The sequence below is a fragment of the Eulemur rufifrons genome, chromosome 7 (genome assembly GCF_041146395.1).
Source record: "Eulemur rufifrons isolate Redbay chromosome 7, OSU_ERuf_1, whole genome shotgun sequence".
Taxonomy (NCBI): domain Eukaryota; kingdom Metazoa; phylum Chordata; class Mammalia; order Primates; family Lemuridae; genus Eulemur; species Eulemur rufifrons.
In genome coordinates, this window is record NC_090989.1 from 220,749,673 (window position 1) to 220,814,301 (window position 64,629).

General features: G+C 38.8%; 1 protein-coding gene across 2 annotated transcripts; it reads left to right on the plus strand.

Annotated features, from left to right (window-relative positions):
- The first annotated feature begins 35,167 nt into the window (after positions 1 to 35,167).
- ZFAND5 (zinc finger AN1-type containing 5) lies at positions 35,168 to 46,067 on the plus strand. Of its 2 annotated transcripts, none has more exons than XM_069476401.1 (6): positions 35,168 to 35,722; positions 39,760 to 39,916; positions 40,307 to 40,418; positions 41,045 to 41,148; positions 43,532 to 43,657; positions 44,420 to 46,067. In XM_069476401.1, the coding sequence occupies exons 2-6, from the start codon at positions 39,766 to 39,768 to the stop codon at positions 44,566 to 44,568; spliced, it is 642 nt and encodes a 213-aa protein (XP_069332502.1). In that variant the 5' UTR covers positions 35,168 to 35,722; positions 39,760 to 39,765; the 3' UTR covers positions 44,569 to 46,067. The 2 variants fall into 2 exon arrangements, with proteins under 2 accessions (XP_069332502.1, XP_069332501.1); XM_069476400.1 differs by having other exon boundaries at positions 35,169 to 35,722; positions 39,757 to 39,916.
- Positions 46,068 to 64,629: the final 18,562 nt, after the last annotated feature.

A 64,629-nucleotide genomic window follows, 5' to 3' on the forward strand; every position in this document is an offset into this window, starting at 1 on the left:
AACCTGGAGGGAAACCAGGGAGACCAGAGGGGTCACAGGTGAACTGCTGAGACCACTGTCAGAGGTTCTAAGCAATCTTGGCATTAGAGATTCTGTTGTATGGATGTGTTTTCAAATAACATCTTTGCATTGCATAAGATTGGTCTTCTCATTAGAGATGATAAAAGACAAAAAGATATATACTACCACTTTTTTGTTTTCAAGTTGTTAACAAAATAGACATAACTGTTTTAACTTGCCTTTGCTAACATTGCCTGTCACTCTAGCATTCAGTAAGGCTGATAACCTGAAATGCATTCTTGCTACTCGGAGTACAATATGCATCCCTGCCCCCAAGATATAGTTTTGGGTCTACACTAGGAGTTGGAAAACGTTGTAAAAGTCCAGATAGTAAATATTTTAGCTTTTGTGGACTACTGCTCAACTCCACCACTAGAGTACAAAAGCACCCATAAGTAATACATGAAAGAATGAGCATGACAATGTTCCAGTGAAATTTTCTTTACAGACAGTAAGTTTAAATTTGTTGTAATTCTTACCTGTCATGTGGCTGGGTATGGTGGCTCATGCCTATAATCCTAGCACTTGGGGAGGCCGAGGTGAGAGAATAGCTTCAGGCCAGGAGCTTGAGACCAGCCTGGGCAACATGGCAAGATCCCATCTCTACAAAAAAATAGAAAAAATTAACTGAGCCTGGTGGTATATGCCTGTAGTCTCAACTACTCCAGAGGCTGAATCAAGAGGATCACTTGAGGCCAGGGGTTTGTGGTTGCAGTGAGCTATAATGATGCTACTTCACTCAAGCCAATGTAACAGAGCAAGACCCTGTTTAAAAAAAAAAAATTTTCTCACCTATCATGAAAGATGATTCTTCTTTTGATTGTTTTCAATGATTTAAAAATGTTTTAAAAATAATTATTAGCACACAGGCTGTACTAAACAGGCAGCAGGCTAGACTTGGCCCTCAGGAGTCAGTCCTTTTCATAAACAACAGTTATTGAGAATAAGACTGTTGAGTTATGTTTAGTGGAAAATACTCATCTTATTCCTAAGTATAGAAAAATCAATTCTATGGTAACCCAGATAGATTATTTTAATTGTAGAAATAATTGGCTCCACTGGTTCAGATATTTACCAATATTTAAGTCACAAATTGAAAGTAGCTTCATTCATTCATTCATTTCTTTAATAAATATTTATTGAGTACCCACTATGTCTCAGGCACTGTATAAGGTACTAGGATAAAAGAACAATGACAAATTCATTCCCAGAACAATCTTTTGAAAATTACTCCATTATGTTCCCTTAATGTACTTGGGATTTTGAATTTTTTTAAGTTACAATTTTTTAATTCACAGAAATGTTTGACTTTTGTTGTTATTCATTCTAGCCAAACCCTGCAAAACCACAGTCAAGGATGACATGGTGTTAGCCCAAGTCTGAGGTATTATTAACTTAGGTAAAAACAAAGAAGAGCATTTAATATGAATGACAATAAACCTTCATATTCAAATGAAATAAGAAGCCAATACATGTTTTATTATGTGCATCTGTGATGGTTTAATTAGAAATAACTATAATAGTTTCAGCAAAATATATTACCTTCCCATCTCTAATAGCATGAAATTAATTTTTAGCTGCAGTGATTAAGTATAAGTTCCCACCCTCCAGGAAAATAATGGTCACAATGCACTAATCTATTGCAAATCAGGAATTGGGGCATCGCAGAGACAATCTGATTATCCAAGTATATTTACTGAATACCTCTTAATTACCTAACTCAGAAAATAAGTCTCTTTCAATCTGAATGTATTTAAATATATTTGTAAGCTTTGGTTTGGCTTGACGTTCATCATGGTTCTGTCTGTGATAGTGGAAATTAGAAATAGTTTAAATGTCCATTTTGAAAAGAATAAATAAATATATAATGATAATATATTATAGAAACACCAGGCAATGGAATATAACCATTACAAAAGATTATTCTAAATCAACAGGCACTACTAAAGAAAGATATCTATGATATACTAAAGAATTTTTCAAAAAACAGGTTACAAGATAGCATTTATAGTTTTATCTAATGTATGTAAGATCACATACCTTAGGATACTAACTAAAATTTTAAAAATGATTGCTTCTGGGTGGCCGGATTTGGGGTGATTTTTACTACCTTCTAATTTTTTCTATTGTTTGAATCTTTCACAATGAGCATGTATTGGACATTTACTTAATATAAAACAAATAAAGCTTTTTATTTTATAATCTACAAAATTAAAAATCAGCAAGATTTTTATGATTAAAATGATCAATAAATAATCATTTCAATAACAAAAGTAGTCACAAGTACACGAGGTTGTCAGGATGACAAGCTCTTACACAGCGTAGATTTATTATCACTATTGAAATTTACCCTTAATCTGACATTTTTTGAGAACGCCAATCCATTCCCACTACCCTGCCTTCAACAGCCTTTCTTCATTTGAAAACTTAAAGAATATTGTGAGTCTTGCCATCCTCTACATGCCTATTCCTTTCAAGAAGCTCAGCATCCTAGCACTGAGAACTAACTTTCAAGATCAAGTCCAAATCACTCATCCTACACATGAAGGGACTGAGACAGGCAGGTGACGTGACCTGCCCAAAGACCCACAGCTAAAGCTTGTCAACACAATCTCTCTCACTTTTGTGCTAACCACAGAAAGTTATCTCGACCTCATCGTGGCACTTCCATGGTCTCCTGGGACTCCCACATGAACAGAAGCTAAGCTCCTGCTGAAATGTACTGGCATCCCAGCCTGTATTCACAGAGCTCCGGGGGTGTGCAAGGCTGAAAGGACAGGCAGAAGACCCAGGCGCGTGGCTGTGATGCTACACCTGGCAAAAATGGAGAGGTGCGTTGACATCGGGGCTCTTAGAGGCAGACAGATTTGGGGGAAAGAGCCCTTTGTGTGTATACAGCTGCCCAGGCCTAGAAAACATTAAAAATGCTTATTCTGTGCATTCACAGAGAGTTTCAGATGTGGCATTTTGCAGCCATTTGTCAATAAAGAGCTAATGTTCGAAACCAAAGGAATAAATGCAATTCCTTAATATATGGAGAGCAAAGAACTTAAATTTAAGGCTGGGGTGAAGGAAAATATTCAGTCAAAGGTAATAAAAAATACTAATAGCTGTAATGTATCGAGAACCTACTATGCACTTATACATAAACTATTACCCCAAACTTTCACTACAACCCACAAGCCTTTGTTCTTCAATCAATACTGCTTCCCTGTCAGGACAGGTCAGACATCACATCACCAGAAGGCGATGGAGAAGAAAATGTGAAAGGGAAGGTTATTACTGCCAAGTGGTGCTCTGAAGCTTAGAAGGATGAAGACTGTGAAAATCCATTGGATATGGGGTTTAGGACATTTTCAGCGTCCTTTTAGAGTTTTATTCTCCCTCCTGTCATGTTACCATGAAATCTGACCCTACTCGACTAACCGAATTTAATTACCTGGATTGAACTGAGCCTACAGTAAGTGTAATATTTTCTGGAAGTCAATGTGATTCATCTTTCCTTATGAGGTAAAGGAAATTTTGCCAGGAAGAAGAGTTGCTATTTAGCAAACGCCATTAAGCTTATCAGAACACAGCTGTTGCAATCATTTATTGACATGTATTAACTCCTTCCTTTGGGGAGGCCAAGCTACCAAATCTATAAACATGCTTTGTAAATCATTCCCCGTTTCTTCCCCCTCTTCTATCCCTACGTTTTTGCCTAAAGCAAGTGCAAGCAGTCTGCAGAAAGGCTCAGTTCAAAGAATCAATCATCACAAACAGGACATGACTCTCTGGCATGTTTCTCTGCAGTCAGATGAGCTTTGAACGACTTTTTGCCATGAGGAAGTTCATGTTCATATGTAGTTTGCAAACCTGTTATCATTATTTCCCTTCAAGTATTTTGTTCATTCCTATTTTCCTGCTCTTGTCTTATCTACTTAATATCTGGATTTCTGTGACACTCATTGACCATTCTTAGAATTTTAACATCTTGGCCAGATGCAGTGGCTCACACCTGTAATCCTAGCACTCTGGGAGGCCAAGGTTTGGGGGAATCACTTGAGGTCAGGAGTTCAAGACCAGCCCGAGCAAGAATGAGACCCCTGTTCTACTAAAAATAGAAAAAATTAGCCAGGTGTGGTGGTGTGCACCTATAGTCCCAGCTACCCAGGAGGCAAAGGCAGGAAGATCACTTGAGCTCAGGAGTTTGAGGTTGCTGTGAGCTAGGCTGATGCCATAGCACTCTAGCCGGGGCAACAGAGTGAGACTCTGTCTCAAAATAAATAAATAAATAAATAAAATAAAATAATTTTAACATCTTCCACATCCACGTAGAGATTAGTGATTGCACATTTTCCCGAAACGTACTCCACTGACGTCATACCCTAGATCAGTGCCATCCAGTAGAAATAGCATGTGAGCCATATGTGTAATCTAAAATGTTCTAGTTGCCACGTTAAAAATTCTTAAAAGAAACAGGTAAAATAAATTTTAATAATTTATTTTACTTAGCCCAATATAGTCAAAGAACTTTTGTTTTAACATTTAATCAATATCTTAAAATTATTAAGGGGATAGTTTATATTTTTTATACTAAGTTGTGGGGAAACTGCGGCCTTCTGATTTCAAGATTGTTCTTTTTTAAGCATCAAAGGAGGCAAGAAATGCTTCATCTTTCTCTGCTGCACCCCTTTTAATAATTTGTTCTGGAAAATTTGGATTTAGTCATAAGGCCGCACTTAAGGAACCAGAAGGCCCCCTGTGGCTTTAAGGCTGCAGGTTCCCCACCCCTGCCTCCAATACAGACATACAGTTCTTTCTCAGGCCAATTTTTCCAACTAAATTAGAAGAAGCCATGTCTTAGACATTTCTGTGATCTCTTTCCTCCCTTACACTCTTCTTTATCTCGACTCTTGCATTTCAATAATGGGAAGGAAAACTGGTGCCCAGAGAGGTTGATAATTTGCCCAAGGCCACACAGTAGTTAGGAGCAATGATCTAAATTCAGTCTTACCAATGACCAGATCAGAGCTCTTCTGACTGCTTTAAGAACCTAAACCTCTTCCTTTACCCCTATTTTTCCCTCAGGGTTCAGTCATTCTTCCTTTAAGGCTCTGAAACAAGAAAGAGTTGATCTTATTCTCATTCATTAAATTTAGTGGCCGGAACTAACTGATCTTTCAAGCACAACAGGAGGATTTAGGAATTGCTCACTGGTATCTCAGACCTGGCAACTTTTCTTTTCATTTCCTTAAACGTAAGACTAATAAACCCTTCACTTAAGAAGAGAGGAAAGGTTATTCACTAGCTAACTTTCTGACTAAGCATTGTGCTACATACATTCATATATTGTGGTAATCTCTCTAGGTGACACTAGTAATGTGTTAGTGGTGTTTATTTGTGGTTTTTCATTTTTCTACAATGAATACATGTAATTTTTATATAAACAAATAATACATGTTAATAATAAATGAATATGGCTAGTACATTTGATAAAGAGACAGTCTGATCTTTCAATCTGGTTTAATTTTCCCAGATCTATTACTAGAAGTCTTTTTTTTTTTTTTTTAACCATTTCAGGTAATCTTCAAAATACTTTCCAAAGGTAGAAATGGAGAGACAATGCAGTTTTGCACACTGAGCCCTTACTATATAAAAATCACTCATCACTATAAAATGGCTTAACCGTGATTCAGGTTGAGCACCAAGAATATTCCACTTAAATTTCTATCAGTTCAGACCATGACAACACTTGATCACTTTAGCAGTGCTACCATTTGTTGACCTCTCCTCCTCTCAACTGCAAAAAAAAGGGGAAGTAAACAAGATAGCCTACAGTCAGATCCTAATATATGAAAAAGAAATTACAAAAATTAGTTTTAGGCATTTTAAAATATATATGTGTATTCTTTGTCTTGTGTAGTTTTAAAGCATTTTATCGGTCATTTTCAACAGATAATAAGATTCCCACATATCTCTCCAATCTGTTTCAAATGATTCATATTTTAGATTTCAATATATAATGGGCAATATATTTATGTGGAGGTGGGAAAATGAGAAAACCTCGTATTTTCCCAAGACATTCATGTTCACCTTCCGTGCCACAGAAAATGAAGCCTAAATTTCCATAAGCTGATCCTATTTATACTTTGTAATTTTTAGGTACAAATGCACAGAGCTTTAAAATAGTTATCTTGATGTTTCAGGTAAATCAAATTTCATAACATTTAGGTTCACTAATAGAGCTTATGATATGAAGGAATAAAGGAGTGAATACATTTATAATTCAAGTTGAAAAAGACCAGGTTATACATTTTTGTATGTTCATATGCACGTTATTAATATTTTTCTTTCAGTAGGGCTATACCAAAGTTTGGAAGATACAAAAAAGATACCAAAAAACATCCTTACTAGCAATGGGATCAATACTTGAATTGCTCAATAAACTGGTATTTATAGATTTAGATTTTGCTTTTTCTGTATTTGGAGGAAGGAAATATAAACAGTTTGCAATAAACTTAAGAACCAAGTGTTCTTGAGAAGAGACTTTGGGGATGACCCAGTCCAACTTCCTTCTTCACTTTAGAGGCAACAATAAGCATTTTGATTTCAGTGCAGAATTTTTGCCAAATGACAGTGTTCTCAAGTTTGTTAGGTGGTGGAAGCCCTAAAAGTCAATGTGTTTTGTGGAAACCTATAAAATGCTGATATATTTATGACTGCCCTGGAAACCAGAACTTTTACTAGCAGAAAATAAGATTCTATTGCATATACGTTATATGCAACCTCAACTAAAAGATTGTTAAACTAAACAAAATTAGTTATTTCAGAGATTTTCTCTTAATAGTTGTATGCTACCTATTCATTCTGTCTCCCATGCTCATCAGCAAATAAGCAGTAAAAGATGACAAAGGTTTAAGAAAAATTTAAGGGGAGGATGAATTTATTTGTAGAAATTCTAACTTTATTATATTTTTTTTCTAAGATTAAGATGGGACCAACATTATTTCTTATCAGCAGTAGCACATCTGTGCTCCCTGGGAGCAGGGCTCCTTTTCTTTCTTTCTTCTTTTTTTTTTTTTTTTTATTGAGGATGCTAAGTCGGTTCTTATTTGGTACAGCCTAGCTAAAACCTTTGAGTAACTATTTTTGTTTTGTTTTCATCCCACTGTGCTAAAATCATGTGGTTACTGCATGTACCTTATGTTCTTTATAAGATGGTTTTAAATGAAAGCGTTTTGAGAATATAAGCCTTCTTTTCATGTTTTTGGGCAATTACCACAATCAAAAGTAATTTTGAAAAAGTACTCGATTAAAAAGCAATTGAATGTGGGAAGTGACTTTTAAAAAGACTACTGTTTAAGAGTGGACATGTTGACTCTTCTTGATTTCAAAAGTGAAGTATTCTGTACATAAAAGTATTGTTCATGTTATAATTCTGAGTGAAAAAAAAACCTGGGCTTGACTAGCTTTAAAAACAAAAAACTTGCAAATTTCATTTCACATGCAAAATAAAGAGAAAAGAGAGAGGTCTGGAATAAAATAAAAGTTGTTAACGCAGTTTACTCCATGTGGCAAGGAAAGAACTTTCAGTTTTTATTGTGTAGATTTCCCTATCGTTTAACTATTTTTCAATAAATGTGCACAACTTTTTTACTTTTTAAACCAACAAGTCATAAGAAAATTGTTTATTGAATTCTTTTGTTTTCTTTTTTCTTTTTTCCTTCCTCAAGGATACTTCCAGTGGTTGAATTCTTTGGGGCAGTTGAATTAATCATTTACAAACAAGCAATTTTATAAAATTAGGTACCATATAAAACATTGCTTACAGGCTGGTAGCAGTGGCTCACGCCTGTAATCTTAGCACTCTGGAAGGCCAAGGAGGGAGGATCTCTTTTTTTTTTTTTTTTTTTGTTGAGACAGAGTCTCACTTTGTTGCCCAGGCTAGAGTGAGTGCCGTGGCGTCAGCTTAGCTCACAGCAACCTCAAACTCCTGGGCTTAAGCGATCCTACTGCCTCAGCCTCCCGAGTAGCTGGGACTACAGGCATGCGCCACTATGCCCGGCTAATTTTTTCTATATAGATTTTTAGGTGTCCATATAATGACTTTCTATTTTTAGTAGAGACGGGGTCTCGCTCAGGCTGGTCTCGAACTCCTGACCTTGAGCAATCCACCCGCCTCGGCCTCCCAGAGTGCTAGGATTACAGGCGTGAGCCACCGCGCCCGGCCAAGGAGGGAGGATCTCTTGAGGTCAGAAGTTCGAGACCAGCCTCAGCAAGAGTGAGACCCCCCCCTTCCCGCGGCCCCCCCTCCCCGTCTCTACTAAAAATAGAAAGAAATTAGCCAGGCAACTAAAAGTAGAAAAAAATAGCCTGTCGTGGTGGCGCACTCCTGTAGACCAGCCTGAGCAAGAACAAGACTCCAACTCTACTAAAAATAGAAAAATTTAGCCGGGAGTGGTGGCGAGCACCTGTAGTCCCAGCTACTCAGGAGGCTGAGGCAGGAGGATCACTTGAGCCCAGGAGTTTGAGGTTGCTGGGAGCTAGGCTGACACCAGGGCACTCTAGCCTGGGCTCTGTCTCAAAAAAAAAAAAAAAAAAAAAAGCATTGCTTACAAATAGAAAATTATACCTAATCAGTACAGAGTGAATCTTTGAAATGCTATTGTTGGATATGCTAACCTTAGATTTTTTTCCACACTTAATTGAACCTTTGCTTTGTACATGGTAGGTGCTCGATACATACTTATGAGACTGATCATTAGGTCATCTTCCTTTCTTTTTCTTTTTGCTTACAAAAATAGCAATTTTAGATGTTCAACCTAACAGTAGCTACTCAGTGAATAAATGACAATGATTAAAAAAGAACAACTGAACATGAAGGACTGGGGTAGTAACAGCTATGAATCTTAAAGGCAGCACCCAAAATATCAAATGTCATAACTAAAAGTGGGTACAAGTTTGGGAACAAGCCAGGGAGCCTCTTAAAACTATAGAGTATAAATTCCTAACTAAACTCCCTAGTTTTCAAGTCTACAAAAAAATGGATTTTCCAACTTTCTACCAGCTGAAGGAATCTAAATTTAGGCTAAATAACCGATTATAACAAAAAAAGTGTTGGCTATATATATATATTTTTTCTTTCCTTCTCCACTAAGAAAAAAACAAGAGGACCTAGGCTAAATTGTAATATTACAAAATTTTTATTTAGAATGTCAACCAAATAAATTCTTGAAGAACAAATAGATTTTCAAGGACAGCTGTGAATCCCCTTTTCTACAGGGGATTAAGATGGAAATGCTTTTGTGTGGCACAACTTAGGTATAGTTCTGCTTAGGAGCCAGCAGAAGAGATAATTGGTACTTTGAGGTTGTAGCTGCATTATGTGACAAGGAAGTTCAAGAGCATCCATGCTGATTTTTCCTTCCGCAATTCAGCATTTTAAGTCAGAAAGTAAGTGTCATTTTCACAAGCTTGAGCCAACCTACATGCAACTATCTCCATTATTATCCATGCTTCTAATTAAAACTGGAAAGAACAGTGGGGACATGACCTCTCAGAAGCGTACAGAATTGGACAGAGGATAAAGGTAAGAAGGGCTCCTTAGGAAACCAAAAAAGTGCTGGATTTTTTTTACAATTTCTGGCATCTAAGTAAAGTTCTAAGAAGAAAAAGTATGAGGTTAACTCATAAGATATTCCAGTTCTGGTTTATTGATATAATATTAGATTGACTTCCACAATGATAGTTACTAGAAGTGTCATAATAATGACCACAAATATAATAACTGTTTATGATTATAATTACAGGTTGGACCAATGCATCTTCCAGTCACAGATTTTGGAGCAGCATAATCCTCTCCACAAGCTGATGCCACACGAATGTATACATAATCAATTTTTCACATAGTTTGGGAACTTGGTTTTCAAAAGGCAATTGCAGGATCTAAAATTGTTTTCCTTTATTTAAAAAAAAAAATGTTTTTGAGAAAACCAATTAGAGAGCTACCCACTATCTCACGTAGCATTTATTTCTGCAAACATCTTCTGGGTACCTGGTACGGTGCCCAGTGCAGGGACACAAAAATGAAAAAGACAAACATGGTGGAATGACACTTATCCCGGCTCACACATAAAACATATTTATTAATATGCCACATTACTTTTGAGGGGAAATATCATGCTTTCAAAAGTGATTTTCTGCCTTTGGCCTAGCAGAAAGTGCACTTCTGTACACATACAAAAATTCACAATTTCTTCAATATGAGTATAAGGAAAATATGCATATATTTTGGTCTTTGAGAGATGAGTGTTGTTATAACAGTGACCATTTAATGAACATCTACTATGTCCTTGCACTCTTCCAGACTTTTTACATTTATTGTTTCATTTAATTCTCACAACTTTCCAAGAGAGATAATAATGTCCCCATATTACAGATGCATAAAGTGAGGTTCAGAGAGCCTAGTAATGTATCCCAAATCATACAGCCAGAATGGCTGCCTCACAGGGTTACCTTGGTCTGCTTGATCCTCAAACACTTACTCTTTCCTCTCCTCTAAGACATTCCCCATAAACCACTGACATTCATCTCTCCATGCCTTTGTTCAAGCTGCACCCTCTTCCTAGAATGATCTCCCCTGCCTAACCTCCATTCAGTCTTCAAGGCCAAGTGCAGATAATTAATTCTTTAGTCCCAACCATCCCAGGCAAAATTTGTAATCACAGCACATGCTTTCGCTACTAGTCTAGCACTTATCACATAGTATTGTAATTATGTGTATGTATTTCTCTCCCGTGGGAGGTTAAGAAGACCTTGAGAGGAAAAATTGTTTCTCATTCACTTTTGAGTTCCCAACACATAGTTCACAGATTGGCATTTAGGTCCGCGCTTCCTATGTTAATTGGTGGCAAACCTAATAACACGCACCAGCATGCTATAAACTAAAAGGACCTCTTCATAAAAAAGCGACAAAACCAATCCTCGCCTCAGTTTGGCAAATACACTTATTTTCTTTGTTTTTATTTGTCTGTTTTAAAGACATTCAGAAGAGTGAATGCTACAACTTCTCTACCTTCTCTATTTGTGATTCTTCTAGCAGGTCATTCTAGCCCCATTCATGCATGTTTTCTCTCTCTGAGAAAATGCTGCCTTCTCATATTTTCAAAAACACAAAATGTAATGTTCACAAAGTCTGTCTTTATTTTGTCTATTTCCTGGTTAACTGAGCTGTACACGGCACAGAAATTTATGTCAGGATTATTACCACCGATATAGACCTTTTCTCTGCCATGAAAAATGTGGTGGCCACAAAAGTGTATACTGGTCTTGTAAGGAAGGAACAGACTAAAAGATGGTGCTTGGCTTAGCCTTTCAGACAGAACAAATGCATTTGCACTGATTTGTATCTTCAAATCGATCACCAATACTTTATTTTCCTGGAAGGAGAAAAGTACATAAATGCTTTGATTCTCACTGAACAGATTGGAAAACTAACATACAGAAATCATAAATGATCTATCCTAAACCTTACTGTCCTAGAGTTGGGAATTTAATCCAAAAGTTTTCACCTTCCAATTTGCACTCAAATCCAAGGCCAAATTTTCAGAAAATGGGTTGCAGCTATATTATTTTCTTTATCAAGATAATCAGGTCATCCCTTTAAATAACTCCTTTCTGCTTTAGAAGTGACATTAATATACAATTATCCTGAAAGCTTATATGCAAAACAGGCTAATAAAAAAGATCTGGCTTTTTGTTATTTTTTTGGAGTCTTTTCCGAATAGGGATATTTACAGATAATTGGCATTACTGTCTGAACAAAGAGTCACAGCTTCATGGTCTAAAAACATAGTCTGCTTGTACAAATTAGCTCAAGAAATTTCCCATTTCTGAGAGGATGGGCCAGCTGCCAGCTCTTCAAGAGAGAAAAACACACCCCCTTAGAGCATGAATCATTAAATATTACATAAAGCATGCAAGCACACATACACATACACACAGAGGCATTTTAAATAATTGCTCAAGACTTTCCAAAATATCCCTCCACCACACATAAGGTGCACATTTTGTCAACCAAGATCAGGTGGTTGTTTTTTTTCTTACCCATACTGTTTACCAATAGCATTGCGACATGAGAAGGCTCAAGATGTACCATAAACAGCGATGCCAAACACACATAGCAGATGACTCAGAACTGATTTTAACGTAGAGTATACACTTGTAGGTTGAACTTAGGCCTGCAGCTGGTTGTCAGCCCTGTTTTAAAAACAGATTGGTTGACTTTTATGCCCATAAATAGTTATTTTCTAAGTCCCATACTTAAAATGCAATCTTCTTCGAGAAAGAAGACCTAATCAATTCTTTTAGTAAAGGTGGACTAAAAAGACTTTTCTTTGGAAACGTGGATTGAAAGTGTTAACAAGGACAGAGGTGAGCCCACCAAACCAAAACAGGACACAAGACCAGAGGCTCTCAGTGACTGGCAGAACTGAAAGCAGACATTTGGGGGGCTCCTGTACATGTTGTAAATCAGTGTCTCCATTCTTTTTATTGTGAATACTCAAAAGTATTGAGACATTATAAGCAGATGGATAGTTAACAATTGAAATAAGACTAAAATAGTTCCAAGTTAATGTAACGATGTGGAACTTCAATTTTTGAATTCCTTTTCTTTTAATTGTAAGAATATTTGCCTGTTTCATACTACTTTTTTTAAGAGTTTTTTTTTTTTTTAATAAAGCCCTTTTGGAAAGAAAATTTGCATACCTTTTTCAGGCTAAATCTGCTTCTGCTTTTTAAAGAAAACTAATCTAAAAAAAGTAAATGCAGACAAGCAATTAAAAAATAGATACCTTCCCTATTTGAAAAGCAACTTTTATTTTGTGTGATTTATCAGTGAATTCAAATGCACTTAAATTGATCATTAAAATGACTTGTAGGTATCTTAACCTCACTGTTAAAAAACCATGGGATAAAATGTGAGTGTCTGATATTGTTACTAAAAGTTATACTTCCACCTAAATACAGTGCAGCGGCCCTGAAATGGTGAGTGATGAGGACATTGTTTCCTTAGATTAGTTCTTATGAGAGACCTTAACACTGAGTTTTCATACCAGTTTAGAGATTTCAGTTTGTTTGGCTTTCTGGGGGTGTTGGTGGGGGTGGTTTATGAAAGCTGTTCAACATTATGTTATTTATTAATACAAATGGCTTTAAAATGCTATGAAGTCAGGAAAGATAAAAGGTCAATTTCCAACAATAAACAACTCTTCTCACTATCACAGTTATAAATAATGGTACGAATGAGATTTTGCTACTAAAATAAAAAGTCATTGAATCTCTTTATTTGTATCCTCAAAGTTCTCACAAGTGATATGAAAAGTTAAACAGAGAAAATAGAAGATCTGACATTTTATTGAAATATAAAATAGTTCTAATAAATATTTAGAGCAGTACAAAATAATTCACTAAAAAATTAAAATTTCTCAAACTAAGTTAACTTATTCCAACAAACTTGTTTATAATTTACATCCAGTCATACATATTTTTTAAAATTTAAAAATGTAAATATAAGATGATAGATTTTCTTGACTATAAAATTAATAAGTACACATTATTTCAAGAAGGAAATCACAGAACAAAGAACAACACTTTTATAGTTTGTTTGGTTCTTATTTCTGCTTAATATGTGCATCAATTTGGAGATTTTCTTACTAACTTTCTGTGACTACAGAAGAGAATTCAGCTCATAATGATAAAGAAAACCCCCATCTATTATGTAGCACAGAGCCACCTAAGACCCCCACCCCTCACGGAAGACTCCCATCAGCATAATACTAACCTAACACCTGGCCCATCAACTAATCTATTACCTGGCACATCAGCATAACACTAAACCTATTACCTGGTGCATCAGCATAACACTAACCTATTACCTGACACATCAACTAACTGATTACCTGGAGGGCATTAGTCACCTGAGACCCCACTCCTTGGATCACCCCAACTTAATAAAAGTGGGAAAAATTGGGTAGACGGGGCTCAGAATTTGGTGGCGAGACCCCGCTGAGCCCACTGGCGAATAAACCTTGATTCTCTGACTCTCCGTGTGCCGCTCGGTTTGTCCTCGGGACCACTCGCTGTAACACTTGCTGTAACAATAACATCTCTCTACATCTCTCAATTTTTAGCAGTTATAGCACAATTTTTAGTTTCTCTATTGGTTGCCTTTATCATTTTAATGATTTTCTTAAACTCTTAGTTCAATTTAAACTACTAAATCCTTTTTTTATTCTGTGATCTAGGTCACACATCAAAAAAATACACAAAGCCTGGATGTATTCTGAAGCAAACCTCCCTGTAATGGCTACTCAGGTCAGGTAGAGGAGACCCATCCCCCAGAAGGTCCCCACATGCCTCTCTTAGGCAGAACTCACTCCCTTTTCCTAAAACGTTAACTCTCTTGACTTTTGTGATAATCGCTTCTTTGCTTTTCTTTATGCTTTTGCCATCCAAAAATGCATCACTTAAGACTATAGTTTTGCCTGTTTTTGAATTTTATGTAAATGGAATCATGCACTATGTATTATTTTGCATCGGGCTTTTCTTAGCTCAATATTATGTTTATGAGATTCACTCATATTGTAGCATTCAATTGTAGTCCATTCATATTCAGTGCTATATAGAATTTCATTGTAGAATCTTACCTCAATTCATTCATCCATTCTCCAGAGGATGGACATTTTGTTTGTTTCCAGGTTTAGGCTATCATGAATAAAGCTGTTAGAAACTTTTTCATGCATGTTTCCTGGTATACATGGACACATAATTCTTTTGGATATATACCCAAGAGACAAACTAAGCCACAAGGTACGGTATCTTTAATTTTAGTAGACAAAGCCAAATTGCTTTTCAAATTGGCTAAACTGGTTTCCATTCCCACCAGCAGTGTATGGGAGTGCTACGTGTTCCACATTCTTGGCAATCCTTGGTATTTTCATTTTTTTTTTTAATTTTAACCATTCTGACGGATGTGTAGTGGTATTTCTTTGCAATTTTAATTTGCATTTCTCTGATGATTGAGATTGAGAACCTTATAATATGTTTATAGATCAATTTTGAAGTGGCTGTTGAGTCTATTTGTGCATTTTTCTATTGAGTTGCATTTCTCATTGAGTTTTATGAGTTCTTCACATATTCTATTACAGTTCTTTGTTGGCTGTAACAGATATCTACTGGATATGTGTTACAAATATCTCCAAATCTGTGGCTTGCCTTTTTACTATTTTATCTTATTTTTATTTTTATTTTTCATTTATTTATTTTTTTGAGACAGGATCTCATTTTGTTGCCCAGGCTGGAGTGCAGTGGCACAATCATAGCTCACTGCAACCTCAAAATCCTGGGTTCAAGGATCCTCCCACCTCAGCCTCCTGAGTAGTTGGGACTACAAGTACACACCACCACCGCTGGCTAATTTTTTTCAAATTTTTTGTAGAGACAGAATCCCCCTATGTTGCCCAGGTTGATCTCAAACTCCTGGGCTCAAGCACACCTCCTGCCTTGGCCTCCAAAAGTGTTAGGATTACAGCCATGAGCCACTGCACCCGGCCTTCTTATTTTATTTTTAATAGTCTTAACTTTACCATAATCAAATTCATCAATCCTTATATTTAGGGTTGGTGCTTCTTAATGTTCAACATATTTAAAAATCATGCCCTCATACAGATATTATGAATCTATTTTCCTGCATTGTCTTCTAAAGCCTTACTGTTTTGCCTTTCATATTTAACGGCTCTACAATTTACCTAGAATTCATATTTTTGTTTATAGTAAAGTGGATTAAATTGTTTTGTTCTAATTTTTTTTTCCAGATAGAACATTCTCTTTCACATGGCTCTGCAGGGTCACTTTTGTCATTACTATTTAATTTTTCCATCAATTTTCAACAGATTCTCTTGACTCCTCGTTTCATAAAATGAGGGTTTTTGCACTCTCACCATCCCTTCCCCTTCCCCTACCTACTTTTCATCTCTCAAAATCTGTCAGCTAGAGCTTTACTTGAAATCATCAAAGCTGAGTATTTACATTCTGTTCCTAATCATGATTAACTCCTCCATGCTTTGTGCATGGGTTTATTTTAAAAGCTGATAACCAATAAACAAGCTTTACACCATTATGACTGTTCATCATGTTATTCATCACAGAGCCAGAAAGTGCTAATAATTATATTCCCTTGACTCCATTTCTGATCCTATAATTCTTGTGCTACTCAAAGGAAAATAAAATAGTACCAAGGTTAAATAGATTTTCCTCTCTGGTATTTTACCAATTGCTAAAGAATAATCATGTTTTAAATTATTTCATATTTGGAACACGACATTCTGGTAAATGTTTTGAATTATCTAGAGTTTCTGGTTATTCTTTTTTGCCTTCTTAAGATTCATAGGCTTTTTCTACCATATCCTAAAATATTGCAACTTCTCATCAGCAGCAGCTACTATCTGAAATATAGTCTTTGAAAATAGTCGACTGTGAGTCTGCTGATCTCTGTCTTGAGCTAGACTGATTTCCTTCTTGGCCTACTGCACAACTGTCATCCTTGGATACTGTTTTATTATCACCCTAAACAAGTACTACTGTTTGTGTATCCCTGAAAAGAGATAAGACAACTGCAAAGTTAGAGGAAACACACAAGGCCACCCTCATCTGTGACATCAATTGCAAGTTTAGGAGGATTACACAAACCATACTCAGTTTTGATAATTTCCTAGGATTCACAGAACTCTCTGAGCTATTATACTCACAGTTAAGATTTACTGCAGGGAAAGCACATAAATCAAAATCAACCAAAGGAAGAGGTGCAGAGAGCAGAGTCTGGTCAAGTAGCAAATGCAGAGCCTTCATTGTCCTCTCCTAGTGGACCAGAACTGATTACTTTTCCAGCATTGATATATGACAGTAAGTACAGAATATTGTTAACCAGAGAACCTCAGCAGAGCCTCCATGTTCAGAGTTTTTATTGAGACACCGTGAATAAACATGACTGATTGTCCATATGGCTAGGTTCAGTCTCCTGCCTCTCAAGGTGTGACCCAAAGCCACCTCCCTAAATAACACTGTTACTATTTGGTTGGCACAAAGCCTTCACCCTAAATCACATTTTTGGAATAGACCAAAGCTCCATCTTAAGTCACATTGTTACTGTCTGGCCAGTGGAAGGCTCCTAGGCAAACAAAGATAGTTCTATCAGGCAGGACATCCCAAGGGTTTAATGATGACCTCCCAGAAGCTCAAGGCAAAGGACAGACTTCTTTTGGGACAAGGGTAAATTCCTTACTACCCAATCCTACATCTTCCTTTTTCTTGGTTTTCATCCTCATTTTACTGGCATACATCCTCAAGCAAATATGCATGGATGTAAATTCTCATTCTAAATCTTTGGTGTTCTGAGATTTCACAATGAGGTCCCTAAATATGGGTCTTTTTTCTTTATCCTACTTGTCTATTATGGATCCTTTGGTTTTGAAGATCTCCCTTTAGTTCTAAAGATGTTATTTCTTTACCAATTCCCTTGTCTCTATCATGAGTGTTCCATCTTTCTGGAACTCCTACTAGTTGGTTGTTGGACATCCTCTACTGATGCACCAGCTCTGAGTCCAGAGTTTCTCCAGGGTTCTTCGGGGAAACTTGGTGACGTCTATCCTAGTTGTCCCCTCCTCTTCTTCTTCTTCTCTGTTCCACTTATAAACCTCTTAAAGCAACTGCTTTCCCTCTTTTCTTCTGTTCATTACCACCTACAAGTCTCTTCATTTCTGTAGTCTATAACCTTTTTTATCCTTTGGATATTATTTTACATTAGTGCTGGGAGACAGGAATAAATAAGTGTGCTCACTTAGCCATCTTGAAGTAGGAGCCCCTAGTTCAAGGTATTTTAAAGACAGATACCTTTTTTGTCAAAGTATGTTTCCTGTGACTACTTGAGTGGTGTGAGAGCAGCAATGAATGTATTCCCTGAGACTCAGTAACAAAATTCAGAGCAAGAGCATCTTAGGAGAAGTATACATATGGCAGTTCTGTCTTTATCATATTACCTATACAGGGGGTATCCAGTTACAGCATATTGAAAAGAAAAAATGACCTCCGTGACTTAATTTTAAAAATATATTTTCAAAGTTATTCCTGACTAAAGAGAAACACAAGAAATAAAGTAAAAAGTCTTGCCAGGTTCCAGATGGCAGCTGTGCTGCAGAAGAAAGAACACTGGCTTTGGCACCTGCGGCTCTGGGTTTGAGGCCTGGCTCTGCTTTTGTTGTCTCCATCACTTTGGTTGAGTCACTCAACTTTTCTGAGTCACACGTTTCTCATCTATAAGCAGAATAATAATACAAGTGTCTCACCACTGTTGTGAAGTTGAAAAGAAATAACAGACAAGAAAGAACTTTATAAATTAAAAAGTAAATAGGAAATGAAATACATTCTCCAAATGACTCCATTCTCCAGGGGAGGTTTTATGCAGAATTCAACAGAATCCTTCAGAAGAAAAAAAGTTTCCATCTCTATGACTATCTTTCCCAGACAAGAAAAAAAAATCATACAAAGGTTATAGATATGAAAAAATAAGCCTTTCTTCTGGGAATTGTGAAAAGCTTGGGTTTCCTGAAGAATAGGTTTCATACAGAAGGTATGGGAGCTGGGCCATACTGTAGAGAACATCTTATAAAAGGCCATCTATTGCATAGGAACTCTAGTCTATAGACAATATTTATTATTGGGAGGGGTGCACAATAAAATAGAGTGTAATAGCAATAATTTTTATTTTATATTGATCTTTACTCTTTATAAATGGCTTTTACATACATGATCTCACTTGATCCCCACCACAATTCAGTGGTGAAGGTGTTATTACTACAGAGAGTTCCTGACTTATGATGGTTCGACTTTATGATATTGCAAAAGTGATACACATTCGGTAGAAAACAGTACAATAAGGTATGCAATGCCAGGCAGTGCCAGTGAGCCATAGCTCCTAGTCCCTCCATAATCACAAGGGTAAACAACCAAAACTCTGCAGTGTGCTGTGTTGCCAGATGATTTTGCCCAACTGTAGACTAATGTAAGTGTCCTGGGTGTGGTTGAGATAGGCTAGGCTAAGCTCTGATGTTCAGTAGGTTGGATGTATTAAAGCCATTTTCAACTTACAATATTTTCAACTTAGGATGACTTTATCAGGCCATAACTCCATTGTAAGTTGAGGAGTATCTGTATTTGTCAGTAGAATAAGCCTTAAACCAGATCTAGAGTCCAAATCTTCTGATTCCAAACCCAATTCTCTTCAAATCTACTTTTAGTGATTTGCTGAAGATGTGTACAAAATACATGAAAGTGAGTGGATCCTGAGGGCAACAGGGCAGCTCCTGAAGAACATAAAAATTACTGAAACAGAGTTAGAGTTTAGGAGCCAGAGTTTAGCAAAGTAGTTCAAAAAGCAAGTTTGACAATACCAAAAAGGCAGCAGGAGGAGGATCATGGAGATAATAACATATTTTTTTTAAATCCCCCACCTATGGTATTTAGCACCATGCTAAGCACACAACACTGCCAAGTAGGTGGCTGATGTACGCACTCCCCTCAGCAGGGCATCGACACTACATGTATGCTCAGAGTTCGGAGAGTTCAAAAAGCAGATGCCAAGGACCCAGAAGTACCTTCATCCCTACCGTGCTCTGAACTGTACTAAATGCTCCCAATTGCCTAGTTCAAACTCCGGATCACACCACTCCCACAGAGTTTAATTAGACGCCTCTCCCAACACGACAAAGATATGTTTGTTTAAATGACAACTGTAGGATTCTCCCAAGGACATGTAGGCCATGTGAAAACTATGAGCACAGAGCTCACAGCTGTTCATTTCAACAGTCAACAGTGGACAACTGGTAAGAATCCAAACAATTTTTTATTGTTTAAATCTTGGGTGCTGTTGTTTTTCTAATAGCCTCCATGCTAATGATGTAAATTTGATCTCTAAACCTAAGAATTTTTTCGGGAAAGATCTTGTGTATGTTAACAAAGACTTGCATTTGATTCAACTTCTCTAACACTGAATTATAAATAATTAAGATTAAAATTTCCAAACATCACATTACCTTCAAGGATTATTTTCTGAAATAGTTAAATCATTAAACTCTTCCTTTCTTTTATGGTCCCCCACCCCACCCCACCCAGATTCTATACTGGAGAAAGTTGAGTCTTTATAAGATCCGGGGCTGACTCACTTACCTTGTTCAGACACTTCTTCCTGGTTACTGAGAAATGGTGAGAGACGTGATATAGCAAAGAATTAACCTCCTTTAGCACCATTCCCCAAATTAACCTCCCTACACCCCCAAACTACTGCTTTTCTTTTTTCTGTTTTCTGGTATTTGCTTGTTTCTTGTTGGTTAGCTTAGGGAACCCTATCTTTACAAGAAATCTCATGTGGAAGCCTGCTATATAACACTGCTAAAAGCAGAATTGTTGCAGTTAAAGGAGAAAAGGAAAAGAGGTGGGAGGGAAATGGAAACTTGATCATTTACCTTCACCCAGGCCATAAGTCATTTGCTGGACACAGAATAAAACTGAACCTTGCAGTTTTCCGAGGGCACTTCAAATTTGATTCATGATCTTCAGGATTAGAATCATAGAAATAAGGAGCTAAAGGAATCTTTCTGTAAATCACAGAGCAGTCTATTTGGACACTTCATTCATTCATTCTTTCCACAATTATTCACAGAATATCTATGATGCACCAGGCGCTGTTATAGCCACCAAGGATATAACAATAAATGAAAGAGACAAATTTTCTGCTTTCATGGAACTTACATGATAGCAGGCAAAGACACTAAATAAATTAAATATACATATATGTTACATGTAATTTTAAAAATGAATATGAAAAAAATGAAATAGGATAAAAGACTGGTGAAAGGGTATATGTCTGTGAGTATGTATGTGTATGTGTGTGCATGTACATGCTCTTTTACATGGTGGGTCAGGAAAGGTCTCCCTTGTGAGAGCTCCACTGTTTCTTCCACTGGAGTAGCTCTTCCAACGGAAGAAACAGTAGATGCAAAATTGCTAAAACAAGAGAGTGCTTGGCTTGGTTGAGGAAGAGCAAAGACCAAGTGGCAGGAACAAAGTGAGTAAGGGTAAGAGCAGTAGAAGATGAATTTAGAAAGACATAAGTTCCTCTAGGGAAGAGGCCAGATCGTCTTCAACATTTGTCTCCAGGGGTCCACCAGCGAGTCATGTAGCAGATGTTCAATAAATACATATTGAAGATAATCAGAAAGTTCATTGGTTTAGCAAACAGAAGGTATCAGAGAGCATATTTAATTCCTTAGTTTCATCAAAAAGTCTGAGGTGGCAAATTTTGTAATGTATTTGTCTGATTACAGTTCAGAATATCCCCATCTCTTAAGGAGAGTGCTGTCTCACTTTCCAGTGACCCCTGCCTTGGGGACAATGAGTTTCCAGTGTTTTCAGGGCCACATCTCCCACCACATTCTCAGAGTTAGTTTTTGATGTTCTTATTGCTCAGATTACATAGTATGGCATGTTCCAAGGAAAATGATGGCTCATAAAGGATGAATGTCATAATAGATTAGATACCCTGGTGCATAAAAATCACCTTTTGTTTTAAATCATAAAAGAAACAAATTGTTACAATATCAATGGCCTTGTACTGTAGCCCTGAGCTTCATAGGACTTCTGTCCATGTTGTTTGGTCAACAACGTCACTCACTCCGCCACTTAGTGCTACATTAAGCACAATTTCAGAGCTAAATTGGTATTACACAGTGAAAAATAGTTTGTTCTTATCTTTCTATTTCTGGGAGTAGGCCATTTTTAGCATCATTTCTTAGTTGGAGCAATTTTCAAATGAGATCGTTTTTATGGCAGGCTTTATAAAATCTTACCAAATAGACCTATGTCTTGTTTTGCTTTTTGTAAAGACAATCATTCCTCGTTCTCTGCCTTGGCACCCACCATCTGCTAAGAAACATGACTGATTCCTGGTTTTCTGTTCCCTTTACGATTTGTAACTGAGTTAAAAAAAAAATTGCTCCATTTGCAACTCAAATATGTCAAGATTGATAGACTATTCAAGAAAAAAATGCAATCTTTGTTTTTTAAAATTTTATCTTAAAGGAACATATCATCTTTGGTGAAATGAGGTTGATTTCAGATCACCCACACATACAAACACACATTATGCACACACAACCTTAAATCTGTGCAACACTGATAATGCAGTAGCTTGGACTATTGTCTTGTAGTTGAGTCAAGGAAAATCAGGATATTTTGTAGGTCTATTATGGATAGAAGTAGGACATTACATTTAAATTGACTGACATTAAAAACCAAAAAGGACAGGAACTTTTGGCATCATAAAATTTGTGTGATTAGGTAACTCTTCAGCATCCTTAGTTCCCTAATATATTAGAATGCAACCTAGGTGTAGGCTTCTTCTCCTTTTAGTCTTTTCCTGTCCCATAGAGGGTACCCTAGTGACCCCGTAGAGAGGAGAAGTCAGTAGCCTTGACCTTATTTGTATGGCTGGGTTCACAAAGATACTCACTTTAGTAGTTCAGAATGAAGGTCCTGTCAACACTCTTTGATGACCAGGAGATAGGGATATCACCCGCCTGCTTCAGATACATTCTCACCCTCAAACAAACATACTTGGACTGAGGTGACCACCATCTAGATTTGACCAGGACTGAGGGGTTGGCTGGGACATAGGACTTTCAGTGCTAAAACCAGGAAAGTCCCAGGCAAAGCAGAGGCATTGTTCACCCTAACTTGGACCCCCACAAAAATGGAGCAGTTCCTGATGGGGAGCTGTGGGGACTGGGCCTTGGTGGAGCTACTCTGCTCCCTTTTACCCACAAGGGGTAAGGCCGCAAGGTCCAGGCCTTTGAGAACCACGTGGAGGTTCTCTCACTTTTCCACTATCAGGGTAACCTCTGACAATTTCTACATTAGCAAAATAGGCATAATAGCTGTGCCTACTTCCTGATTCTCCTATGAGAATTAAGTTAATACTAATATCATAAAATGCTGACAACAAAGCCCGGCACATAATCAGTGCTTAACAAATGTAACCTACTGCTACGATCATTACCTTATGGATAAGGAAGAAATGATGCAGGACTTCTCTGCTCTGTGATTGATTCTCTTCCAGTGAATCTTAAACATCCTGTGTGTATTATCTGTTCAAATGTTAAAAAAGAGAGAGAGGGAGGAAAAAGGGAGGAAGAAAGAAGAAAGAAAGAAAAGAAAGAAGGAAGGAAGGAAGGAAAATAAATAAATTAATTAAAAATTATGGTCAATTAAGTCAGTAAGATTTATTTTCTTTCTTAAAAATTAATTCTACCCACAAGGACCAACATTTGAGCATGGACAAAGCCCACGTGAAAAATGTATTTGTTTATTTATTTTAGAGACAGGGTCTTTGTCACTCAGGCTGAAGTGCAGTGACACAATCATAGCTCACTGTAACCTTGAAAGCCTAGGCTCAAGAGATACTCCTACCTCAGTCTCCCTAGTAGCTGGGACTACAGGCATACATCACCCTGCCCAGCTAATTTTTTAAAATTTTTTACAGAGACAGAGGTCTCACTACGTTGTCCAGGCTGGTCTTGAACTCGTGGCCTCAAGCAGTCCTCCCAATCCTCCTGCCTTGGCCTTCCTGAGGGCCAGGATTACAGGCAGGAGCCACTGACCTCAGCCTTGAAAGATGTTTTTAAAATGCAAATAATTAATATTAATACACTCTGCATTTTCAGGATAAGTAACTGCTCTTAACATTGTTTAGCATAGCTGAAAATGCAAACAACCTAAATATCCATCAGTAAGGTAATGATTAAAATAATTATGTTACACCCATACTCTGCAATTTGTTAAAATGAATAAAGTAGATTTATATGCTGCCATGGAAAGAGCCCCAAGGCATACTGTGGCAGAACGATACATAAAGCAAAATCTCATGTATGTAAACAAGTCACAAAGCTGTCTCTGTATATGTATAAGCACAGGAATGCATAGCATGAGGTTTGAAAGGATAGGCACTCAAATACCTAAGGATTACTTCTGAGGAGAGGAGAATGGATTAAATGTGCTTTAAAGAGGAGACTTACTTTGATGTCAAAACTATTTGTTACTTGAAATTTTTACAAAGAGTATATTCATATACTATTAATATTTTGTCATTTTAAAAAAGTAACGGTAAAGCAACTGGAGGAAAGAATTCCACCTAAAAATTCTTCTGCTGTCGTTTTGTCCCTCCTCCATCCATCCCAACATCTTTCCAAAAAAAGAAAACAAATCTGCTATAAGTGCCAAAGTATCCAGATTGCTGTAGTTGAGGTATACAGCATATAACTCACTAGTTAATGATAATGAGAGTTGACCATGGTTAAAGTGTTCATAAAATTACACCCAAGTACAAATTGAAAGAAACAGCTGTACTGTTGAGCATGATTAATCAGTAAGTTTTTAAAAAATAAAATTTGTTAGCTGTTCTTAACTAATGGTCTCCTATTAGTGATGACATATGTTTAAATGGAATATTAAAGTTCCATTTTTCTGAGGTCTTTGCAAACAAGATAGGGGTAATAATCTAGATTACTTCTTGTCTCAACATAGTGGGGAGGTTGGAATGGATTTCCTCGTGAGCAAATCCTTTTACAATATTAGTGCTATCTGCACAGAGCAACCTGAATGCTGGATATGCTATTAGTGGATATCTATGCTGCGTGGCGGACTGAAGAAGACCCTCTTGATTTCATTCCAAGTTTTAATTTTGTGACTGGGCGTGGTGGCTCACGCCTATAATCCTAGCACTCTGGGATGCCCAGGCAGGAGGATCACTTGAAGTCAGGAGTTCAAGACCAATTTGAGCAAGAGTGAGACCCAGTCTCTACTAAAAATAGAAAAAATTAGCGGAGCATGGTGATGCACATCTGTAGTCCCAGCTACTTGGGAGGCTGAAGCAGGGGGATCACTTGAACCTAGGAGTTTGAGTCTGGGAGTTTGAGATTGCTTTGAGCTAGGCTGACACCATGGCACTCTAGCCGGGCAACGGAGCAAGACCCTGTCCCTGACCCTATAAAAAATTAAAAAAAAAAAAAAAAAAAAGCACTCAAAGAAATCATGGCGTCTTATAACTGCCAGGGACTTTGGAAGTCATCTGGTTGCATCTAATTCCTATTGCAGGAATACTTTATTTCAACCTCTCCTTCTGAAAACTGACTACTTAACCTCTTAGCCAGAAAAAGGTGGGAGAAGAGAAGTCTTTCTTTCGTTCTTTTTTTTTTTTTTTTTTGGTTTATTTTTCTTTTGTTTTGTTTGAGACAGAGTCTCACTCTGTTGCCTGGGTTAGAGTGCCGTGGCGTCAGCCTAGCTCACAGCAACCTCAAACTCCTGGGCTCAAGCAATCCTCTTGCCTCAGCTTCAGCTGGGACTACAGGCATACACCACCATGCCCAGCTAAAGAGAAGTCTTTTTGAAAGGAAGGAACTGGCCTGGAAGAGAAGCTACAAGTGTGCCTGAGGCGTCGGCACTTCCTTCTGATAAACCCACTGCACAGTGTGGTCTTCCAGTCTCCACAGGCAGCCACTTAATGAAACAATCTTCTCTGATCTTCTTAGGAAAGCTGGGGAAGATTGATTTGGACCATCCTTCTATATCTGATAAAAAGTACAAGAGAGCATTGAATGTCAGAGAAATTGTTTCCCTAAAAGATCAACCTCCTTCAAAGACAATGATAAGATGGATGCTGAAGTTATTCTGAGGTTCTTCTGTGCCATTGTTGAGTACTTTGTAGTCAACAGCTGCAGTCTAGCCCTTACTCTAAGACTCTTTTCTTCTCAAATCTCTGAAACCAGCAGTGATGTCCTTTGAACTCTACTCCTATTTCATCTGCTGAGCTCCCTCTTCAATTGCCTTCTTGAGGTCTTCAAAGACATCACCTTCTGTTATGCAATTAGGAGACTCAAGACAGCATTCTCTCCAGCATCAAAAGCTTCGGAAAATCCTAATTATTCAGGCTTAATCTTAGATACATTTCAGAGATAGTATTATTAAGACCTAATAATCTCCGATTCTTTTTCCATTTTTTATTATCCAAACAGTTAATGGATGTGTATAATTTTTTTTAAAAACCTGGTGAGATGACAATTAGAACTTACCTGAATCTAGGAGATCCAGTTGTTTGTTTTTTTAAATAATAGATTTTATTTTTTTTAGAGCAATTTTAGGTTCACAGTAAAACTGAGAGAAAGATACAGAGATTTCCCATATATGCTCTGCCTCCATACATGCATAGTCTCCCTTATCCAACATCCCCCACTGGAGTGGAACATTTTTTATAACTGATGAACCTACATTGACCCATTATTACCACCCAAAGTGTGTAGCTTACAGTAGGTTTTACTCTTGCTGTTGTACACTCTAAAGTTTGGACAAACTGATAATGACATGCATTCACCATTATAGTATCATGCAAAGTAGTTTCTCCACCCTTATGCTCTGCCTATTCTTCCCTCCTTCACCTCTAACCCCTGGCAATCACTTGATCTTTTTACTGTTTCTATAGTTTTGCCTTCTCCAGAATGTCATGTAGTTGAAATTAACAGCTATGTAGACTTTTCAGCCTGGCTTTTTAAATTTAGTAATATGCATTTAAGTTTCCTGTATATCTTTTCATGGCTTGATAGCTCACTTCTTTTTGGCACTCAATAATATTCCATTGTCTGGATGTACCACAGCTTGTTTCTCTATTCACCTACTGAAGGCTACCTTGGTTGCTTTCAAGTTTTGGCAATTATAGTTACCTCCCAAACAGAGAAGTTCATTTGTTTGGTGGGTATCAAGTCAACAGACACAGCCAAGTTGATTATAGCAAGGGAGTTTTCATTACTTGGGACAAGTAAGTAGCAGCACACTGGAGATAGTTCCCAAAGCTGTGTGCCTGGAATAAGGGTGCTGGGCTGGTTTTATAGTGAAAGGGCATAATCTGATAGGATCTTGCAGTGGGGTGATGCCAGACAACATACTCTGACTGGATCCTGCTATGGGGTGATGTCAGGGCTCAATTCACTTGGATCCTGGATCCTGCCATGTGGTGTCTGCTTCTTAATTCAGTCCCTGTTCCTTGGTCTGGGCACTTAGGTTTCACTCATGGTTGCATGCATGCTCAGGTTACCTGACCTTCAACTTGTGAGTCCATAACAACTGAAAAACAATTCACAGCTTTGTTACATAAAGGTTAAGCTGGATTGGTCTGGTGTGGTTACATTAAGAGTAAAGCTGCTATAAACATGTGTGTGCAGGTTTTCATGTGGACATGTCTTCAACACCTTTGGGTAAATACCAAGAAGTGTACTTGCTGGATTGTATGATAAGTATATGTTTAATTTTGTAAAGAATCATCAAACTGTCTTCCAAAGTGGCTGTACCATTTTGCATGCTCACTCTCAATAAATGAGAGTTCCTGTTGCTCCATATGCTCACCAGCATTTGATGTTGTCCATTGTTTTGAAAAAAAAACCTCTCAAGTGTTTTTCCTCTTTTCTCACACCATAATAATCATCAACACAGAAGACTTCTGTAACCAAATGTGTGGATTTTTCCCCACACATCAAACAGGGGATGTCAGCTGGGTGTCCTCTAATTCATCTCTGGCACTGTCTACCTGATAATAGAATCAGAGCCCACAGGGTGAGGGCTCAGTTCCCCAAACTGTCCCCTCTTCCCTGTTTCAGATACCAGCCACAAGTCTAGGCCTCTGAAACTTCTGATTGACCAACTTCAAGTTGGGATTCTCACAACCCCCTCTTTGGGTTCAATTAATTTGATAGAGCAGCTCACAGAACTCAGGGAGACACTTACATTTACTGGTTTATTATAAAGAATATTACAAAGGATCAGATGAAGATATGCGTAGGGGAGGTGTGGGATAAGGGGTGTGCAGCTTCCATGCCCTGCCTGGGCCCATCACTCCCCAGGAACATCCACGTGTTCACCTACCTAGAAGCTCTCATAACCCAGTCCTCTTGGGGTTTAATTTATTTTTATTTTTTTAGAGACAGAGTCTGGCTCTGTTGCCCCAGCTAGAGTGCTTGACAGCAGTGGCATCATCATAGCTCACTGCAACATCAAATTCCTGGGCTCAAGCAATCCTCCTGCTTCAGCCTCCTGAGTAGCTAGGACTATAGGCACAAGCCACCATGACCACCTAATTTTTCTATTTTTTGTAGAGACATGGTCTCCGTCTTCCTCAGCCTAGTCTCAAACCCCTGGCCCTAAGCAATCCTCCTGGCCTCCCAGAGTGCTAGGATTACAGGCTTGAGCCACCACACCTGCCTTGGATCACTGAGTCAAACTGTGATTAGCCTTCAGGGTATGGGGTGGGATCTCTGGAATGAGGGTCTAGTGACCCACAGTCAGAAAGGCAGGGAAGATGAGAGTCCTGCCTCAGGCAGGTGAAGGTCAGAGAGATTCTGTTTGCTGAGTCCTAACACACCTAACATTATAACAAAAGACTGTAACAAGGCCTATGGGAGTTATGAGCCAGGAACTGTGGATGAAAATCAATACATGTATATGTATGTATGTGTGTGTGTGTGTGTGTATATATATGTGTGTATATATATATATGATGTATGTATGTATATATCATAACACCTCATCAGTGTTCTGCATTTTAGCCATTCTAATAGCTATACAGTGTATCCCATTGTTTTAATTTGCATTTCCCTGATGACATATGATATGGAGATCTTTTCATATGCTTATGGGCCACTTGCATATCTTTAGTGAAATTAATGTTTTTATTTGTTTGTCCTGCTTCAGTTTGTTTTATCACTTTTAATTTTGCAGTAAAAAGTAAGATTTTTCTTTACATATATATATGTTTCACATTTAAAACTGGTCATGATGTTGTAAATTACAGTATAAAAAGAATTTAAATCAGACATATACCAATAACTGAAGCACCTGATCTGGAGTTCCAAGGTTCTAACTTTATGTTGGCCACTCTAGAGCCATTGATCCACAAGGAATAAATATAAACTCATCTCCATTTCTAGATCTTCCCACTTATTCACTATTCAACAATAGCATTGGTTAGCTATGAATTTCTCTTCCAATGACACAGTATATCTCCAGTTTGCAAAAAAAAAAGTTTTCTGGGTTAAATTGAAAAATGATTATAAGTAAAATTTTAAGATAGATATATCTTTGTAAATGAAAAATTTATAAATCAAGTATTTGTAAGCCAAAGAATAAGTACAGATAGCATTTCAATCTATGGAAGTGGGTAAAATCGCTCTGAAAGAGTGTGTGCAATAGAAAAACTTCAGAGAGTTCAGGACCTAGACCTAAGGAAGGCCAACATTTAGAAGTTGGACAGAGGAGTTGGAACCAGCAAGAGACAGAAGGAGTTGCCTATTAGCTTCTGTTAAGAGTAAGTCACAGTGCTAGGTGAGATGAATGACATACAAGATAAGAATGGTTAACATCATAATGGGAAATATAATTGTGAAATAAATTACAAGGGGACATGCTCCTGGAGAAGCAGAACACTGAACCCAGGAACAGAAGGCTGTACTCTTATTAGATATATTCCAATCAACAGAACACATAACTTTGCCCTGAGCCTCAGTCAACTCCTCCACGAAAGAAGAGGTGATAATACTTATCTCAATGGGCTGTTGTGAGAATTTATCAAATTAGTGCATTTGCATGTACATTGTAAGTGGAAAAATATTACACAAACTTAAGACACTTACTTTGGCTCTCTGCCTAGAACTTGCATTCCCCTAAGACAAAGGAACTCTCTGCCCACTGCTCTCTCGTGCCAGTCTTCCGCCTGAATCCTGACCTTCCTTGAGGTAGCCTCCTGACTTCTGTAATCTTTTTCTGTTGCCAGGGCCTTAGGGCCAATTGCCCACTACCTAAACTTCATACCATCCCAGTTGCTGGGCTCTAGCTGCATCAGCGATACCATTCCTGACTATCTTCCTGGCCCACCCCACCACCCATGATCCAAGGTTATGATATACTCCCAAGTATTGTTTCTGAGGCAATCCCAGAGCTAACTACTGAGATTCAGAATACATACTTAACACTTCACACCTAGTTTGTTCAGTCAAAAAATTTCTTAGTGTCCTTGGGACCAAAGTACTTTGTTTCTTAAAAGGTAAAATTCACAGTAAAATATATATACATATTAAGTCATCAATTTCCTTCAACTTAAGTTCTTGATTTACATAAATAATAAGGCTTGTGTTCTTTTATATAGTCTCAAGAATTGTTTATGACTATGTTAACAATATCTAGATTGTGTTAGAAAGTCTTCTTTAATCTGGTAAGCTATCCACACCATTTATTTGAAGTTTCTTTGATCAAGCTGTTTTCAGTGAAAATAAGTATGGCTTTTAAATTACCAAAAGGTCTACATAGTAATGAAATTACTACTTGCTTTATCAATTTCTTGGGGAAAAATGTAGCCAACCACTTGTTGAGCTGGGTCCAGACACAATCCATTATTGGATTCACTGATACTTTATTATTTAGTTATTAATTATTAAAGAGGAAAACATTTTAATTAAATAACTATATGTTATACTTTTAATTTTTTCATTAGTTGATTTGCTCTAAATTCAGTACTGTAATACTTTTAGCTGAACATTTTGAAAATAATAAAAAAAAAAAATTGAGTCTCTTTACCTTGATCTTTGAAATTTGGGAGGGAGCTGGGGAAGGAGAAGGAGGAAGTGCACTAGGTGACTGTCAAATGATACCCAAAAGTTTTTAAAACCCCAGCAAAGGCTTTGTGCTTCACAAAGTTCTCCTCAGGCACAGAAAGAAAATGTTATCCATGACAGAGTATTACTATAATGCCACAGAAGCAATTCTCATCTCCATAATGGGAAGTTACATGTCAAGATAAAATAACTCCAGGTCTTTTATATTTTACAGTGGACTAATAACTTATATTGCCATTACTAAGGGATGTCAGTTTCCACTTTCTAAGCAATTTAATTACATTCACTCTTCTCCAATCATTAATCCCCTTTCCAGTCCATTCCTAGTTTACAAAGAAAAATGTAAGTGAAACTACAAGGACTTTACCTGAGTTCTTAAGCAGAATACCAGGTTATCTATCCACTTTAAGGAAATAAGCCTGGCTTTGTTGGCAATGGGGATCGTTGGAACTCAGACCTGGGTGGGTTTTTAGGATCCATTATGATTGGTTATAGGCTCCCATAGCATTCTGTACTTTGCTTTCAAAATATTTACCAGCTCATAATTATATATTGTATGATAATATTCATGTCCTTTTCTCCCACATGACAGTAAGATCCATGAGAGTAATGTCTATTTTTCCCACCAATGTGTATTCCAGCACCCAATTCAGAAGGTGGCTAGAATGCAGTAAGTGTGCAAAACATCTTTTATGGAAAAAAATACATAAAAAATACTAACATTTTACATTGTTTTCAATGAATACTTAGAAAATGGGCTGGGTGAGGTAGCTCACACCTGTAATCCTAACACTCTGGGAGGCTGAGGCAGGAGGATCACTTGAACTCAGGAGTTCGAGACCAGCCTTAGCAAGGGTGAGACCCCATCTCTACAAAAAATGGAAAAATTAGCCAGGCATGGTGGTGCACCTCTAGGTCCAGCTACTCAGGAGGCTGAGGCAGGAGGATGGCTTGAGCCCAGGAGTTTGAGTTTGCCGTGAGCTATGATGAAGCCACTGCTCTCTAGCTGGGGTGAAAGAGTGAGACTCTGTCTCCCCCCCAAAAAAAGAAAATGGATCAGTGCCAGTCACTTGGTATGTCCCATGTAATGAAATTCTACAAAAGGTATCTGTGAACAATTCCATAATTGGTAATATCACATTTCGAGCACACCCAACTTTTCCTATTTTCTTTATTTTCTTCTTTACAGAGGTTGGTTGGTTTCAGGCCAGAGTTGACCTTCTCTGATGGATGAGTATAGAGTAAAGCCCTTTTGCACATTATATTAGGAACATTCTATATTTTGTTTTTTATAATTCAGTTTGTCTTTAGAGTCCAATGGAAAATTTAGAACAACAGAAAACAAAAACTTTGTTAGAAGCATATCCCTTAATCTGTTACATCAATCATATGAAGACATTTTTTTCTTTCTTTTAAAACCCTCCCCTTCACATGATGTGAGCCATCTGAAAGAAAGGAGTCATCTGATGACATGGCAGGGGTAAGTGGATAGTGATAGTTTTCAAACTTGAGTGTGCATCAGAATCACCTGGAGGACTTGTTAAAGCACAGACGGCTGTGCTAACACCCAGTTTGTGATTCCATAGGTTTAGTGTGGGAGCCTGAGAATTTGCTTTTTCTTTTAATAGTTTTTTTGGGGATTTTTTTGAGATAAGAGTCTTGCTCTGTCACCACAGCTAGAGTGCAGTGGTGTCATATAGCTCACTGCAACCTCAAACTCCTGGGCTCAATCCATCCTTCTGCCTCAGTCTCCCAAATAACTGGGACCTTAGGCATGCACCACCTCACTTGGCTAAATTTTTTTCTATTTTTGGTAGAGACCAGTATCTTGCTCTAGCTCAGGCTGGTCTCAAACTCCTAAGCTCAAGTGATCCTCCCACCGCGGCCTCCCAGAGTGTTAGAATTACAGGTGTGAGCCACCAAGCCGGGACTTCGTTTCTTATTTTTTATTTATTTATTTATTTATTTTTAAGAGATGGTGTTTCATTCTGCTACTACATGATTATAGCTCACTGTAGCCTTGAACTTTTGGGCTCAAATGATCTTTCCACCACAGCTTCCCAAGTAGCTGGGATCACAGGTGTATGCCACCACACCCAGTTAATTTTTTTTTAATTTTTTTTTTTTTTTTGTAGAGAAGAGGGGCGGTCTCGAGTCTTGCTATGTTGCCCTGGCCAGCCTGAAACTCCTTCCTCAAGTGATCCTCCCACTTTGGCCTCCCAAGGTATTGGGATTACAGGTGTGAGCCAGCATGGCTGGCAGAGTTAGTACTACAGTTCTAACAAGTTCCCAGGTGATGCTGATGCTGCTGGTGTGGTGCCCATACTTTTGAAACTCATTAGAAAATAGTTGCTAAAAGGGCATCTTGCTTTGTGTAGGCTCAATACCTACAACATTCTTGGCTGAAAAGATTTCATAGAAAAAAGGATAAATGGTTAGTAGAGACGATAAGTTATCAGAAGGTGACATACATTATGGAATACATTATTAAATAACAACCTTGCCTTATTATCCTTGGGTTTTTTTTTTTTTTTTTTGCAATTAAGCTCCTTCAGGAATTATCTTGTATCACTTGTTATAACTAAAAATCTGGGAGGAAAAAAACTCTTATATTTTGTCCTCAATAATAATCACCTCCATTGCCTCCTTGCCCTTCAGTACTCCAAGCAAGCCTGTTGAGTCATTATTTCTTTATCTGTAGAAAGGGACATGATAACAGTACCTATCTCAGTGACTTGCTGTGAGGATTAAATGAAACCCTAAATGGAAAATACCTGGCACTGAAAATGGCCTGTAAATGGTAGCTACTGTGTTTTTACTAATTTAGCTACTAATTTAAGGAAATAAATTCCAATGGTCCTGGGATCAGTGATCCAAACTACTTAAATCTCTAATATATTAATTGATCTTGATCGTTGATCACAGAAATAATCCTGAAGTTGTCATACACACACAAAAAAGTTATGATGTTCCAGGTACCCTGCTTACTGTGGCAAAGAGCAGTTTGATTTGGAAATGTTAGCACCTGGCACCAGGACAGCATTCCTCCAATTACACTAGATTATAAGTAAGAATCACCTGAAGCACAGCTTAAAAATACAGGCTCCTGAGCTCCACCTTGGACCAATCAAAAGCATGTCCTGGAGAGACGCCTAGGAATCTTTAAATTATCGCCCCAGGTGATTTTTTCTAATCAACAACTTTGAAACACACTAAAGAAACCTCTCACTCCATTCTAATTACGGCTAAAGCCCTCAACATCGTTTCTATGTAATCAACATCGTTTCTATGTAATCGGTAGACCATTGTTTACTAGAAAATTTCAGAAGTCCTTTGACTTAGTAATTTTATTTTGAGTTGAACTGAAAGTCACTTGGAGAGGTCAGTTGGCAATGGGGTTGTTTGTACTTTGGAAAGGATCTCAGTGTTTTGAGGTAACTCTCCCTTTCATACTAGCAGGGCCCTGTGCCTCCTTTCTGAGTTGCCTGCCTAATGCCCTCCTCTCTTGAACTTCCTGCGGCAAGTCTCCTCCTGCTTCATCTCCTTTCTGATCTCGGCCTCAGGTCTGGATTGTTTGTCTCTTCACTGCATTTCTTGAGTAGAACATTTGGTGCTTTCCCAGTTCACGATGCTTTGCTGGAATAGTCAATTTCCAGGGATTTTACAGGCTGGCCAAAACAGTTTGTTCAGAACAGTGACGCCGGGCCGAGGACTGGCAGCCAGTCGGCCGAGCGTTCCCTGACTCTGCACAACCACTCGTGACCTTGGCAAGCGAGCGCCGCCTGCCCCGCTCTTCCCGGCGGCGTCAGCGCAGTGCCCAGGCTGGACTTTGGAACTGAAAAGGGCGGGTGGGGACTGGAGAGGTTTCGTAAACAGGAGAAAAGACCTAGAGCCATAAATCAGTTCTTTTTCCTTTGTGGAGGCGAATCCTTCTTCAAAAAAAAAAAAAAAAAACCTACTTGGGGGAGGGGAGGGAAATATCTGCCCAGGGCTGGAAACAAAGCGTGAGAACTCAGATGGCATAAAGCGGCCAGAGTGAGAAAATCCGAAGGAGGGAGGCTGAGAGCGAACAATTGGGTTAAAAATAGAAACGTAGCCTGCTCAGGACTCGCTCTTTCCAGCCCCACCCAGAGACCGGCCGCCCGGCCAGTGACTCGGCGCCGCGCGACTGCAGCGCAGCCAGGCTCGGCCCCGCCTCGCGGTCCCGGTGACTGGATGCCGGGGCGGGGCCTCGGGCTCGTGACGTCACCGCGCTCCCCGCCGCCGCCGTCGGGGTTTTCGCTGACGCACAGGCCCCACCCCTCCCCCCTTTTCCCTCACCGCCCGAGAGCCGGGCGGAGAGAGCGCGTCAGTCGGCCGGGTCGCGGAGCAGTCAGCATCTCGGGCACCGGCTCGTCCGCTCCCGGGAGCCGCGCAGCTTTTCTGGCAGTGGCTGAAGCGACGGACAGCGCCATCAGTGGGCCTTCACGGCGCCCAGGCCTCTCTGCACGCCCTCCGCTCATCCCCCTCGTCGGCCTATCCTGCCGCCTGTGGAGGCGTGAGGCGACGGCGGGCGAGCGCCTCGAGCAGCGTTAGCCGCTGCGGCCTCGGTCCTCCCTCCGCCTCCTCCTCTGCCCCCCCCGCCTCCCTCCTCCCACTTCCCGAGCTCCGGCGTGTCCCGGCCACGCTCGGCGCTGCTTCAGGAACAAAGGAAGACCCCGCGGCGGCGGCGCCTCCTCCGCTTGCGGCTCGGACGCGCTCCAGGCCAGCAGCGGCGGCGGCGGCTCCAGAGCGCCCGGCTCGCCTTTCCCGGAGGCCTCGGCCCGGCCCTACCGCGCCGGCGTCTCGCGCGAGCCCGGCTCCTGCATTTGGGTCCTCGCAGAGTGAGTGGTGCGAGGCTGGGGGCGGGAGCCCTGCTTCTCGTGCCGGGCCGGGGGCGGGAGAAAGGGGACCGGCACGCCGCGGGCGTCCGGCGAAGCTCGAGCAGGCCGCAGATGGCGGCGTCCGGGGGAGGGGAGCACGCCCGCCAGCTCAGGAACCACAAAGACGGAGGCGTCATCCTGTCGTCGTGGCCCAAGACCTGGCTCCCTGCACCTCCGGCTCACTCGCACCAGCACGGTCAGGGAACAATGGCCGGCGTGCAGCCTCCGCGGTGCCGGGCTCTGGGCCTTGCGTCGGTCCCGGCTGCCCTCGGCGGCGGTGCCGCCGCGGACAGCCTGACCCGGATAAACAAAGAGACCGAGACGGCGGCCGCGCCCCCTGTCCAGTGTCCCCCTTACCTCTCTCCCTCAGACGAGCCATTCGGGATCGGGGGTCGGCGCGGAGCCGGCGGGTGTGGGGCCGGCCGGGCCTGTGGAACTGCTGTTCTGCATGACTCAGTGGTTTTTGGAGGAGGCCCTGCTGGGCTTTCCTGAGTGAGGCCTTTGCACGGAGGGGGTTGGGGCACTAGTGGGACCCAAACTTGGTCCAAAATGCACTGGAACACGGGGTTAGGGGTTCTCCGTCGTTGGGTTTGTTTTCCCGATATCGCTGCGTTCGGCCCCCAAGATCTCTTGCGTGGAGGAAATGGAGCACCTTCCCCTTTGTTTCGTGCATTTAGGCTGGTGAACGTGAAATTTTTTTGCTTGCTTGCACGCACTTCGTTTAGCTGTGTTTTGGAGAAAGAGTCGAGTTACCTTTATTGTTTCCTAAAGGTGTCTAAGGAGATATTAAGATAAAGTAGTATATAGGTCACAGAGCCCTGTTCTTAAGCCCGAGATTGAAGTAATTTGCAAACTTCTAAAATTTAAATGCATTTTGTTTTACTCCTTATTTTTATAGTGGTTTTTTATAAAATAGGATTTCAGAACTCAATTGGTTAAAATAGTGCAATTTGTCTTTTTAGATTTTTTTCTTTAAAATATCCCCCCAAAATTTGAGAATTTGTGGTTTGTCCTCTCTCACGTTTTCTATCTCGGACCCGATATTAAGCCTGAAAAGGAATCTTTAAAACTCAATCTACTCCATTTGGCAAAGAGGGTACTGAGATCTGGAGAGTAAGGACTTGCCCAAGGTCACTGACTTAGTGGCAGGTTAGAGACTAGAACTCAGGTCTCAACTCCCAGGTGAGTAGGCGTTCTTGCCGTCTTTTAACATCGTGTGCTACCTGAAAGAAATACATTCCATAGGTGTAAAACCTCTTTATTCTGGTTTGGGGTTGGAGAATTGTTGTTAAACCGGGTTTTTTGTTGTGTGTGTGTGTGTGTGTGTGTGTGTGTGTTTTGTTTGGGTTTTTTTTTTTTTTTTTTTTGCTATGAGTTAGAGTAAGCCATAAACTTTATAAAAATAATTCATTCCAGCTATTCCTTGATAGTGCTGACACAAGCACACTTTAAGTTTCTAACTACTTTAACGGTACAAAATAGAAATGGTTTGTATTTTTCTAACATGCAGACAAGTAGGAGGAAAAGGCAGTACCTAATGGTGAACACAGATTCCTCCTCCCCCCATCACTCCTCCAATAATTACCACTAAATGTAAAATGTAAGGATTCTTTGTTCTGATGCTTTCTGTGCTGTTTAGTTTTTTCTAAACAATCCTGACTATTTTAGCTTCATGAGTGATTAATCATCCTTGCATCTTATAGATTGAATTTAAGATTGTTCTCTAGTCTTCCTTATGTTAGGGGGAAAAAAAAAAACTAGCAGCCTTTTTTGTTTTATTTTCTTATTATGGTAGATATATGAACGCTGCATCCTTAGTTCTTGGGGTTGTGTAGGAGTTGGCAGGCTCTGAGATATAAATAGAAGCTGATTTCAGAGGCCCCTGTTGACTAGGCTTTATGTGAGAGCCTCCATCCAGCTCAGCCTGTCACATTGCAGCCTTGTGACAGGCTGAAGCGCCCTCCCATGTGATCTAAGCTTCTGAGAAATATTAAAGCAAGCTGTGCACATGTGATGGCATTTAAAAGCTGGCTTTCTAGGGGAAAAGAATGTAAGATGGGAAGCGGTGTAGGAGACTCTAATGTCCTGGTGTCTTGTGTGTGAGCTGAAGGATATTTATGATAAATTGAAGTCGGAAAGGTGGACTGCTTTATATGGCAAAGTGGGTGAAATCATTAGATGGGGTCCGCACCATTTTATTTATCTAAAATGGATTTTAAGAATCAGATTAAAATGATTTAGTGTCCGTTGATGATCTTTAAAAAACATAGACTGGTTTGCATTTAAAGACAATGTCAGATGAGTGTATGTTAGTATAGAAAGTGTAAGCTAGCATAATTCTTCAACTAGCTTTAAGGAATGGCCCAACTTTTTGCATAGGGCAAAGATTCACATACTTTGAGCATGGTGGGCATGCAAATAAATACCTCATTTATTATTTGAATCATATTTTGCTCATTATATTCAATATTTAAAAACCCAGCTGAAAGTGTTTATTAATAAACTTCATAAGTGATGTTGAAATGTTTACAATACCCTGACTCCAAAATGAGTCAGCTAAATTCCATTTACTATTTAAAGAGACAGTGTCGACCAAATTTAATAGTATTGTTTGAAATAAGTTGTAGATCTTGGTTACTCTTTATACAAGCTTGATTGGCTTGAAATATTTTGTCTGCTGCACTTTGCTAACAAAAGGAAAGACTACTGTCATTTAAATGTTTTGGGAAATAATTATCAACATCTAGCCAGGTCAAAATTAGTTGGTCTCTTTCCCTCTTGGTAAAGAGTTAACACTTGTTAAAATACTGTTTTTAGTAACTCAATAGAGTATATTCTGGTATGTGGTAGTTGGAAAATTGGCAGTTTTAGCGCGCAGTTTCCCTTATTGAATAGCCTCAGATATGCTTTTTGTACCTTTATGCATAGTTTAAGATGACAGGAAAACCCTCCGTGATTTTCTTTTAAAAATGATTTTTTTTTAAATGTTCGTTTTCTTTTATCTAGAGGAAAGCATATTAAATTTAGCTCAGCATTACTATATTTTTCTAATTTTAGCAAGACCTCTGGAAAAGCAATGGTATGTTTACTGTGTAAAGTTTTTTCTGGTAACCTAGCATTAAATATTAACCATTACTAAAGGTTATGTATTTATATTGCCTTTACTATATTTGAGCTTGAAAAGGTTTCATTTTCTGATTTAAGGAAGACAAGTACTTGTCAAAATTAAGAGCCTTTGGCTGATAAATCTATGGTTCATAATTTGTGATTACAGGTTTCTAGGCACTGGCTGTAAAGTACTCTGAAATAGATTTTCACACCTCAAATGTAGAACATCATAAAAGGAGTTTCAAAAGCAGCTGACCCCTAAATTGTTAAAGAACTTCACTTGTTGGTGCCACGGTAGCAGGAAGAGCTACCAGCTCTCTCTTCAGTCTTTTATAAAGAGTACCTCATTTAAAGAGTACAGATAACATGCCTCATAGCAGAATTGTCAAATTATTGATGGGGCCCAAGTATGGTTAGGTGTTAATTTTAAGAAAGCTTTAGGGTTAGATCCAATATTCAGCCAGTTGATACTTATCAAGAGTCAATGATTGTGGGTTTTTTCCCATTTGCAAGTTTCATTTAATATGTTTTTAGCCAATGAAGTAAAAACATCATTTGAAATGGTCTGCCTATAGTGCAGGAGAGCAGAAAGTAACTCAAAGATATCAGTTTTCCAAATTGATTAAAATATAACTCTAATATCTGGCAGACTGACCTCAGAAATTAAAAATAATACATTTTAATATTTAATGATGGAAATTTTTTTTTTTTTTAGTCCTAAAGCCCTTTATTTTATAAAGGCAGCAAAATAGTCTTAATTATCTCTGCCCATTCTTTTTAATGATGAACACAGTTTGGGCCTTTGTTAGAAACCAGCTTGTTTAAAAATAACAAAGGTACATTGGTGACATGCTAATTTCTAAATTTTTGTTTTGTTTTGTTTATAGCAGAAAAATATGGCTCAGGAGACTAACCAGACCCCGGGGCCCATGCTGTGTAGTACAGGATGTGGCTTTTATGGGAATCCTAGGACAAATGGAATGTGTTCTGTTTGCTACAAAGAACATCTTCAGAGGCAGCAGAATAGTGGCAGAATGAGCCCAATGGGTAAGTTGTTTCCAAGGAAAAACACATTTGAAGAACTGGTGGACAGAAAATATAGAACCAAGAATTGGGGCCAAAGACTAAGAATGCTGAAAGCCCAAAAAGAGAAGACTTGACAAGAGCTTGAAATTAAAGTAACAGCCCGAGTATTTGACATGACTGCATCAAAAATGAATGACTATACGTACAAGCATCTTATAGCTTTTTTAGCTTGCTTTCTTTCTTTCTTTTTTTTTTTTTTTGTTTGGATACTCAAGTGTAGGATTGCCGCACAGTGAAAGTGCTTAAATCTCTAACCTAATTAAATGCAAGTATTTGTTACTTACTAAGTCTTGATAGTAAGTGAATTTTTGTAGTGTTGATTGGTTCCTTACAAATCCTGTTTTTAAATAGGGACAGCTAGTGGTTCCAACAGTCCTACCTCAGATTCTGCATCTGTACAGAGAGCAGACACTAGCTTAAACAACTGTGAAGGTGCTGCTGGCAGCACATCTGAAAAATCAAGGTAAGATTGAACATTTCAGAATTTTTATGATACTGCAAAGAGGAAACTAAGATGTCTGTACAAACCATACAATAATAAAAATGTTAATATATCAGATCCTCTTAGCTTTGCATGTGTTATACGATCAGGAATTCCAGTGTCCTTTAATATATGATTGTTAGGTCTGTGAGTAAAGATGTATATACAGTGTATTCCTTAACGCCCTCAAGGGTACTATGTTGGAAATGCTGTGCTGTTTTTATTTGTAATTGAGATTTAGGGATTGTTGAGAGACTACAGACTGTATTATAGTGCCACATAAGGTGTTTTGGCAAAGCTGCCCCTTTTGCCCTTAACCAAGTTACAGGCACAGCTAAAAATTCCTAGTTGGTATAATAGAATATTGTAACCTATACAAATGATGCAGCCTTGAGTTGATGAACCATTTATCAGATTACTTACTTTATTCTCAATCGTTTGTTCTGGGTATCCGATAACATCCTTTGTAAAATTTTAGGTTATCTAGCTCCATTTGACCGTGTTGGAAAAAATATATAATTTAAAGTTGAATTGAAAACTTACTCGTTATCTCAAAGAGAAGTACCCTTAACATCTTTAAAAATAACTGTTTGCTTGAACTCAAATAGAAATGTGCCTGTGGCTGCCTTGCCTGTAACTCAGCAAATGACAGAAATGAGCATTTCAAGAGAGGACAAAATAACTACCCCGAAAACAGAGGTGTCAGAGCCAGGTATGCTTTTTGTTTAATACTAGTTCAGTTCTGAATTCGGTAGCATGAGAAGGAGTTGGTGGGAGGATTCTTTCCTTCCCATTCTTTCCTTCTTTACAGGGAGAGCTGTAAAGTACCAGCCCAAGCAAAGGACTATCTTTAAAGTATCTTAAAATGTAAAGTAGTCACATTCTTTACTCTCTTTCTGCCTGTCCCATCTTCCTTTATTTAAATCAGCAAACTTTGTAATCTAGAGGCTGGATGTGTTACAAACTTTTTTTTTTTCTTCTACTCATGCCTGCAGTGAGGAGTGTTATGAACTTAAATTTCAAGGCCATAAAGAAAAATTTATAATCAAAAGCAGTAACTTCAGTTTTGATATTGTCAGTGTTGTAGGAAACTTTCAAGTTAAACAATATATTGAACACTGAAAGTTGAAGTGCAGTATCCCTATCATTTTGTGGGAGTTTAAAACTCAAATGAGAAGTCATGCTTCTATAGCACCACCAGAAGTGCCATAATGTTGCAGGAGGACTGACTTGTTTGAAGTACCCATGCTAGGTCCTAGAAAAAGGATCTATGCATTTTATATAGTGCACAGTTTATTATCCCAATTTGTTCTTTTTTGGTAGAGTGATTTAATGCAATACATAGCTTTATTCTGAAAAAGTAGTATCCGGTGGTTATGCAGACTGGTTTGAAGGCTTGCTTTTGCTAAAACCATAGGCAACTTTATGTGTACTATATGAATCTTATAAAGTTATGGTCAAATTCTTAAGTTTGGCAGGTGAATCTGTTTATATCTGGTATTTTGAAATATTTCATCCTTCAAAAAAAACTGACCAAATTAGTATGTTTGTGATGCCTTTGTTTATGGGTGTTTTGTTTTGTTTTGTTTTAACTAAATTACTGACCTTGGAAAAAACAGTATTGGCTAACATTAGAGCTATATAGCTAGTCTGCATTTATCATTACTTAATAGGCATTCTGTGGGTCACTGCTATTTGCTTTTTCTGTATCATTTTTCTCTTATTTCCCCTTTCTTTGTATGTCTCAGGAACCACTATTCATTTTTCAGGTGTGGCCAACGAAATGGTTGATTGTGCCCCCATCTCCAGCTATTCCCGTAGATTATTCTTTACCCTCATGCCATCAGGAAAAATTAAGGTTGTCATAATAGCTTACTAGGAATAAGTAGTAGGTGGAATATTGTTCTGTTAGTCTAATATTGGGCTATTGATCCCAGTGGATAAGCTAATGCAGATGAGTTATAAATTTCAGCAGAGTTTTAGAGTAATTTGTCACTAAACCAATCAGCTTACTCTAGAAGCTTGGATATATGCCAGTAGCATTGGTTCTGGTGTTTAGGCAGTAATTTCAGCAATCCATGCATAAATGTGCTATTCTTGAGGTTTGGATTAATATTAAAAAATCTTAAGAGAGTGTTCTAGGTGCTGGATTTTATATAAGTAGAAGTAAATTTTGGTATTTTAAGGAACTATGAATAGTAAGGTAGTCTTTAATACAGTAATCTATTTTTTATTCATTGTGACATACTACTGATGTCATGTATAAACTAAAAGTTAAAGCCCTTTTAGGTAGAAGAAAGGTGAGACTTTTTGTAGATATTATCTCTGTCCAATTTGGTGCCCATTTTATATAACTGTCTCAAAGTAAAAGTACTTTCAAGAATTTATTCTGCCTGTGGAATCCTTAATGGTCTGAAATCAAAACTTTACAAGTATGTCCTAAAGACTGGTTGCTAATCTTTAAAAAGAAAGTTTGAAAAAATCTTTGTGATTTTTCTACATATAAAAATGGAATGCACCTGTGAAAATGACAAAATGATTATCTTGAAGTTTTTGAATCTGAAGTTGATTTTAGGGATTAATGGTTTCGCTTTTATTTGTCACAATTTGCTAGTTACATCTACAGGATCTCTTTTCTATAAGCATAAAATCAAAATGACTTTTATAGCCAAATGCCTCAGAAGTTGGCCACTTTACTGAGAAGTAGAATTTGAACTGCCCTCATTGAGGAGTTTGCATGTAGAAAATTGAAATGTAGATAGAAAAACTGAGCATATGATCAACATCTCCCAACTGTTTGAAGCATAGTATTAGAATTTTGTTCTTCAGTACTTGATGTTAAGAGTGAGTTTAAAGGAATTTCTTAAAATGATCGTTTCATAAAATTTAGTGGACCAAGTAGTGGTATGGTGATTGGCAGAAAATTCTCAGATTTGAAAGTTCTGATGTTAAAAAGGGAAGATTCTGTTTATTTAAAGTTCATATTTTTAAGAAAGGCTTCTTGAACATTCTCACTAAGAAGCATCATCTTTTGATTTAGATAATTGTCAGCCAGTGAACTCTTAACAAATCTCATTTTTATCCTTGTTTTTCAGTTGTCACTCAGCCCAGTCCATCAGTTTCTCAGCCCAGTACTTCTCAGAATGAAGAAAAGGCTCCTGAGTTGCCCAAACCAAAGAAGAATAGATGTTTCATGTGTAGAAAGAAAGTTGGTCTTACAGGTATGACGGAACACGTGAAACAGTGGGACTGGTTGGTCTTACACACAAAAAATACACATTTGGAAAACAAATGGGCTAAGAAAGGTGGGGAGGTAGTGTTAGGGTAGCAAGAAGTTGGATTTAATTTCCATTTCCATCTGTCTTCTAATATGAAAAACCTTTTATTAAGGCCCTCTGAATTATCTTTTATTAGATTAAAATGCATCCTTTTTTGATTATTTTCTTTGTACATTTAGGGAAAAGGTATAGCTGAACTAATAACAGTAAACACCTACTTTTAGTTAGGCATAAAATGTTCTAGGTACTTCTTACTTTAGTTCCTTTAAATCTCAGAACTTTATGGTTCTTTCCTCAGTTATCACTTGAAGAAACATTACCCAGTTAACGTGGTGTAGGTTTTGAATCCAGCTCAGCCTGACTTAAGCCTGTGTAAATTCTAGCCTATCCAGAATTGCTGGAAGAATTAGCTGGAAGATAGCCCATTTGTTTTCTCCATGCGGTTTGGCTTGCCAAGCACTTCCCTTCACAGAGTCCCTATTGCCCTTGGAAAGGACGACTAAGCATAGTTATTTGAATCTCTTAACCATGTCAAGGGAGGTTAAAAGCTCTTTCACAATTTAAAGTGATAGACTCTTATCAAGAGTTGGCTGTCTTTTCACCATTGCAAAGCAATCTGGTTCCTTTTCTGTAGTGACTAAGGCTATTTTTTTCCTTTTGCTTGCCTCAACTTCCCAAGTAACTGCTTCCTCTTGTTTTGTACAGGGTTTGACTGCCGATGTGGAAATTTATTTTGTGGACTTCACCGTTACTCTGACAAGCACAACTGTCCATATGATTACAAAGCAGAAGCTGCAGCAAAAATCAGAAAAGAGAATCCAGTTGTTGTGGCTGAAAAAATCCAGAGAATATAAATTACTACTTGTGAAGAGACTGAAACTTTGTTTTTATTTTAATATATCGTAGGAAAACATTAAAGAGCAGATGCATGGCCATTTTCCTTTGATGTTCTCCAGAGTTTTACTTTACACTTGTCTGTCTTATAACTGATATTTTAGGGTGTTTGGGTGTTTGTTACGGCAGAATTGGATAGATACAGCCCTACAAAATGTATATGCCCTCCCCTGAATAAAATTGGATGAAAATCTGCACAGCGAAGTAAAATACACAGATAATAGGGACAAAATTTAGTTCCCATGTGCCAAACAAGATAAAAGAAATCTCTGCATGTTTGCAGCATATCTGCCTTTTGGGAATGTAATCGAGGTATAATCTTTGGCTAGTGTTATGTGCCTGTATTTTTTTAAAAAAATGGTACACCAGAAAAGGACTGGCAGTCTACTTCTACCATATATAGTTAAACTTCACCCTCTTAATTTACACATGTTCTTTGGAAGCAGGAAGAAAGCTATAAAGAGGATCAGACCTATCTTCCTTCCAGTGAAACAAATATTTGGTGCCATATATAAGCCTGGTTTAATTTGGTCTTCTAAATGCTGTCAAATAAGACATTCTGTGAAAGGTAAACATTGCAACTTGTTATAAGTAAAACCATCAAGCCAACAACAGGGTCTTGAGATAATCTTTGAAGCTTATTGTGCTGGCCTGCACCAGAAGATGTCTGCATTACTCTCATTGCTAAAAATGTGTAGCACAGAACTGCACTAGAATTTGTTTACAAGAAGAAATTAATACTACGTTTGGTTTTCACATACAGCAGCTCTATTGAATAACATGCATCTGAATTTTAAGTTGCAAAGGTATCTGAACAGTTAATTTTTCATGTGCATCTTTTTTTGAATGTTTTGGTTCAAGAAAGAATGTTTAAAGCTTTTTAAAGACTTCAGTTCTTAATGTAACTGTACCCTTCTGCATGGAAAATCATAACCAACATGGCTGCAGTAGACTTCTTAGTGGTATCCAGCACCACTTGCAGAGGGCTGCTTTATCATATTAATTGTACTTGGGTGTAGGACTCTAGTGTTCTTGGGTGTATTGCATGGGCTGCATTATCTACAGCATTGTACAATAACAACTAGAAAAGGCAGTATACTTCACTGATGCTTGTCTGGTAATATCACTTCTGTGTTATAATGGAAGGTTTTTTGTGATGTATGAAACTTGTGTTTTTTATATATAAATGAGTATAGTTAGATTAGTGTTGTGGTAATGCCTGTTTTCATCTGTAAATAGTTAAGTATGTACACGAGGCACTACTGATTTACTGCAGTGTTCAGTCCTAGTTTTTACTTTGATTCTTAAAGCATTCAGTTTTGCTTTCAATTTTATGTATTTTAGTTCTGAGTTAGATCTGCAGATGTGTACAGATAGTTCATATTTATGTATTGCACATAATCATGCTATTCAGCATTGATGCTATATTGTATTATGTAAATAATAAAAGCCATGTACAGAGGGAAATTTCACTTGTTCATTGGGTTTTTAAGCCACAGTTAGAATCCTACAGGGAAAATTAGAAAATGTTAGACTTTGCATGGCTATGTTGTAATTTTGATTTTTTTGCCATCCCTGAACTTGATTGTTCAAGTGAGAACCATGAGAGGAGTTGTTTGAAGCATTTTCAAGTGCGATACATGATAGGCAGTTTACTTTTGAAGAATGAATAGGCACCTTAAAGATCAAAATCTTAAAACCCATGAGTCAGGAGAAAGGCCATAATTGTTCAAGTTTCCTTTCTCCCTTTTCCATACTTTGCCTTGATAGATGACATGATAAAAATTCTGAAGAGGAAAGTAGGCATGACCTATTGTATACGAAAACAGTTAACTTTGATTTTTGTTTTGGGTTTGATTGTAATGTAGAGATGGACCCATGGACTTGATCTTTCCAGGTGTCATGCCAGATAATGAGGAACAAAAGAAATGAACAGTTATGGGCACACTTTGCCCACTGGGTAACTGAAAAAAACCCCTGCTTCTCAGTAATGGAGTTTGGGATGGAAATACTTATCCTAGTTTACCTTTATCTGTTACAGTTTGCACTGCTACTTCCAAGTGGGGGAGATGTGTTTGTGTCAAAGTCCCTATGATAAGAGTACTATTTCCCTAAATATGAAGGCTATTGAGGTTTCACAAGTTACTTGAAAATTACGGTATTTAGAAAGGAAACAGTTTTTCAAGTTTAAAATGAAATCAGTGGTATGTGGAAAAATATAACTTAGATGGAAAGATGGTAGGCCCTCAGGCTCCATGGGTCTCTGAAGGTCTTTGAATAGTAGCAAGAGATTGTGGTAGTAAATGTTTCCATGATCCTACTTTTATAAGAAACATTAGAAAGGATTTGGACATAATTTGTCAAGAACATCCATTGATTGGGGAGAAGGGAAAGTGTGTAAGGCACCTAGGAAGATTCAAGCCTGAATGTTTCCGTCCAGACTATGAATGGGCTTTAACTCTGGAATGTATATTGAGATATTAAGCACTTTAAAAGTATACTATGTTCCCATTACATTAGCAGACTTCAATCTTTACACCTCTACAACCCCCCAAAAATTTTGCTAGGACAGGCTATGATGACATAAATTAACTATTACGACATGGCTACTCCTTTTTTCAAATCTAATGTTCAGTATGCCAAATCAGGCAAAACTAGCCTCTGAGGTAGGCTTCCCACAATGTGGATTAGTTTACAAAAGAAAGCTTTTGTTTCAGCAGTAGGGCCCAGTGGTTAAGGTCATGGACAAGTTATTTTAGGCCCACAGGCTGCTGGATCTGTTAGATGAGGATGGTAACTACTTCAGGAGCGTGAAGAAGATACAGCACTTGAAACAGTGCCTGGCATATAGTAAAAATTTACTATTGTTAGTTTTAGTGTCCTATAAAAATGACTTCAAGAACTTGGAAAATAAAATTGAGAACTAACAAGATTGGTTATACATTAAGTTGTATAGTGAAAAGGTAAAGATCTGTAACTAAACTTTAAAATGATTGGAACCATTCTTTTCAGTAAGGCTTCCTTTGCAGACGTCTGCATTACATGATGTTCCCAGCAAGCAAGTAAAAATGGGCAGATGTCTACTCAGTAATAATAGCAAGATGTTAAGCATACTACTGTTCTAGTTTTATTTTGGGGGGTTCGTAATACATTCACATGGTTCAAAAATGAATTAAGACATTGAGAAGCAAAGCCTCTCTCATCCTGACCCTTACCCTCCATTCCAAAAACACTTAGATTTCAGATAGCTGTCATAACTTACAAGGGTTATTAGATCTTTTCCACATAGTGTAAACATTTGAATATGTACAAAGCATTTGACTTGTCTAATTGTTCCAATGCAAGATTTTTATGGTGTTTTTTTTAAACATTAGCTTATAACTTTGCAGAGTGATGGATATGGTTGTTGGTTGATTAGCAACAAGATTATGTAGCCTTAAATTACCTAGTAGAGTTTCTGTGGGTGAGGCAGCAGGCTGTTAATGAAAAGAAACTTGCAGTTTCACAAAGCAGTTTCTTGTGTTTGTATGATTTGCTTTAAAAACAATGTACACTTGCAAGAGAATACAAAAGTGCCATTTAATGCTTATAGCTAATTCCATGCACAAATGCTGGGTTTTAATTTATATGAAAGCAAAGAGCACCTTTTTTGTGTTTCCCCAAGTGTGCCTTTCTGTTCTAGTCCTAGAAGTAAAAGTTAACATCGTTTTGTGGCATAAATGTGAGACTCCATTTTGTCTGTAATGCTAAGTGCTACTTTCCTTTTAGTGGGGGTACTGACGTTGCTAAGTCATACTTTACATATGATACTTAAGTCATTAACAGCGAAATGAAAGAAGTTAGGGATTATTTTCTAGTTGGTTAATCTTTTGAGTATGTCTTCCTGATGATTTTTATTGACACCACAGAACCTCAGATTGTATATATCAAATGACTGATAACGTAACCAAGGCTGTTCGGGAATTGGGGTTATCAGTCAACTGAGAAGTTAATAGGAAATCTTTCTAACAAATTCTTAAATGTCAAGTGCAAGAACTGTTCACAAAATAGCATTTACTTAAGCACTTACCTTTTAAAATTCATGCATCAGCCAGAAAAAATATAAATTAATTAATGAGCTCAATTTAAATACTAGAGTCTGAGTAATTTATCAGAGTAATCCTGTGTGCATAATCCATGGCAAATTAAAAATGTTACCTGGTTGTTGCTACATAACATGCTTCTGCCCTGTTGTCCCTCCCCATCACTAAACCTGTGTTCAAACATGCAACTTAGAATACCATGTAACAAATATTTAGGTTGTCTATTGTGTGGTACTGCATCTACTCTTAAAGAACCTCAAACATTTCTTTAAAGAAAACTGTCTTATGCATCCTGGTGTTCTGGTTCCATGTCCACCCCAATGAGAAAAGTACTTCCTTACTAGAGTCATGTTTCCTGAGGAATACTCCCCTACCCCTACCCCATAGTAGGTATAGAAATAATACGTACTAAAAATATTTGGCTTCTACTGTTAAGGTTTACACTTAAAATTGCTATTGTAAAAGTAATTCTACAGTAAGAACTTGTAATGCTTCCCTGCTACTTGGGAGGCTGAGGCAGTAGGATCCCTTGAGACCCCAAGAATTAGGGTTACAGGGCACTCCAACCTGGGTGACACATTAAGACCCTGTCTCAAAAAAAAAAAAAAACTTGTAATAAGAATGGTTAATCTGCCACCCATCCATTAGCGTTTAGCATTTGTGTCATATTTAAATGCTTGCTAAAATTACCTATGTTCTTTTTGTTTTGTTTTTTGTTTTATTTTTGAGACAGAGTCTCGCTCTGTCGCCCTGGCTAGAGTGTTGTGGCATCAGCCTAGCTCACAGCAACCTCAAACTCCTGGGCTCAAGCGATCTTCCTGCCTCAGCCTCCCAGGTAGCTGGGACTACAAGTGCGTACCACCACGCCTGGATAACTTCTTTCTATTTTTAGTAGAGACAGGGTCTCGCTCTTGTTCAGGCTGATTGTTAACTCCTGACCTCAAGCAATCCTCTCGCCTCAGCTTCGCAGAGTGCTAGGAGTACAGGCGTGAACCACCACGCCCAGCCAAAAATTATCTATGTTTAAACAAGTTTCGTTTTTAATTTTTATTATAGTTATACTGCAGCTTATTTGTTTGGCATGAAAATTCAATTGTTTTGCATATTTGGGGCAGCACAACCAGTTTTATCAGTGGCTAGATTATATCAGATGACAAAATTAATGTAACATGAGACTTCAGAGGTTTGATAAATAAAGCAATGATACCTATTAGAAGCAAGTGCAATCTACAGGCATCAAAATATGATGCACTCATATTCAGGCAGGGCCCTTTAGCATTGGGTCTTTTATTAAAAGATAGGCTTTTAAAGTAGATTAAGGAGCAGCAGTTTTTACTTGATAAATTGGTGCCCATGGTAATATAGCAAGTATCCCACTTATCACAGAACTGTGGTGTCCATTCAGTATAAAACAGATTTAATCACTATGTAACTTGATAATACTAAGAAGAGGATTGCACTAGTAAAAAATGCAATAGTGAAAAAATACTAAAAGGACCATACTACTAAAGATTCAGGGTATGAAGTAAAAGGAGAGAAAATTAACAGAATAGGTTTATCTTTTTTTTGATCCCGTTACTGGAACCTATCTTTCATGATGGCTAACTCTAAACTCATATTTAAAACATGAAAGGTTTTTTTGTTTGTTTTGTAGACTCGGTCTCGCTATGTTGCCCAGGCTGATCTTAAACTGCTGGACTTAAGCAATCTCCCCACCTCGGCCTCTCAAAGTGCTGGGATTGCAGGCATGAGCCACCATGCCTAGCCTGTTTTGGTGAAGGTTTTACTCAAACAGGCTTTTCATGGCTTTATCAAGAATAGAATAAATCCAATCCAAGATTTTCCATTTTAAAGTCATGATTTTTTGTTTAACTCTATGATTCTTAAACACAATTTATTTGATTTTATATAACACCTGCCAAGAGCAAACTAATAAAATTAAACACGGTCTGGTTTAGCTTTCACAAAAGTAAAATGTGTTCAAACAAAGCCTAGAAATGGTGTGACTTTGTTCCTAGGAAACATTGAGAGCATGTGAAAGGTACAGCACTTCAAAACCATGATCAGTTTATTTCATTTGTACTTCTTAATAATTGCTGTTAAATTTTCTGAGGAGTTACTACTACATGGTCATTTCTATTTGGCTTTGAGGTGATCCATATGTATATGTGAGTTGTTTTATAAAACAACCACAAATACAGTCTCATACAGCACAAGAAGCTCTAAGAAACTGCTAGAAAGTATTTCCACTCTCTCCAGGTGGGAAACATCATAAGTGCTCTAATATCTAACTAATTGCAGACTAGGACATCTCAAACCCTACTTTTTGTACAAGCTAGAGGAGTTTTTCTGAGAATTTTCCTGGACTGAGGAGGATATTTTAAAAAGATGGCTGTTAAACTCTAGGAACCAGAAGGGAATCTAAGAAAATTGTTCATTTAACCCTCATACTGATAAACTAAGAACTTAAAGTTATGAAAATGATTAAATAGTCTATAAAATTGATAATTGATTAAAAATAGAAAGCTTTTAATTACTTCTTCCAAACACTGTCTACTAATAGTTCTTGTGCCATTAGTGAGTGCTTTAAATTCCCTACATCAGTGGTGTCCAATAAAAACTTAATGCAAGTCAATATGTAATTTTAAAGTTTCTAATGGCCACTTTAAAACATAAAAGGAGTCAAATTAATTTTAATATATTTTATTTAATTCCGTATGTCCAAAACATCATTTCAACATGTAATCAACATAAAAATTGAGATAGTTTGTATTCTTTTCTATGTTGGATTTCCTGAGCACATCTCAATTAAGACTAGCCACATTTCAAGTGCTCACTAGTCATATATGGCTATTGGCTATTCTATAACATAGCATAGCCCTAGACTATGAAAGGCGTCTTTGAGGACCCTAGGCAATTGTCACAGCTAACCAAATCTTCCCAATGATGTGCAACCCTTATACAGAAGCCCCCAGATTGGTTTGACTATAATACTTGGCACTGAATTATAGTGTTTCAAACTTTATAGTAAAGTGAGTTGTTCAGTGGCATGCATTTGTAAAGCTAAAAATCAATAGCTGCGTTTTAAATGAGCTGGATGTATGCTATGTAGTATAATAGAAACCAAATGAAACAAGCTTGTTAAAAAGTTATTACAAGAGGATTCTCAAAGTTTGCATCTTTGGGAGGTTATGTCATCTTCTGGGAAGCCATTGAGATCTGAGAGGAGCAAACAAATTCTTGAATTTGACACTGAGCATCTCCCTACAGCCTAGGCATGCCGTGTGTGAGCAGGGTAAGTGAGCCATGCGTGGTTTCAGCTTTCAAGGAGACCATGAACTAGTACAATGGACAAAAATAATCTTCTGAATTACTAAATTGGCCCTGTTGATTCTAGAACTAAGAAGATAAATTTATTTGAGTTATGTGAGGATGAGTGGTGAGAATTTCAGAATGAATGTTGGGTATTATTAGGTATAGATCATTACTTGAATGGAAGCTCTTCTCCCAGTAAAAACACCATACACCATTTGTAATTGTTGCAGGTGGAGAATAAATTTTTCATTCCAGTGTGGCAAAGCAATGGACTAGATGGTGGTTAGATACTGGCCTGTAAAGTTTGTGACGCAAAACCTGTGTGACTCTGCAGAAGTTACTTACTCTTTGAGTATCTGCCTTCTCCTATGCAGACTTCAAGAATTAAAATTACATTGTATGTAGATACATTTAGTAGCCTTAAGCACATTGTGAGGGCTTGATATGGATTAGGTGTTTTAACATCACTTTTAACAGGGTAATAATCTCAGCAAAAGGCTATATTCACAGATGTATAAAAAGCCAGATTCTAATTTATGGAGTGTAACAATCAGTCATTTTGTAATCAACTGAAATTCATTTGGTAGAATGAAAATGAAAGTCTACCAGCAGTTTTTCTTCAAGACTGATAGTTCAAGCTTGGGTCCATAAGACCCTAAAGTTACATGCAAAATTTGGTGTCTGTGTTTCTTAGTAGAATTTTCTTTTCTTTCCTTTTTTCTTTCTTTCTTTTTTCCTTTCTTCCCCCGCCCCCCTTCCTTCCTTCCATAAGGTCTCACTCGCCTAGGCTGGAGTGCAGTGGCAATATCATATAGCTCACTGCAACCTTGAACTCCCGGGCTCAAGGGATCCTCCTGCCTCAGCCTCCAAAGTAGCTTAAACTACAGGCACATGCCACCATGCCCAACTAATTTTTTTTTTTTTTTTTTTTTTTAGACAGACTCTCACTCTGTTGCCCAGGGCTAGAGTGCTGTGGCATCAGCCTAGCTCACAGCAACCTCAAATTCCTGGGCTCAAGCGATCCTCCTGCTTCAGCCTCCAGAGCAACTGGGACTACAGGCCTGAGCCACCACACCTGGCTAAATTTTCTATTTTTAGTAGAGCCAGGATCTGCTCTTGCTCAGGCTGGTCTCAAACTCCTGACCTCAAGCAATCCTCCCATCTCAGCCTCCCAGAGTGCTAGGATTACAGGTGTGAGCCACCATGCCCAGCCAAATTTTTTAAAGTTTTTGTAAAGATAGGGTGTTGCTATGTTGCCCAGGCTGATCTTAAACTCCTGGCCTCAAGTGATCCTCCCACCTCCGCCTCCCAAAGAGCTGGGATTATATAGGTGTGAGCCACCATAGCCTCTTTGTTGAATTTTCAAAGAGCTCCATAACTCAGAGAAGACCCAGGATCTAAATGGACTTCCTGTGAAGACACTTGAGTACTTTAAGAGGGAAATAGGTGTTACACAAGCCAGGAATATCAAATCTGCCTTGATCTCTAAGACAATATCACAAAAAGTGTAATACATTTATTCCACTTGTTAGAGGCAGCAACAATAGTTCCACAGACTGAAGGAGGAGATGAATTGATGAGTCATAAGAACAGTTCTCCAGTTAGTCCTTTTAAAAATAATCTTGCCTTGCCATTGTAGTTTGGTCTTTGCTGATAATCCCTCTCCTACACCTCTCAAATGCATACCAGGGTCTCAAGATGTCATGCTTTGCATGATGCATGTATTTGTAAGCCAAGAAACTGTGTCATCTTACATAGTGCTTTTCTCAACCATGTTTAAGTCCAAATATCTTATCATAGCCCTGGCTGAATTATCAAGGTACACTGTTCTATGTGATAGAGAGAAACCAAACCATCTCTGCACTGTTATTTTCAAGGCTAAAATAGTGGAGAAGTTGAAATTTGGTCTGAGTCTATTTAGGACAACAGCACTTTATTACTAAGGGATTCCTCTTCGGGTGTATACTTTCTCCCTGAACCTGTATCCCAGCCTGCTATTACTGGATGGATGTCTTAGAATCAATCTTTGAAACTCTTCTAATGAGATTTGCCTATATCACATCTAAGAGTGCAAAGGTAGCCTAAATCTTTTAGCAAGGTCATTTACAAACCTGTGGATCACCAAAATCAACTGGAGAGTTAAAAACAAACACACACTTGGGTCTCAGTTCATTCCCACTGAATCAGAACATGGGGGAGAATCTGTGTTTTTGACAGCTCTCTCCTAAGTGATTCTGTTAATCAGCCAGATTTGGGAAACACTGCTTTAGAACATGTATCTCCTCTCCCACAAACTAGGCCCACACAATAAAAAGAGGGGTGAGCTTTGACAGTGCAATGGCTCACTTATGTGAACTGTTCTAAATACGGTTTTCGATATCTATGTATTAGCCTCATTTCATTAGTATCTATACGTGGTCTCATTAGAACTCTTGTGTTTATTGTTTTCTATACATGGGACCACATTAGAATATTTTGTAAAATGCTGACACAGGAGCAAATCCATTTCAATTTTAATCTTATGGTTCCTGAACACATAGCTTAGACATTTTACCTGGAAAATCCTTCTGAAGAGTAATCATGTTGTTCTTTGGAGTTTGGTGAAACTCAATGATAAAACTCAAACTCAAACGGGGACTTCACTGATCTTACCTACTTATTCATTGATAACGCTTTTATTTACCATCCTTAAGGAAAGCTATTTAAAGCTATAGTCACACTTCCCCACTTTGGAAAAGGGTTAAGGAAAGGCAGCGGGAATAAAGAATCATTTTTCTGCTGCATTATGTGAGTGGTCTAGAAAAGTTGAGCAAGAATACAGCACACGGAAATAAGACATTTCCCAGCATATCCATTGTCAAGTTTCCCTGGCACAACTTCAGGATCTTGTGCAAAAGCATTTTTAGAACAGTAGGCACCCACTTAATTAAATGTAAGTACATAATCAACAGATAGATATAAATATTTAGTTATCACCAAAGTCTTGGCTTCATTTCTCTAAATGCAGTCCAGGACCACATGAGCATGCACTGAGAAATACAGAAGAATTATCGGAATAGTTTTTTGGTCCCAAGAGATATGGAACAGAAACATGTGAAGAAGTGTTAGTTCGGAATAGTTTTTTGGTCCCAAGAGATATGGAACAGAAACATGTGAAGAAGTGTTCCCCATAAGCTTCCCAGAAACATGGGAAGGGCACCAAGAATGTAATGAGTCAGAGGTGACCTCCTTAACTGAGGAGGCTGGGCATCACTGAGTAACTGTCTCCAAGAGAAATGTAGTAGGAAAAAATTAAGGACCTTGAAATTAGATATTCCTGGGCTCAAGTCTTTGCTTCAGTTCTAAAAGCTATGTAGTTTAGGGCAAGTTATTTAATGCCTCTTCAGTAGGAAAGTGAGCCTAACAAGACAATTTTATAGTGTTTTTGTCCCAATTAGGTGAAATAACATCCAAAGAGCTGAGTGCAGTATTTAGCACAGAGTAGATGCTGATGCTCAAAACTGTTTGCCTACTTTCTTGACCATCTCACCTTCACTCTGCCCTCTCTGGCACAAGCTATCTCAGTCAAGTTAAGAAAGATCTTAGCTGAAAAGGAGTGGAACAGACGTCAAAGCCAATCTCTCACTGATTATTGAGTAAACAGGATGGTTCATCTCTCTCCCATGGAAGGGAAAGGGGTATCACTACTGAGATGAACTCTGGAAATGAAACTCCTCTAATTAATACTTACCTAAATGAGATTGCCTGTGTTGCAAGACCAGGTCATCAGCTGCAGCCCAAGGTGGGTGGAGTTAGGGGGTCTAGGGGAGATACAGAGCTCTGCAAGTTGTTTAGAAGGATTCATGAGGAGCAGATTTCAGGAAGTGTTTCACGTGGCAACAAGTGCAGACAGACTAGGCTGAACGTAGAGTTCTCCTTGAGATGAGAAATGTAATGACATTGGGGACCTGCTGAGGGGAGGCAGGGATGAGCCACTGGGCAGCTGACATGGCTACCTGCAGATAGTAGCCTATTGCCTTAATTACAGGATTTTTTTTTTTTTTTTTTTGAGAAGGAAAGAGAAGTTTATTAATTTGCCAGCAAATGAGGAGGGTGGCTGACTCCCATCTCAAAGTACCAGCATCCTGCCTCTGAGCAGAAGTACAGAGCTTTCAAAGGTTTTGATTAATCCCATCTTTGGCTAAGACAATCATGTGGCCTCTGCACAGGCAATTCCCCTGAGCCACCTCCTGTGGCACAAAGAACAAATGACACTCTCCTGCCTGTCCTGACCACTAGCCTGCAGCAGGGATATAGGTTTTAGTTTTCAAAAACAGTGAAGGGGTTTTGAAGAGATGAAAAACATTTTTACCCTTTTCAGCCATTCTCTGTGTTACATATTCTCCGTTGTCAATTTTCCCTTCCTTATCTATGGGAGGAGGGGTGACATAGTCATTGAGCTACTTCCTGCTGAACTGGGACAATGTTTTAGAAGGTACAGATTATCAGGTGAAAAAGGCCATAAGCAATAACTACAACCATGAGGACTGACAAGGTGAAATGGACTGTCACCTTGCACACAATGTCTGATACAGGGCTGGGTTAGAAAAGAAACATGAGACCTCTGAGTGTGGAGCTATTAGTTGTACCCTGTCAGTCATCCAAGAGACAAGCTTCTGCAAATTCAGAAATCATGTACAGAAATACTCGTACCAAACAAGGTTTAGGAAAACACACCCAGCAGCAAGACAAGTCAACAGAAGAGGCAATAGCCCTGGGAAATCCTCACTGAGGAGTTGTCTCTCTATCCTATAGACAGAAGCAAAAACAATTAGTGAAAATATCAACATTTTCATTTTTTCCCCCTTTTTCTCAAGCAGATACTTTAGATCGCCTAAGTCTGGCCCCTCCACTGGGGGCTACACCTCTTTACTTTAGTATGATGAATTCAAGGTTTCACTTCTAACAATTTTAAAGAGGTGTGAGTTGTTAGACGCACTTCACAGGGTCCCTTCCACTTCTCTGCTTCCAACTGGGGCCGGGCCCTGAAAGAGGCAAATTCATGTGCACCTGACCCATTCATTTGACATATTGTTTTACTTTATTCTCTTTTACTTATGGTTATATTACCATATTTACTTCAGGGTGCTAGGAAGGGTCTCTCATAAACTTTTTTTTTTTTTTTTTTAGGGGCTTAACTTAAGCCTGCTTCTAAAAGGCTACCCTTATCCAGAGGAGGGCAAGCGGCAACACCCTATCTCAGTTTAGATGGGTTTCTGTTATTGATTGCAGGATGTATGTAATTTCTATTCTAGGTGTAGGGCTTTGCTTACTTGTTGGGTTACCTCTGCTACCAAGGAGGGTCGTTATCACTCTTGTGAAATGTCCAGGGCTCTGCAGAGTGTGCTCCTGGGTCCTGTTGACAATGTCCTGCTGACATCCTTGCTGTGGGAGGAAGAGCTGCTGAGCCGTCTCTATGGCTGTCTGTCCACAGCGTCCATCACCAGCATGCCATTCTCTGTCTGCTCAGCCTCTTTCCCTGGACTGACCGATGTGCAGGCTTGCTGAGGCCTGAACTGCAAAGCGCAATGGCAGTCTCCTGTATACTTCACCAGGCCCTGGTATTCATCCAGCAGGAGCTTGGAGGCGTCCCCCCGCCACCCCAGAAGTGAGCTTCTGCCGCTTCTGAAACAACCCCCGGTGCTCCTGCTGCTCACCTAGGTTTGCCTCCTGGGCCTGCTGTGATGAGTTTCTTAATGACAGCTTGTCTCACTGCAACCTGGCCCCTCCCGGCCACCCCTGGCCTGGCTCACAGAGCACCAGGCACAGCTGGTGTCAGGGATCAGGATGGTGGCCAGGGGAAGGGACCCCCCTGGACCGTGTTGGTCCATGTGGCTAGTGCCAATCAAATCCCCACTGTCAATTTTTCCCAGGGCTCCAGTGGGGATTTTTGGAGGCAGGGGGCTTCAGGCCCCCTCCTTCACCGTCTGATACTGGACTTAAAACAAAAAAACTATTTGCTTTCCTGGAGGATTCATGACACCCAGAGTCCTTACAATTCTGGGTAATGTTCCTGTCAAGGTCCTTTCAAAGTCAGTCTGGGGCAGCTTTTTTGCCCATTCCTTTTGACTGTCTCCAAAGACCCTTTAGCTGTTCTTGCACATGCAAACCCCCCTGACGGATACTGCCACACATTGCCTGCCCTGGCTATGGGCTCCCTCTGGCCCCAATTGTGTTTGCTGCTGGGAGAGACCATTCCAAACCCTGAGTCATAACTTAGTGGATGTTGGACTGAAGAGTTAGTTCACGAGGTGCCTTTCCTGGCTCCTCACGTGGTGCCAAGATGGCGGCAGTGGCAGGTGTTCCTTTCCCCTTGCTGTGCAATGCTTGGTGGCAGGCCATGTGCACCGCTCCTCCCTCCTGCCAGGTCCACTCCTGGGCTGTGGACCCACCTAGCATCTCAGTCTGGCCAGCCGTGGAGTTCCAGTGGGGGTGAGAGGACCTCATTTATCAAAAATCTTACAAACACAGATCATTTTGTATACCATAAACAATGAGTTTATCTCAAACATAGAGCTTGAGACTCAGCATTTTAATTCTGTAGTGGCAGGGCAAGCATTTGAGCTGTGAATTTTCCTTGATATAATTTGCCCTTTAATAAAAGCTTGTGCACAAGGACAAGTTTTTGCCATCCTAGAAAACCTGGCATGCCTTTGAACCCTATACAAACACCTGCAAGTAGAGGCACCATAAACCAACTGGAGTGCCCAAAGGAGGTCGTTCTCCTTGTCTTTATTTTTAAAGGATTTAAGAGGCAATGGAGAAGACCCTTTAGAATGCACCTCCAAATCAAAATTAGGATCCAAACAACAAATTCCTGGGAAAAGAACCAACAGCTCAGAATAAACCCAAAGACCATCAACCACCACCTTTCCTCACACTCCATACATGTGGTACCACAATACAAAAACTCACCAATAATCAAACACAAAGAATATAGGGAATTCCCAATACAAACAATCTGAAATTCCATGTCCTGTCAATCAAATGGGAATTTTCATGTAACAGCCACTTCTTCTCACACTCCAATACATACACTGAATTATAATAACACCATTCTCTTTACACATAGATTTGTAGCTATATGTTCTTCCTTACGTTGCAACAAAACTCACAAGTAACAAACAGACAATACAGGGGATCCTCAACACAAAAATACTGGGGCCTATCAAACAAATGGGAATCCAAAGGGGACAAAGGCCACCCCAAATGGATGGCTCAAAACCCTCCCCAAATTGTTGGCCTAATTCCCCTGTTCCCTGGGAACCACAAATGAGCTCCAAATTCAGAACAATTTCCCTAGTTCCACTCAAACTCATGATTTCCACCCCCAAAAGGTGCCTCAAAACAAACAAAACCAACTTGAAGTTCTGAAAACCCGCCATATGGGTGGAATCGGGGTCTCGGCATGCACTCCAGGGAACTTACCAAACAAATGACCGAGGCTGTCCTGATGTTTCTAGTTCCATTTCCTTCTCCTCAACTCAGTTCATGTGGTGGGAGCTGCATCTACTTTGAGAAGACGGAGATGGGAATTCCCCGGAGCTATAATAGAACAGGCTCCAGCAGCTGCTGGGGCCATCCCTTGCTCTCTGACCTCGAAAAGAAGTTGCTCCTACCAGTGAAGACTCACAACTTTGGCCCGGGGCTGCTCCCTGCCTCTTCCAGCAGTTGTGGGGCGCCATTCCACTGGGGTGCCTACAGGGCCCACCCAGGGATGCCAGATTCTGTTACCAAAAATTTGGTACTTGTCCCCGAGACCGCATCAAAACAAGGACCAGTGGCAAATACCAGTGTCCTCCAGTTTTCCCTTCTTGGTGCCTTTCGACCTGAGTATTTCCTATGTGCTAGACCATCTTGTCATTGGGGTTTATAGCACCACCACAGTGTATGTTAGTTACATGGGCTACAGTGAACTTCAGTGTAAAAGCTGTTGTAAATGATATATAGCCGACTCCCCACACATCCGTGAAAGGAATTAAACTAGATTTGACTTTATGTGCCAAACCAGGGCCAATTTGTTAAAAATTCCTCTTTATCTTTTCTCTCTGAGGGAAATGCATGACAGTACCTAAATATTTGAACACGACAAATTTAATGTGGCATTTTCTACCTGTACTACCCAAATTGAGCCAATGAGATTTATTGAGTTCATTTTATTTAGTTCATTATGAGACTCCCACGAATTGAAACCAACAGTTAATCATCTCCTTAGCAAAGTTAGATCAGTTATAAACCCTTAAAAAGCCATGAATTACACAGTCATGGAGTCAGGACCCCACTATAATATCATAGTGGTTTTTCTGCAATGAGCTGACAATGACCTGGTATCACATTTTTATTTATTTATTTATGTATGTACGTATGTATTGAGACAGAGTCTTGGTCTATCACCCAGGCTAGAGTGCAGTGGTGTCATCAGAGCTCACTGCAATCTTGAACTCCTGGGCTCACATAATCCTCCTGCCTCTGCCTACCAAGTAACTGGGACTACAGGAATGTGCCACCGTGCGTGGCTAATTTTTGTATTTTTGGTAGAGATGGGGGTCTCAGTCTTCCTCAGGCTGGTCTTGAACTCCTGGCCTCAAGCTATCCTCCTGCCTTGGCCTCCCAACATGCTAGGATTACAGGCATGAACCACCACACCTAGCCTCACATTTAGCAGACATAACAAAAAAAGACAATTCCAGAAGCAGTCAGTTAGTTATCAGCACTATTATTTAACCTTATTTCCCAGCATATACACAAGGGTTGGCTGATAGTTCAGTTCCTCATGAATGATTTCTAATTAGGTATTGCTATGTTCTGAATGTTGGTGCCCCCCCCCCCCCAGAATTCATACATTGAAACCTAATTGCCAATGTGATGGCGTTAGAAGGTGGAGCCTTTAGGAGGTGATTAGGTCATGAGGGCAGAGTCCTCATGAATGGTATTAGCTCCCTTATAAAAGGGGTTCCAGAGAGCGGCCTTGCCTCTTCTACCATGTAAGTTTACAGTGAGAAGATGGCTCTCTCCAGACCCTAAATCTGCTGAGGCCTGGATATTGGACTTCTCAGCCTCCAGAACTGTGAGAAATAAATTTCTGTTGTTAATAAGCTACTCAGTTTATGGGATTTTGTTACAACAACCCAAATAGACTAAGACGATAGTATTCCAAGTTAGACATCCCATCTCAAACACAAAACAACTGTTTAGTTTGGTATCAAAAACCAACCTGCATCATGAGGAATTGTTTTTTATTTGCCCTTTTTTTCCTAATATGAAATGATCTCCAAGAATGATTGACTGTTATACACTTTTTAGCTTTTAGCAACATTCTAAAAACATAAAGGTCTTAACAAACACTAAAACATCAATGATCTTTCTCTTAAGACTTCAGGATAAACAATAGAATATTTTCTGTACATAGTTTGTATCATATTAGTAACATACTTAATATCTCATAAGATTACAGTTAAGTAATAGATATTTATTAAATTGAAGTGGCTATTTTGACTATTTGTGGAAGAATAAGAAGTCATAATGTAAACATAATCTTTGACATTGTTCATGTTCTTTTTTGAGGTTGGGAATTCTAAAGGACAAGAAAGTTTTCCCACCGTTGAATTCAAATACATCTGTTTACGTGTCTTTCACCTCCACTAGTTTGTAAGCTCCTTGCACCGTCTTTGTACCACTAATGCTTAATAGGGCCTTGTACGAGGTAGGGGCCTAAAGATGGCATCTCTAAAAGACCAGATTCTTTGTAAGTGATGTACAAGTTTCCTAAGACTACTGTAACAAATTGCCATAAACTTGGTCCCTTAAAACAACTGAAATCTGTTCTTTCACACTTCTGGAGCCTGGAAGTCTGAAATCAAGGTGTCAGCAGGGTTAGTTCTTTCTGGAGACTTTCAGAGAGAAGCCATTCCATGCATCTCTCCTACCTTCTGGTGGCTGTACGCAACCTTTGGAGTTCCTTGGCTTGTAGCTGTGTCTCTTCAATCTCTGTTTCCATCTTCATGATCTTCTTCCTGGGTGTCTCTGTATCCAAATCTTCTACTTCTTTCACTTATTGGGACAACAGTCATTGGATTTAGAGTCCACCCTAATCCAGTATGACTTCATCTTAATTTGAGTACATCTGCAAAGACCCCATTTCCAACCTAACTTGAACATATTTGTTTGGGAGACACAACTGAACCAACTTCATAAAGGATATTACAAGGACTAGAAAATGTGACCAAGGAGTCTTGCTTTTAACTGTTAAAATGTGATGCAGAAAGGCTAATTATGTTGACTATAATCCAAGTGTGTTTCTACATAAATATTAGTTATGAAGACTTCAGCCACAGATAGAAACTATATCAGCATGTACTATTTCCATGATATGACAGATTCAATGAAGAAACAAATAGCTCTCTTTGAGAAGTACCATAATGAAAAACATTCAGTTTTTTATGATTGTTGGGAATATTGGCATTCATTTTCAATGTTGATATCTACTTTGAAAGGTTCAGAGAAAAATGATTTTCTGCTGATTTCTGGCAGCAGAAACTATGCTAAGTGCCCACTACCAACAAAGATTTTCTCCTTGACCAAACTCTCCTCTTGAGCTCTTTTTCAACAAAGCCCATCCTTGGGCTTGTCCTCAAGGGCCAAGTTTTAGCAGGAATCCTGCTAAGATAGTTTAACTATAATCCCCCATCCCTGATATCTGAGCACCCTCAATCTCTGACCAAATTCCTCGTCTCCTGCCATCCCCCAGGTGATATCTGATCACTCTACCTTGCCTTCAGCAAGAATCCTGTTAGGTGGGTTAGCCAGAATCCCCCCTTACCTCTGAGGTTTCCTCTTGGTATAATAACATTTTTCCAGATTTCCTTGCAGTTAGCTGTGTGTCAGAGTCCCACCAACAAACTGTGGGTAGAATGAACATAAGCCGTAAGCCACTTCTAAGTTTGGCCCTTAAAAACATCCTGCTTGGGCCTCCTTCTGTCATTTCCCTGCTACGGTGCCTTTGGGATCACATTTTCCAGTGGCATAGTTACCTGACGGAGGATAGCTACCTGACCATACCACAGCATGGCATGAGTAATGGATGAGGTTTCTCTGTGTTACTGCCTCATGGCCCAGCTCACTAATGTAGGCTGCGGATCATGCAAGTTTATAACATCATCTAGCTTTAAGGAAACAGAATTATGTGTATTTAACACTCCTGGGATCAAAGACTGACTGCAATGTATTCATCTTTGTATTCCTCAGCATGTTTCACAGTGCCTGGCTCATTGCAATGTTTATTTTTCTTTACATCAGAAATTGATCTCCTTCAAAAACCAGTATAAGTATTTTTTCAGCCTATAGTGCTACTTGTAAGGAAAACTCATTATTTGACAACGTTATTATTTTTTTTTACACTGGCCTATTCCCTCTGATGACATCGTATTTTTTTTTAACAATTTAAAAGAAAAAGAAAAATCAGCAACAACAAAAACAAAACACAGCAAGTTCTTTCCATGTGTCAAGCTCTTTGATGTTAAACAGGCAGAACCTATTTACTTTAAAGCAAGAGATAGCAACTATGCAGTCCAAATTTGGGATACTAGCTAATGAAATTAGCAAAACATCCTGCATTGTCCACCAATGAATTATTGGTTATTTTAATCATGAAAAGTTTATCAATATATGGGAAAAAATAATCTAGAAGAAAGCTCATCTGTTCATATAATATTCTTAAAAGGAGGAAAAGGCTTCATGACACCTGTCTGGCCTGGCACAGAGCAGTGGCCATTTGATGAGTGGCCACCCCCAGAATGAAGTGGGAGAGTTCACGACTGGACATCTCAATGAAATACCTAATCCAGTTGTGTCAGGTGGGATAACCCAACCAGGGGAGGAGGTTTGGTGGGCTGTGCAGCCAAGGGAACCTTCACCAAAATGACTAGAGAAATGACAAGAACAATTATAACTGACAGATCAGAACAGCCTGCTCAGATAAGCTAAAAATGAGTCAGGCCTGCTGGATGATGACAACTTTGACAAGAATTTTGGAAGTGACAACAAATGGAAAGCTTCACGCATCCAGATCACCACATCTGTTAATTAGAGCTCCCAAGGGTTTGATGCATTTAGCAAGTGATTGTTCGATATACCTTTTAAGCTTCAAATGCTTTAATAAATTCATATTATTAAAATGAAGACATTTCTTGAGAGCTCTGTTATTCTTCTAAAGTCTAAGTCCAGAGTTGGTGGAGGTGAGAATAGTTTGTATTTGCTTAGCATGACAATGGCGTGGCAAAGATTTCAGACTGTGCCTAGTTGCAGACAAACTACCAATTCCTTTGGAAAAATTAAAATAATTCTTAAGCTGATTACAGCTCATTCTTATCCAGTCCCCTCACCCCCAACAACTTTTTTTTTTTTTTTTAAGAAATGGTCTTGCTTTGTTGCCTGGGCTCGAGGACATCATAGCTCACTACAACCTCAAACTCTTGGGCTCAAGTGATCCTCTTGCCTCAGCCTCTCAAGTAGCTGGGACTACAGGCACATGCCACCAGGCCCAGCTAATTCTTCAATTTTTTTGGTGGAGTCACAATCTTACACTAT

Bases quoted from the DNA above. Each gene is read 5' to 3' on its own strand.
- ZFAND5 (XM_069476401.1), top strand. From the start codon at position 39,766: ATGGCTCAGGAGACTAACCAGACCCCGGGGCCCATGCTGTGTAGTACA. The intron at 39,917-40,306 runs GTAAGTTGTTTC...GTTTTTAAATAG, and splicing joins TGGCAGAATGAGCCCAATGG to GGACAGCTAGTGGTTCCAAC. The intron at 40,419-41,044 runs GTAAGATTGAAC...GAACTCAAATAG, and splicing joins AGCACATCTGAAAAATCAAG to AAATGTGCCTGTGGCTGCCT.